This window comes from Hermetia illucens, chromosome 2 (assembly GCF_905115235.1).
Source record: "Hermetia illucens chromosome 2, iHerIll2.2.curated.20191125, whole genome shotgun sequence".
NCBI classification, from domain to species: Eukaryota; Metazoa; Arthropoda; class Insecta; order Diptera; family Stratiomyidae; genus Hermetia; species Hermetia illucens.
In genome coordinates this window covers 26,521,176-26,576,648 of record NC_051850.1, presented here as the reverse complement: position 1 = coordinate 26,576,648, position 55,473 = coordinate 26,521,176, and the positions used below count along the sequence as shown (strand labels likewise).

Genomic DNA, 55,473 nt, shown 5'->3' with positions numbered 1-55,473 from the left:
TTGTCGTAGAGAGAAAATCTGATCTGTTGCTGATTTGCCTGGAGTGAAGCCTCTTTGGTATAGGCCAATGATGTTCTGAGCGTATGGGGCTATCCGGCCTAGCAAGATAGAGGAGAATATCTTATAGATGGTACTCAGCAACGTGATATCTCTATAATTGCTGCACTGTGTGATTCTTGGGACTTTACCGTCTAATATCCGAGTTCTGTGCCAAGTTTAATTTAAATGTAATTGGACGATACTTCTATTTTCCCTCGGGGGCTGTGGGCCCATATCCGATGTAATTTATCCTATCTAGGTCGGTATTTGAGATGGTAAATTTTATCCGGCTGTGATGCTATTAAAATTTGGGTTTGGCCCACGATCGAACACTCCAGGCACTCTTGCTGGATAGTAGTTAAGTTACTGCCTTGACATTTTAACATCGGTAGATGGATCTCCTACGACAATGGTTAGAAATGAGACCGTAATTTGCTCATATGTTCTTGTCTCCCACTACCTCCTTCCTCCTTTACTTCAGCCTGTTGCCATAGAGATTTTTCCTATTGCAAATGAAGTTTTCCGCGGTCTTTTCGATGACTTTTTCAGTACTAATACTAAGGTTTTTCGGTGTCGTCTGATGTCTCCTCCAAACTGCTTCTCTTATTTTTGAATCTTCTGAGTCACCGTCGTAGGTGGGATAGTTACGTGGACTGTTCATCTACCCCCCTTCGTCGCCAATCAAAGTGACTATACGCGACATCTCTTCTACCAGAATATCGAATGCCATCACTCCAGCAATTGCGGCATATCATTGGTATACGACGGTACTCCTATAAATTGCACTTTTTTTAGGAATTGCATGCAGTATGCAGTGCAGTCCTCAAACGGACTAAGCACGGAGTTCATCGTTTTGGTTATCAGCAGTCTACATATAAATTATCCTTACCAGTGCCATGGTGACATTGGATATGGTTTCCTGCTAGGAAGTGCATGTGTGTGTGTGTGTATGGTGGGGGAGAAGTTACAGCTTCTGAGAACTCAGGCCGTGTTGGCCCATTGTACTCGCCTCCCCCGTCTAACGGAATATTCCGGATTCGTTAACGTATCGTAGGATTTCCGTCAGTGGATGTGATGCTACCCGTCGCAATTGGAGGACATCGGCACCAAAGATCTGATGCCTGATGCGTCCATAGGCGGGGCATTCACATAGGAAATGCTCTGTGGATTCCGCTTCCTCATTACAGGAGAGACACGTATCATCTTCGGTAAATCCTATTCTGAACATATGCCCAGCTAGTGAACTATGGCCTGTCAGAATGCCCACAATACACCTGCAAGTCCTCCTGCTTTTCGACAGGATAAACTTTGCGGTACGTATGTTGGGTTCTGGCAGGAAAAGTTTGGTGTGTCGAGCAGCATTTAAGCTCTGCCACCTGTCATTATGGGAAACTTGTTCCCAGTTTTTGAAAACAGATTTAGCCAATGCTACTGATACCCCAATTGCTGGCTCCGGTCCCGGCATAAGGGAGATTGACCCCTCTTTCGCTAAAGCGTCCGAGATTTCATTTCCCTCTATGCCACAGTGACCAGGTACCCAGAGTAGTTCCACCGTATTGAATCTAGACATAGAGTTCAAACGGTTTCTGCATTCCTGAACGATTTTCGAGGTGATCAAAGGACTGCTCAATGCCCTCAGTGCAGCTTGACTGTCACTGCAGATTGCGATGCGCCTGCCCTTCAACCGCTCGCCAATCACCCAGTTTGCCACCCTTAGGATCGCATAAACTTCGTCTTGAAAAACCGTCGCATATTGTCCCAAAGGAAAAGCCCACTTCTCGTTTTTATTCGAGAGGTAGACTCCGGCTCCAGAACCCTCTTCTGTTTTTGAGCCATCGGTGTAGAAGACTTCCGTATATCCCGCCACGCATTCCAAGGAAGTGCATAGTCGTCTACGTCATCTGCTCGACATCTGGTATACCAAGGATTCATTATAAATGATATTCCACAACAGTGGACCCGAGAAATGAACTGTGGGCCACCTGTGACGACAACGTACTTCCTGCGTCTGCGGTCCATTTCTTACCAAAGTCTTCTTTCTGTTAGAAAGCTTTCGACTAGCGCAACTAAGTACCTCGGAACATCAATTGTGGCCTAATCGTCCTATTTATATTGCACGAGTATGCCTCCTGTTGACTCCTTTGGAGAGTATAGAGCATCCATAGCTTCTTTTTCTTACTTGCTTTCAAGTGATAAGCCTACAGCAGCCGAAAAGCACAAGGATTCCAATTCGGGGCAACGAATTTATAATCCGACATGTATTATTTTAGTTCTAAGACTGAGCGGACCTCAGACCCTTTTATACCTTGCTAATTATAACAAAAAGGTGCGCGTATGCTTTGCTGGAAAACTACTTTAATATCGGATTCTTGCCAAATATCCACCCGATTGTTATACAAATTTTCGCAGTAATAAAAATCAGCAAGGACCTCATACACATTTTCCCAAAGTAATTTTTGTCATAATATTCTCCGAGGGTGTGAGTTTGCCTATTCCAGTTAAAACTCCGTAAATGTTATCCCGTGCATGGCTTTCGAAGAACCGCCTGACGACCACTTATTTATTCGGCCTGTTAACCCTAAGCTTCTTAGCTTCTTGTACAGTTTGGAAATTGGATGTGATATATACAGGTATATAAATTAGCGCTGCATAGAGTAATATTAGGCTCCTCACGTTAATTATAAGCAGCTTAGGGGTGCATAAAAGGCCTCCAATAATTAGCATCAATTTTCCCAGTGCCATACTGCTATTGGACATCTTAATGCAAACATGTTGCAAACATGGTTTGAAGTTCTACTTATCATCTATCATCACTCCAATGCCTGCATTTTTCAACTCCTCCTTCATAGCAGTAATTACTTTGGATTAATATAACTCCACGTCCGCAAGAACTTTTGCAACTACAATCATCGCTGTCATCTGCATAACTCTCCATTATTCCTCTCTAGCAACTGGAATCTTGAGGACATCATCATTCGTGATGTTTCAAAATAGTGTTCACAGTACAGTGCCTGTGGAAAATCCACAAGAATAATGTACTCCCAGAGTCCATCGTTTGGGTTGCATCAAAGTCTTTTTCCTGTTAGATAGTATCAATAAGTCAACGAAATTAATGCACTAATCGACTTCAGAGGCCCTTTTTATTGGGTTGAATTGGAAGAGTTCAATGCATCTTCCAGATCATTGCTAGTATGGCTCTTTTCGTATAATGCATTTTCAGTCAAGCCAGGGCCCAGTTTGATGACGTCGAAGATTGATTTGGCTGTACGGAAGCGGAATTGTTAGTTTGATAGATCTCTTCCAGATTCTTTACAACAAGGACTAATCTTTAAACAACAACACCAGCCTTTGACTTTTCAATAGCTCAGAAAAAGTTTCATCCAGCAAACGTGCTTCAACTGAATCTCCTACCTAACAGCGAGCTTAAAGAGTTTGTTGGTATGTAATCAAAATCCGGTGCTTTGCTATTTCCCAGCCTATTACAAATCTTTGGCACTTCTTTCATGTTTGCCCTTAGTTTACTATTACATCTAAAGGTTTCTGAAGACTGCACCGCGGCTACACAACTGAGGAAACAAACTCTAAAGAATTTTCTGAATAAGAAAAATTCGGCAAACTGTTTGACCTTTGAATCTTTCCATTAGAACTCTGTCGGCGCTTTCACATGGGTATATATCGGTCTTTGGATGGAGTTGTTAGGAGCAGTCCCTCCTGCTTCCCTATATAGCTAAGATTTCTTCTAACTTCCTTGGGGACATGCTCATTTACCTGTAGATTAGGTTTGCAAACTATTATCTGAGCTGTTCGTCAGGCTCGATTGCACGTCGACTGCGAATCAGGTAGGTCATTGTTCTCCTACAGGGCAGGTCTCCTACTGGAGAAAATATAATATCCATAATATACATGCCGTCGCGAAGCAACTCTCCTTGTCCAACACCACCTCCATACATTTTTGCTCGTCGATTGCTTTTGCAGAATGACGATTTGGACGTTTTTGGACATTTGGGTCCTAACTGATTGGGCTGTTCCTTATGTTGAAGACAATTAACTTGGTGATCGCTGCAGATGAACAAGCTAGTGAAAGCCAGGTCTATGACCGAACCATACCCTTCTTTCAGAATATAACGCGAGACACAGCTTGCCAACACGCTGGGACTTTAATGGTCTATTTTTGCCCATATGAAGCCATTTGCAGGCTGCTTCATACATTTTGGTAAAGCTTGGTCACCACATGCTCATAAAGCCCCCTTTGTTAGATCAGCTTCTCCTATATTATTAACAGAGTTTCCAGAGGGTTCGCTTATCATAGTTACTTGCTGATCTTAAGAGATCCCACAGTAATTGAGGTTAATTTATGCCAACCCATCGCAGTTAACACCTTTTTAAATACAGGACGCTTGCCTTTAATAAACTTGAAAAGCTATACAATTTTAGCTCGAAGCAAAAGTCCCTTTGACCAACGTCCCTCAATGTCCTAGATATGGGAGAATATATCACAATCTGTAAGCTTCTTCTTAAAGAAGAGTATAAGATCGGCCGATCCGATCACCATGGAAGAACTCTCTTGAGGCAACCTCAAAGCTGAAGCTTATCGTTGTTAAAGAACGTAACCAAAAGCTGGGTTATTTACATTTATAGAGCGGGAGGTACACATAAAACGATGAAGAAATGGTAAATCTTTTGCTTGAAGTTCACTTCCCAGGCAGCATCCAAAATCCAATCTCGGGGCCGACACGTGCATACAACCTTCAACCGAGAGACTGGAATCTGGCATGCAAAGTAATATCACTGGAGGAGTAAAATGGGCCTTTAACTCGATCGATAGATACTAGTCTTCAGGTTCGGATGACATATTTCCTGCACTAGTAATATGGAGAATGGATGTCCTGGGTCTACATGATCGGAATATATACCGTGCATGTCTAGCACACGCCTATATTCCAATCAACTGGCATGATGTGAAGGTGATATTCATTCCCCAACCAGGGAAACCCACTTGCACGGACGTAAAAAGCTTCTGACTGATCAGTCTATCTTTCTTTCTACTAAAAGGAGATCGACTACACACATGTCTAAATGGTCACGCCTACCAGAAAATTCCATGGAGACAGCATTCCATGAGCTCACGGCAAAAATTGAAAAGGCGGCGTCCGAAAAACCGCTTTAGGTGCCTTCATGGACATCGAACATGCCTTCAATCATTCCTCATCACGGCAATTTGTGACACGGTAAAGCAGGTATACGCTACCTACCTTAATAATAATCGTTAGCACAACAATCCATATTGAATCAGGGCCTTGAAGTGTGTTAGAGCACTTCATTCAAGACCGTAACGATACACTACAGAACACTGTAGGAGGCAATGTGGTCAGCATTACGTTCGCCCGAGATTATTACCCTGATTTGATTCAGGTACTCATTCACAGCTGAGTCGACTGGTATCCGACGTCAAATCACGATACAAATACCACTGCCGCCAGCGAGATTTGAACCGCGACCTTCCGTACGACAGCCTTGTGCTCTAACCACTCAGCTATCCGGACACCTTAGTAAGGGCGGAAATCTAGCTGGTACAAACAGTTAAGTATTTAGGAGAACATTTCAACTCCAAGCTAACTTGGAACCACCATATCCAGGAACAATGTCAGAAATCTCGCAGAGTGCTCTAGTGCTGTAGGATTGCGATAGGCAAGACCTTTTCACCAAAACGGATTCATTGGATGTATACATCAATAATAAAACCCATTTGGATGTATGCATGCATCGTCTGGTGGCAGAGACTGAACCTTGCTAACAGTAGGAAGCTACTAACATAGATTCAGAGGCTGCGTTGCCTAAGTCTTATTGAAGCAATGAGCACTAAGTCGACTGTGGCATAAAAATAGGAGACTACAACTTTGAGACCGTTGATTATTTCTTCTATCTAGGGTCGCAAATCACAACCGATAACAGCTACAACGATGAAATCTGCAGACGGTTGTTGGCAGCCAACAGAGCCTATTTCAGCTTACAAAAACTGTTTCGCTCAAAACGTCTCACAATAGGGTCAAATCTCTTACTGTAGACCATGATCTTGCCAGTTCTCATGTATTCCTCGGAGACTTGGATTCTTAGCAAGAAGAATTGCGAACTCTTGGCCGTGTTCGAGAGAACACATAACGACGAAATTTATGAGCGATACCATGACCGTCAGGTTGTAGATAAAATCCGACTCAATAGGTTACGGTGGGCGGGTCACTTAATCCGTATGGATGAAGATGATCCAGCCCGGAAAGTATGTAAGGGCAATATCTATAGTAGAAAAAGAAGACGAGGCAGACGCTGCCTGAGATGGATGTCTGGGGTTCCTTATTAAGGCAGGCCTAGACCGGATATCGGTTGTTGCGCCATTGAGGATGATGGAAAGGCGGCCAATCTTCTATCTGAAAATTCCGAGACCAATATCCCGTAGCTATGATGCCGGCCGATCATATGGTTTCCAGATTCGTCTTTGAAAAAAAGCTAAGGCCTGCGAAAGCCGTAGGCGGGAAGCCATTGAATAGGGGTTTTACATGGGTAGTACAATGGGTCTGAGTGCTCGCTGATGCGGGTCTGCCCAGTAAACTAAATTAACTTAACTCCTTCTGTATGGATCCAACCTTCGTTACTGAGGTGCCACCCCCTACGCTTAGGTACGGTGGTGTCAGTACGACTTGTTACGCCCATAATTCTTCTCTGGGCGCACTCTCTGCGCTTTTGTTATAGATGTTCAAGGGAGCTTCTTTTCTACACTTACAATATTAAATACTATATATGTCTGTTCCTCAATTTGCCACGGGTTGTGTAAAAACGAAGAAATTTCCAATGATTTCATTTCATTGGTTGCATACTCTGACTATTGAATCTTAGTGACGGGTGATTACACGGATAAAAATGTTAATAGCAAAAATATGCCTTTAATATAAAGTAGAAAAACAGAAGAAAAATTGATTTTAGCTAAGAACATCTTGGCAATTTGCATTTTACTGTAAGCATCTAAATATATTAAGAGATAAAAGATAAAATCCACTACATTAGAATTCTAAGGCTGCTCTAAAAATATAAATTAACGTAATTATTTTATCTTCCTTCTCTGCGGAAATATCGTTGTCTTAATCAATGCCGTCTTGGCATTACCTAGAAATAAAGGAATATCTTTTTATCAACTGAGTTTTTAAAAAATGACTCGTTCTCACCTGGGCTCATACCCCATATCCTTTCCTTTTGTTTCAATATATTTTCTCTATTAGAAATTGAGAAAATCTGTGTATCTAAGGACCGCGAGGTAACGCTTGTCAATTTTCCTTTCGATTTGAGTGTTTTATTTGCATTTAATGTATCCTGTTGGGATATTGGGATATTTATGAAGAATAATTGAGTTTATTTTATGTCATGTTGTTGTAAACCTTTAAAGGATTTGCCTTCCTCGCAGTAAGTTGTGTACACTTTTTCGCTGCCGGACAAATCAACGAAGGAGTCGAATAAAATTCTGAAGATGAGGTCCTGAAGAGCAAGTGAACAAAGGATGAGGACAATGTGAAAGGTGTTTTGTTTGAAATTATTCACCTGAGGTTTCTGAAATAGGAATGGTTAGCTATTCGGGAAATATCGAATCGAATCTCTGGTAAGTAAATTAGGCATCTGGAGAGAATGTCAACCCCATCATCACTAGTAGCGGGCAGTAGATTATGTAAACCTATTGGTTTCCGCTTAGGGAACATGAACATTTTGGTTCTGCAAATAAATATTATTTACAGTGAACCCTTTACCCTGAATGTTACTATCAAGACCTTTTTTTGAACCTTGAGAGCATTGAAATTGTAGGTGTTCCCAGGATATCATGAATTCGATATAATTGATCCAATTCATTATCCCCTGGAAACAACGGGAGTAATGTAAGCATCTCATAGAATACACAGCCCAGCGACCAGATATCCATCTTAGGACCATAGTATCCATGACTCAGAAGGCACTCCGGGGCCCGATACCATCTTGTAGAGATATAAGCGGTATGCGGAGGACTTTTGTAAATGTTGCATGCTGACCCCATGTCAGCTATCTTGAGTAGCTCTATCTTGAAGAGATTTATAAGAATCTCAATCGTGTTAGGTAGTTTCGATAATAATAGCCTTACCTGACTGAAACCGAACTGGTGTTTACTATCGAACTTAAGAAGAATATTTTCTGGTTTTATGTCTCGATGGAAAATCCCATTTAGATGCAAGTGCCGAATACCGCAAATTAATTGATATAAGAAGAGCCTGACTTTCAACTCGGAAGGACATCGTTTCCTCGTCTTCAGGTACTCGTACAAGCTCATATCCATCAGTTCAAATATTAAAGTAAGGTGTCCTGGTAGCGGATCGCTATAACGAAATGACAACTGGATTCATATAGGCCAAGTGATTCCCCTGATAAGAACATACCATACGATATCAATAATCTCAATCACATTGGGATGATGATCCATATTTTTAATGGCCGCCAGTTCCACACATGTAAGCAAATCCAAATCGCTGTAAAGATAGTTGGTTACAATCGGTTAATCAGGGATCTACCAAAGAGTCTTTTACTCTTTAAACATTTTCTTCAGCCGTTTTGCTGCAAAAACTTGGCCAGTTTTGATTGATTGAACTTTAAGAACTTCAGAAAACGATCCTTCACCAATTTTACATAATATATTGTAGTCTGAAATATTAACAATCTTCAAACTTAATATTGAACACAAGGGATCAGGTCTTTCTTTCTTACTTTTAAAAAATTGTAAGGACATACTACTGAAGGATGCAAATCTCGAGGTGACAATTTCGGTGAAGAATCATACATTAATTTACTTAAAACTACGACTTTTTGAACGTGAATCACAAGACCCGAATCTAAAAATACAATTGTTGAGGAGAAAGTGACAGGGCATCCAGTATGGAATATATTTAATGTAATATATGACTCAGGGGAGGTAGCCTGCTTGTGCTCATTGAGCTTAGATGTAAGAGTAAACTCAAAGTATTCCTTGCTTGTCAAAAAAGGCAACTAAAAGGGTTATAAATGTATGGTCTAAGGCTAGGATTGGAGTCGGCCTTACGGCTACCTCCCTTCTGGAATGGATACACACTCCTCAAGATTCCACAGAAACCTCACTTTTTCGAAATTGACTATACTTACTGGGGTTAAGCGAAGTGAGGTTTTAAAGAACAGAAAACCCCTCCTGTTGTGCTGCAGTTTTTTTTGGTCACCTTAGCGATAGTAGATTCGGAATCCGATGTCGGACAAGCTGGTCTCCTGACCTGGGATCCTGAGAGGATTTTAGCTACCAGAATTAGATCTATATTAAGAAGTTTTGCAATTATGGTATCCACCATCTATCGGTAGCATTGAAACTTTTTGACACCCTGGTTGTGGAACCTTGATTTCGAGGTGACTTTTACTGTCAAACCTAAGGATAAGCAATGTAACGATGGAGGATACCGAAAGATTACTTGGCAACAAAAACCAAATCACAAATGACCAGTGATCTCCAGTATATTTCATTCAGAGTGGCAAACGGGTCTTCTCAATGTCCTGACGTTCGACGAATATCTGCCAGGTCGAATATTAAATTGACGTAGATAAATTTTCCGACGCTATCTTAAAGGTGGTAAATGAGCCGCGAAACCAGAACGCAAATAAAAGGGTCTAAAAGGCAACCCCTCTCCTCCCAGTAGCCAATGTATTGGTAATTTGCAATGGAGTTTTCTCGGACGAAGGATTGTATAGGGTACGAGTAGTCATAGCGTGCTAGTCCTGACATGAGCAAATTACAAAACGGCGACGAAGGAATTCCAGCACGAAATCAAGAAGCACAAAGCACACTGCTGGCAGGAGTTGGTGATATTAAACGCGACCCTTGGAAAGTAGGAGCCCCGGATAAAAGTTAGTCATCCGGATAACGTGAATGACAAAATAGCGCCGAGACTGGTTGGTATCTTCAGCATATCCGCACATAAGCCGGATTCGTTGCTCAGCGCATTCAAAGTATGTTTGGTATTGGGTGATTGCTCCTCTCACTAAAAATTTTCCATAGCCAAAGACAAAATAGATCATGAGTTGTCACCAACGAACCGTCTTCTCAGTATGTTGAGCACTACTATATAGCTGCTGGAGAATCTTATCAGTTCAATGTAGAGTGAAGTGATCCACAATTGAAGCGTCTGCGGAAGAGATCTAGGTAATCAGACCAATTGAAACATGCACTATCTGTGAGCAGGGCCCTTCATAACGCTGGCTGGACCTAAAGAATGCCTTCAATTCTGCGAGGTAGAATGAGAGGCTTTAGGCGTTGCCAAATTGTTTTCTCGATGCAGATTGCCTCTTGCGGATAATGAGGGACTACCTAAAAGACGGCACCTTACTGTGCGAGACGCGGGAAGAGTAATGAAGAATGAAAGTTACATTGCAGCCGACACAGAGATCTATCCTTGTTCTGGATTTGTCGATGCCTACAGAACTTCCTTCTTCGGCAGAAATGGGAACGCCGTCACACTTTTTTCCTCAAAGGATCAAGTATTTTCGAATACCTTAATTAAGGTCATGCTGTAAAGAGAGGGCATGTGTTGAGCTGAGTAACACTTTGCAGTCAAAGTATTCCTACGAAAATAATGGATAGGAGAGATAGCAGGGTAGCTAAGGTTGCCTCAAGCACTGCTAATATACGCCATTAATTAAATAGACCCAGCCCGATGACATGTGCCAAGGGCTTGAGGTTGGTATCCTAGGAGCGATAAGAGGCTGTTTTAATCGATGGGACTACTCAAGTAGAGTAAAGCCGTCGAGCCTTGGTATGGAGGGTATTTTTCTTAAACTTATTGAAAAAACTGCCAATTTGAAACATTTTGCAAGGAGTGGTATTCTGGGGCCTAGAGTCTAGGGGCATCAACATGATTTTTTTTCAAAATTTTCAAATGGATAGTTTCTGGGAATGGCACCTTAATTTAAGGGAACTGTTTCTAAAAGCACCATTGAAAACTTATCCCAAAAAGACCGATTAATATCGCTAGATTTTATCATATGTACATATATACGAGCATGCCTTATATTACTTCAAGAGCTTCTTCACGGCCTGATATTTTGTATTATTTTACAACTTTTCATTTTCTATGGAGCTGCGCTCAAGATTATCCCATATGATGAGATCTCCAGGAGAACTGTTTTTCGCATCCGGCTACCGAACATCCGTATGGATAAGGAAAAAATTTTTGAATCTCTACGCCTTCAAGACCCCAGGATGCTCACGGCGGCGGTGATCAAGAGAAGGAACCCTAGGCTCCAAAACAAATATTGCGATTGATTTCACAGAACGGGAGACACTGATCGACACAGGTTTTTTTCTGGATCCGAATCTGAGGTCCAGCAACCTAATCGAAATCAAACTGAAGCAGGGGTTAGTGGAGAATTTACAAATCTCCTCGGCTTTTCTGGCTCATCACCAGGCAGCATCCCCGAAAGAATTACAACATTTGGCGTCTACTATCGGAACGAGAAGGCGAACGTGTTTATAAGCTGCGATGCAAATGTAAAGCACAGTTCGTAAAAAAACAAAAAGAGGTTAGTCTCCCTTGGCCTTTATTATTACGCAAGCCTATTGGTGTGTAACAGTAGCAATATATCTATGTCCCACTTTCCCCCTACTGAAGTCGGCCTTCACAACTGCCAGGATACGATCTTGCTGGGAGTATTGTTACAATGCCGACAGCATCAATGCAATGTGCAATGTTCAGTAAGATTTTGCCAAGGAATATAGGATCCTTTCTTAAAAAATCGAAAAGCTCCTGGATCTCCTCCTTGTGAAACCCAAGAGCTACTAGTTCAGCCAAACCATCACTTGGATGTTATGCATCCCTAGTCGTTTCAGAATAATAAATGGATGAAAATCCTCTTAAGGACGATCATGGAGGGGTCACTCTTATCCAAATCTCTACATGCCTACCCCCAAGGTAAACCCACTGAGATCGCCGTTCACGAGATAATTATGGCTGTGCGGCCGTTACATCACGTGCAGCTGTCTTCCTGGGTATAGGGGAGTATTCAACAGCGTCAGTAGAAAGTCATAAAGGAGACAATAATCAGAATTGGTTTGGAGACACCCCTCCAAGAACATATATAGTATCAAGTATCGCTAAAAAGCCGATAATTCAATTTCCTAAAGCTGTGATTTACCCTGGTTGTGGCAGCGTAACACAGCAACTCTGGGTATTTCCAACGGACTAGGCCACACGTAAGCCTAGCTTACGAGAAATTTTTTGGAAAACATCTGAACCAGGGTAGAGTGAAAGACCACCTCTGCTCTGCACCCGGGTATACTATAAAGCCTTTAAAAGTGGCCGTACAGTGATGAAAGTCCTGGGAGGGTTTAACGTGAGTACCTGCCATGTAGGCATAATCCCACGGTCCTCTTCGGACACGGATTGATTTTGGGATCACAATCAAAGCCCCGCCATGACTAGCACAGCGGTACTGGTTTATACTGAGTGCAGGCTCAGCAATCATACCAGTGGATGCGAGGCATATCTAACACCTCTGTCGCAACTAAGGGGTATGGCACCCGAGTTGTACAGCGCAACTCCACACTTGAGCTCCGAGGAGTTCTGCCCGCGATGTAGGCATAACCACAACGACCATGAAACTCCCATTAGGGAGCCACCCGCAAATAACCGGGCCGAGAACACATCCTCCAGGAATTCTCCTGGAGCATATGCTCTCAGAGGGCCATCCCGGTTCCCATCGTACCAGATAACCTCCGGTGAGGCTTCGTGGCAGAGCCACTTCAGATGAGTCCCTTGCAAACTCGGGCCTGATCGCCCTCCTCGAGTACGTGGGGACGGAACTGCCCAACAGGTTAACTGGAATCAGCCCGGCCGTACAGCGATAGAGAAATTGCCTCACTCTGGATACCTATCCACGACAAACACCGGTAAAAGGGTGAAAAAAGTGAGAGATATGTTGCTCGTCAGCCCAAGAGAGATTGCTTGTGAACTTGGCTGTGGGAGCACATTGCAGTGGACATTTTAAGTATGAGGCGTGACATCGAAAAACGGTTGCTGGTGACTAGACGTGGATCAACGAATTTGACATAGAGACAAGTCAACAATTATCCGAGTAGCGTCTCGAAGACGAACCTAAGCCGTAAAAAAACAGATTGCGTTCGGAAAGCAAATCCTTCTTTGGCGGCCTGCCAGTGATACATGGACCAGTGCGTGAAACGCTGGCACACATGTGTTGCTTCAGATGCATGTCATTTTAAAGGAAAAATAAAGATAAATTTGCTGAAAATTAAGTCGTTATTTTAATTATAAATTCCTTGTGCTTTTTGATCATATGGTAGTCACTCCCACGATGCTGCGATGAAAGCCTTGTACTCTGTGTGGGTGGCACGTTGAAAGTCACTCCTGTAGGTTTCGGATCCAAAGAATATAAAAGGGAATGAACATGACAACGGAATGACTGCTTTTTACAATGCCGCAGTGAGTGCAATCTGCATTCCGAGGTGGCTGTGAAGAGTGGAATCTATTTGCATTACTTGACAGTATGACTACGAATAGCGAACCCTCACCATCTATGCTAAATGAAGGAAGCCTTCTAATAAAAAAAAATTGGTCACGAGAAATTTTGGACCAGACGTATGCAGACGTCTGCAAGATTACGATGTAATGCCGCCATACCCGGCATACCGTACCAGTTTAAAATCTCAAAGAGAAGTGAGAATACTTCCCTGGTGACTGGCTAGCTCTAGGTAATACCAGGCTACGGGCACTAAGTGAACAATTCTTTGGGGACCTTAAAGAGATCTCTCGTTGCAGGGAAGAACTGCTATCCTTCGTGAACGCCACGGACCGGGACTGATGATCTGGACCAGCTAGGTCATGTCATTCTCCAGTTTGTGACATCAAGGGCTAATTGAGCTCTTCGGAGATGTTAAGATGTTACTTCTACCTACCTATCCTGGAGTTTCGTTATAAAACACCCAATGCTGTGCACCTGATAGCAACTTCATCTTATTACAGTAGCCCCAAAAAAAAGGTTCACTGTATAATTAAAATTTGTAGATCTGGAAGCAAGTTTTATTAACGATAATAACTGAAACGCTTACTATTAAATTCTAAAATTTATTTCGGGATTTAGATTTAATCAGCACATACAAATCAAACTTTACATGAGTTTAAAAAAAGCTACTTTACATGCTGTGCTCTAAAAAATGAAATTCGGAAAACTAGCCTAAGCAAAATAAAAAGCATATATGCACTTCAAGCAGCCGGTGATGACCTTACGCAGATATCTATACGTCATATTACTTGAAAGCAGGACCAAACATATTACACGCAACCTGAAAACCCTCTGGAATATGACGAGTGCATTATAGCCATTGCCGGGAAGACCCTTTTAGAAGTTCAAAAAAACTCCATGAACTTTCTCTACTTAACATGCAGTTCTTGGGCATTCCACGAGAAAATTAGTACATAGGACGCATCCCTGGATTGGGTTGACAGTAAGGAGGACACGGCGGACATGGGGGATAAAAAGGCATCCTAGGCCCCGAGGGTACAGCGGGAGGACATGGAGGACACGTATACTGGGATGCTGGTTTGCAATTGAGGGTAGCTGGACCAATAGAATAGCAGCAATATTCCATTGGCTTTGGAACATCGACAACTTGCGGGGCAGGTTGACATAATATTGCCTGGCACACTTCCTTCGGCTCACTGACTACTTTCGAACTACATTTAACTTCCGGCTCGGAAATTTTTATGGTTTTCCATGAAACTTTTGGCTGCTTAATAGTCTGCTTAACATATATTATTGATGGTTCTCTCCTTATATAAGTTTCATGGGACACGAAAGGGACGCTAATTTCCCTCATTCCATTAATAAGTTTAGGTTCGAGAATTTGTTTCTTCACGTAAATGACCTTGCGTTGCGTGAGCAGTCTGGGAGGGTGTTGCACAGTTATGGCCCTCTGCCCCAATTTTGGTCCAGGTTCCATCATTGGCATCATCTGTTGGCCGCCATACTGTAAGAGATAAGGACGTGTTTAGAAGGATTCAATCGAAACTAAAACTCCTCACTGTTTTACCATTATGTTTAACCTACAAGGAGGGCCCACAACTAGCGCTTATCCCGAAGTATACAGTGACTGCTATGGAAACGCAAAGTACTTTACAAATTTAAGGTTCTGGCAAATTTAAATGAACTTAAAACTTAAGATTTGTTTTTTTCTTTTATTCTAAAATCTTCTGATTTTTATTTTTTATATTTGTTATTCCACTTTAAAATTCATCTACTAAATATTAACTATTTTATAATCCACCGAACTGCTTTCAATTGCTTATACGAGCCGACTAATTAGTATTTTTGACGGACCTCTAACGTTATTGTCTTTCGTAAATATTCAGTAAGTAGGCATAGGAAAGTATTTGAAACTTGTACTTGTATCAAAGTAATATAATATGCACAATCAGTCCTCACAACAGGGTAGTGGAAAGGAGGTGATTCCCCCGGAGTTTTCTGGGGAACCCAGCATAGAAATTCAAATGAAAAAGTGGTAGGGGAGGGCAGAATTTTAACCCCAGACCCGTATATTTTTCATCCCGGAACCGATTTTTGTAGCATAATTTCTTTCGGTAACTATCGGCATCAGTTGCAATCAGAGGACAAAGTCCCAAAGGAAATAAGCCTTAGCAGGTCCTTAAACTTTAGCTGGAGGGACTAGAGATTCATCTAAGCCTAAAGGTTTGTATGAATTTTCCAAAAAGTGTGCCAATCTCATTGAGCTAGCAATATCATCAAATGTCTGTCATTATATATTTGGGTTTACGGGCCTCACATGAAATTCAAAGCCATTAAGCCTGACATAAAATTCAAAGGCCTCCATATTTATTTTATAGGCTTTATTATATAAAAACAAAGAGCCCCACAGTGTAATTTTAAGTAAAACAGTGCTGGAGGAGACCATTTCCGCCTACTAAACGATTTGTTGTATTATGTCTGAGAGTTTAGGGAAGGAAGCTCTTTCAGCAACGTACCCTCAACAATCCCGTCAATACATAATTTTGATTTAACCGATCACTGAGTATTTAGCTGCGTCATACACCCTACTATAATCGTTGGGGAACAGCGCTTTTAGTTCGAAGGATACTAATGTTTCATCACTTTGTATCCTCCCGGCCTCGTTGAGTTTGGCAATGACTGCTCTGCCGTTTTCCACTGCTCTTTTTCCAATTTTTAGGCCTAACAAAAAAGAGTGTACGGAAAAAAGCGGCATTTATAAGATTTCCTGCCCAGACTGCGACAAGATTTACGTAGGGCAAACAAAACGGTTAGTCCACACCAGGTTGTTAGAATATTTAAAGGAGACCGAATCCGCTAAAAATAAGAATAACCCCCACATAAGGTCCGCGCTTGCCAGACATATAATAGAGCAGGGACACCATTTGTCGTTGGACAACGCCAATATCTTGAAGGTGGTGAAAGATGTTAGGAGACTGGATCCCTACGAGAGTCTCCACATCTCGAAAATTCCCCCCAAAAAAGGCTAAAGCCGGGGTTTTTTATAATTAGTTGTACGAAGTGCACTTTCCACATTGGTTTTCAACAAGTGGGTGCTGCCTAAGTGCCTTCCCACGAATGTGACGTTGAACCAGTTTCTCCAGACATTTCAGCGAAAATGATGTTAAGCTGGTTTGCCTGAAGTTCTTTGTATTTGAATAGTCATCTTTCCCAGGCATAGGCAAGAAGACTACCTTCACTATCCGTCAAGAGGAAGGCACGTAGCCCAGAACAAGACATCCTCGAAAAATATTTCTTAAAAGTTACTCTAAGTAGTCTAGTAATCTAAGTATGTAGTAAGTAGTCTAAGAGTATAGAGCCAGGTGCTTTGAAATGTTCAAATGTAGTATAGTACATATGGTTGATTCCCGAGTCGCTGCAGTTCTCGATTCCACCAAGGAATTGTTTTACCCCGTTGGCCCCGGGAAATAGGAAAGTTTGCGATTCAGAGTTTCCAATTGATTTTCTATTACCAATGGAGTCTTTAGTCACCTAGGGAGCTCCACTTTTCCGCCAAAAAATTCATTGAATTTTTTCCAATCCGTTTTCCTAGGAATCTATCTTTGTATTGCAAACTGAACGGCCCTGTGAACAGAATTGTCTCAGCATAGCTGCTTCTAACAATTTTGAAATCAGGACGCAGGCCCTCGGTCTCAAGAATCTTTCATCGAAGATCTTCTATTCCCCTTTACTGATCCAATACCACAGATTTTGTTAAAACGAACCCATGACTCTTGAACCAAAAATATATAAGGACAGTCCTGGAACTTTGCGAGCCTTGCTGGCAGTAGATAGGAAGAGCCTTTGGTGTGCCGCTAACTGAAAAGTCTCCTGCGTTCAGTGTGGATCTCACTGGGGTTACCAGCTTGTCCTCACCTTTTGCCGAAAGTCTCGCTTTCTTGCGTCCGATTTTTCTGGATATCGCAATGCTTGGTGGTGTAGCAACGACCATGTCCTCATTCCCAAGAAACTTCGCCTTCTTTCGCAGTACCTTCCATTGTCGTCGGCTGGGAGCCCCCAAGGTTCACGGTGTCTACGCTGCATGGATCTGTTTCCACATACCAGTTGCGTCCACACCACTAGCTTCCCTTTCTTCCGCAGGTAAGCCTGTAGTGGCTTCTCCTTTACGGCTGAAGTTTCTTTCTCCCAAACCTTCAACTCCGGTTTTTTGGAAGAGCTAGAAAACAGTGTAACCGACAAGCCAACTGTAGTCAGGTTTCCAGCTTCTCTCATTAAGGGAGTTTCTGTACTATCGTTTCTGGCTGACCTGGTGAATCTGCAGCATTATCCATGCGAAGAGGTGCCCCTGCTGGGAAATCTAACAACTCCGCTAAAGTTGATTGAAAAGTCAAAGTCGATGGGAAGCCGCAAGCCTATAAAGAAGCGATGGCTTGATATGCTAGATGGTGATTTGAAAGTGGCCAACCTGATCCAGACGAGCTGCCTCTGATACCGATTCAGACAAAAGCTAAAGAAAGGGGCAAAGATGCTTGTAGGAGGCAACATTCAATTGTAACTTTATAGACGGGTAGTTGTTTCGCGCCATTAAGTCGATCTACAAATTTAGAGAAAATAAGCCAAACTTCATCAAAGCTACAATGTATAAATTAATTGAAAACACTTTAATATTCATGTCCCTAATTTTATGTATACTTTGATCTGCATTAAAATTTGATAGAAACTTCCTCGGATCACGGGATTTCGCTTGTTTTTATTAGAAGTTTAGATGCAATTGGAAGAAGTTCGGTGAACTATAAAAATTCTTGTTTAGTTTAAGCGTCAAATTTTAAAGAGTTTCAATTTCTCTAATCAATTTTCAATCTAGTTTAAGAAAAAACTAATTTTAAGTTAAAATTGTTTGGTAATCCTAAAATCGTGGTAGAAACTTTAAAGGAAGATTATAAGGACCTTTTAAAAAATGGCTACACTCATGTCCCGACCTCCAATGCAAAATACTTCAGTAACAAATTTAATGTACAATTTGCCCTGTGAATTCCTCCATTTCTTATCCTTTTTAGCATTTTGCGTTCCCGGGAATGGCTCAACCGGAGCCGGGACCAGAGCTGGCCCAGAGGTCGATAACTGTTCAACAGCCCCCATATATCTGTGTTCGGAAGAAGGTAATTTACGTGCGGACTATTCGTCGGGAGCCGAAACTGATTAACGGAATGAGAGAAATCGCGGTCCCTTTTGTAACGGAAGAAAGAATGATATCGCGAGTACCCATAAAAACATATGTTGAGCAACGTTTCAAAGTACCAAAGGTAACATGGAAAACAGTCATCATTCCCGAGGCAGAAGTCAAATGCGAAAAGAAACTTGTATCGGAACCAAGGGAAGTATGCCAGGCGGTATTATGCCAACCTCTTCCTCAAGTTATCCCCGTGCCTCAACCGCAAGAATATTGTTGTTATTCTACTGGTCCAGCTTCTCTCAATTGCAAGCCAGCTGCTAGTTATCAATGCACTGAATGCCCTCCTCACGTTTCTCCAGGACCGAGTATGCCATTCTTCCCTCCATGCCCACCATGTCCTCCGCATTGCACTCCTGCACCTGGTCTGCAACGTTTATGTTGAGTTGAAGCAGGATGTGCATCGGAACTAGCTACTATTTGGTATAGTTATTATGATTCCTTGCAAGCTTGACGTGGAGAGTCTTCCATATATATTATGTGCACTTGAAGGTATTCGATGAGGTTGGTATAAATTCGCCTAATATGACGTGCATTGTACTCTAATGAAAGGTACAGCCTCAAATATCTTCCATATTCATCAAGGTTGACTTTCCATTGTAATTTTTGATTAGAGCGCTGTTTTTAAGTTGTCCTGTGAGTGAATTTAATGAATTTTACGTGCTCTGTGGCTCCAGAATTTTGAAATATATATTTGATAACAAAGAAAGTGTCCCACGAATCAATACTCCTTTCAGGAAGACATCGTAGTTGATATAGATTGGATTTTTGAAAAAAATCGCATGCATAGACCTCTTCTGCCAAATGGAGCCTGTGTTCTGGTATTAATGGATCTCTGACACTAAATATTATTCGATTAGCAGTTCCCGAAGCAACAATTGACAGAGAGGATATATCGCCCTTGTGGGAAAGGACCAGATTTTAGATCAAGTAGCGATTTACGACCTTTACCTATTGATGTGTTGAGAAATTCATCTTCCTACGGATTGTAGATGGACACTTCTTTGCATAACTCCGATGCATGCACCAAGATAGATGGAACACAAGAGTAATATGGAAGACTAGAAAAGGAAATAACTTGATGTTTAGAACTTCATTACACCAGGGACTTTTAAAAATATGCAGGCAAATTCTCGGGGGATATCTCTGCATTACTGCAGTGGTGTGGCCTTGTGAAAATTTTAGCTACCGTTGTATTTAATGCTATAAATGGTTCAAAGAGGAAGATGTGCAAATGAAATACGGGCAAACCAAGACTACTCATAACAAATGCACATGCGAGGAGAGAGCACTCACTGATCGATGATCCCATCTCATTTGTGCAATAAGGGATCTGTATGCCTTAGGACTAGTCGTCTGTATACCTTAGGACTAGTCGTTAGGATCGATCTTTTACAATAGGTCGGGGATGGGAGAAAAGGGTTACAACCAGAAGTCGAAATCCGCTACCACGCAGGCAATATGAATGGCACCTAACTCCATAGCCACTAACTATGATATGTAACTAACACAAAGCTGTCTCTTAAGGTCTCTAATAGTTTAGCCACCTGTTGCTTTGCCTGCGGCTCTAATTCATGTTCCATACATCATAAAGATTCCTGTAAGGTTCACTTCAGAAGTGGTTTTGGAATGTGAATTCTGAGCGTTTTTTCTTTCCAGTTAACACCCAATTTAGTTCTAGACATTTGACGCTAGCAACGTGGCTATTGCTTTCCCTCCTTCCCATGAGGCTTGACCATGATGTAGATAGCCACGAAGTAAAATCCATTATGCTTTGAAGGGTTTTTTTGGGAGTAGGGTAGGTGAATGCGTTTACGCACAGAGTGTAGTCAACTGGCCGATCGATATGGGGCGCAGAGTCAGGATGACTACTTCGGTTTTTTTTCCAGCCCAAGGCCGAAAACGTGAGCAGTTATCCATCCACTTACCTGTGGCATCAATATGCCAAGTCTGCTTTTCGCCTGTTCAACAGTGCGTTCGGCAACAAGTGCTGCAAAGTCGTCTGCATAACCGACCAGGCACAACTCTTAGGGTATATCGAGTTTCAGCAGACTATCATAGGAAGCGTTCCAGAGGTGCGGCCATAGGATGGATCCCTGTGCTACTCCCGACGTGATTTCCATCCTCCTTTGGCCCTCTAGCGTTTCATAAAGCAGGGAGCGGTCTTTCAGATAATGCTTCAATGGCAGTCAAGATCCCGGTTTTTTTTAGAGCACCTGGGCTCTAGGCTGGAAACAAGAGTCTTTTCCCGCAATAACCCCTTGACCGCTTCGCAGAACGTACTCTGGCTAGTCGTCTTCGGGCCCAGTTCGACGAGAACTGCGCTACTCCTTGTTTTTTGTATTGAAGACGTCTCTGCTCCTTTGTTTTCAGGTTTCATCCCGTGGCGGATCTCACTAAGGACTTGGCTTAATAAGCAAAGCCGACGGTCTAGACCTTATTCGTTTCCTCGTTTTTTCTGCTCCTGAATTTTGGTTGGCAGCCTCCTTGGCTTTGGACAGACGTTTCTCTGGCGGCGGAGTCAATTGCTTCCTTTTTCGTTTTTCACCTTCTTTTTTTTGGGCTCTGGAAACTACTTCAATAAAACCTCCTTCAGGCACGTCGCCCTCTTTCCGCGCTATGCAGTGGACTATCTGCGATCCTTTTGACCCAAGCAGCGTTCTCAGCGGGGAGTGCGACTGTTTCTGCTCTCCAATCATCCTCCGCTGCTCTCCACGTTCACATATAGAAGGAGATGCGGTCTAATAGTTCCTTCCTTTACTGACGTTCCTCTGGAAGATCGTTACCGACCGCATACGCTTTACCACTGCTGCGCATTTCCCGATGAGCCTTTCCTCTTTGGCTCTAGCTAGGACGATCGACTGCACTTGCACTCGGTTTATGTCCGAATCCATCTGCTGAGGACTGGCGATTCTGACTGGGCTTTCTTTCAGAACAGGGGCACTACAAGGTATTGGAGTTGCCATCTTCGCATGGTTAGTCGCCGCGCTTGATAAGGCTTCCTCTTTATTTGGGGGCCCCCGTGTCACATCGGGTATGTCAACCCTCGCTGCCTCTTTTGCTGATCGCTGCGGTGAACGACGCAGGCGGTTACAAGTTAGCGTGCTGCACTGGGTGTTGCTAGTATGCGTGCCATAGGGGTTCCTGCAAAATGGCACTTGACGGCGGAGGTTGAGTAGGACCAGGCAAAAGCGCTACAGCCACTCCCCCACTAAAATTTGCTTGAATTGAAGGAAGTGGACCTTCTAGCTAGGCTCAGATAGCCGAAAGTGGACCATTTGGATATTTTCCTCCGACTGGTGTGTAAAGTTGTCTTTAGTAAAATGGCCTGCTCCAGCGAACTAATCGACACAGTGGTTTGACATCGGCTTGGATGATGTAGCGATTGTCGTCAATCGTTATGTAAGGAGGTATTAACAGTTGCTTTGTAACTTCAGCGACTGGAAGACACGCGTAGGGACTTTGGCTTGATATGGTACTCTGTTGCTTCTCGTATTCGCAAGTAATCCAGGAAAAAAATAGGTGTAATGGGCAAGTCTTCTAAGATGAAGAATGTTGCTGGCACTATTAATATTATGCAGTCTGTTCTGAGGATATGTTTTTCTTGTAAGCGGTCCTGAGCCCCTAAGACACAATTTGAAAAACCTCGATACAGAACGTGTGATGCTGGTATATGAGTGCTGCTGCCAAGATACCGTATCGGCGCTCGATCATATCGTTACCCTGCGATGAGAAGAGTTTTTTTCTTATTAGGAATGGAGGGAACCCTGAATCCTCCATTTACGTGAACAATTAGAGAGAAACTACCTCTCTCCATGAGCTTGTCGTTTTGGGCTTACCTCCAAAATTATTATATTTTTTGTAAAGACTACAACGGTTTCGACAGGAGTAGAGGCAACTCCTCAGACGCTTCCTTTGAGCAGTTTGTTTGGATTTATTCTCCTTCTTACTACACGAACCGAACCGGTAGGAAGCGTGCTACCTCTAGAAAAATGGTTCAATTCAAACTGCAATGAAGCGTCGTTGCTTCTGTAATCGAGAAGTCTACCTGGGTTTTTCGTTGAATCTAGTAGCATGCTCATTGGACAAACATATGAGTGACGAAGTTTTCCTCGGCTGGAATGTGGACGTTGTTCAATTAAATCAAGCTGCTGCATCTAGCGTGAAGAAGTTAGTGGTGGTGGTGGTCAATAACTTTCTAGAAAAAAATGAGAGGGGAACATTTGCAATTTCCTCCAATGGACTGCCGATCCCGGTTGAAGATATTTTCGTCGAGGGAACGATTTTAGCATGTGAATGAAGAAAATTCAACATTGACAGGACATCAACAGGAGCTTTTATCTACGCTTCAGATGTTTCTATGATCCGCGGGTTCTAATCTATTGGTGCCTTGTCACCCTTCTTTGTGTTTCGAAACTGATTGCTGAGTAGCGTCTGTGCTTGAACTGCATTCGGGATATTCGCTCTGAAATCGTACTTGAATCCCCAGGGTATTTCTCTGGCCTGAACTAGATGGCCTCAAATTTCTCCAGATGTGTGTTGAAGGCACATGCTTGGACCGTAAAACCCAGAAGGATGGTTTCTCGCTTTCCAAACACACACTTATTCCAGGTGCTCGAGGTGATGTTGCATATCGGACGATGAAATGGAAAGATCATCATCAAGTAGATGACGAAATCTAGGTGTCCAAGAACACTGAATATGTATTGCTGAAGTTTTAGATCTTTAGGGTCTAGAATCATCCACCCGAATTTAAAAGTTTGAATGGTATATTTGCTGCTAGTTTTGTAGTGATTTCTTCTGCAACCGCGATTTGATAGTATGGCCGAATCGAGCCCATTGTAAAATAGGCCGTTCTATCATGTATTTGTAGAATTTGTCGTCTTAATCCTGTGCGTGTTTGCACCCCTCTGACCCAGAAGCGCTCGCGATCAGTCTTTGTAATCTACTCCTCCTCGACTTGGCGCATGTATGCCGCCGTCGTCATCTAAAGGCAGTGGTTCTTAAATAGTGCAGACTGCGCCCCCAAGGGACCGTCAAGAGCAGACTCTAACTAGTGCGTTAGCCTGCTCAATCAATTCATGTTCCTATGGCCGGGAACCCAGGGCAGAGTGACCGTAGGGCTTCGTAGTCAGCATTCGGTTTCATGTAGTCTGATAGCACTGCACGCTGAAGTGTATTTAATGTGGAAGTCCAAGGGAATATATGGAAGAGTACATTAAGAACGTTTGCCGGGCAAAACCCTAGAATCTCAGTTGCATTTGCACATGTGGTTCTTTGAATTCTACCAAGCTTGGTTCGATTGTACTGGTTGCTCAGCGCCAGCTACCACACAATAGAATCGTGCGTTAGGATGGACGAACCATGACTCTGTGCGGAACCATCTTCGATTGAAAACCCCATTTCCTTGCAAAGTTGCTTACGCAGGACGTGGGATGGAACCTTACGAAATACTGTATGTTCAAAGAGCTTCCATTCCAGCTGCTTGAAGGTCTGTTGCACGTTAAACTTTGTTTTTGTGGCCTTGAGTTTTGCGCCAAGCAGTCGGCCTATCGGGATTTTATTCATTATGTGATTCTTGACTGACGTGGTTGGCCGTGCGATAAGACCTTCGATGTTTACGAAATGCTTGTATATAGTAGTTTGTGGCAGGATTTCAATTTTCTTCTGCGAGCCATCTTTTGGTGTTTGGATTGAATACAAAGTTGAAATTGAGTGGATGAGTCTGTTTGCTCTCCACGCAGTGGCGCAGAAGTAAGTGTTGTCGATGAGGCGTATGCGAAGTTTACGAAGGTGGGAGAACGGTAGGGTCTTGGTGTAATAAGTTGCATGTCTTAAGACCAGAAGATTCTGCCAGTGAGTCATTGATTAAAAGAAAGCAGTGATAAACAGGAAGTTTGCAAGAATTTCGGAACATGCTTTAGCAGGACCTAAGCAACAGCAAGCGCGAAGTTTCAATGAACGTTCAGAGGAAGTTATCATGAAGGAAGGAGACGAACACTATAGCTGACCTGTCCGGATCTTCGACGTAATATAGTGACAGTGCTCCGCCCCTCAGAAGAATTGAGAATTTATAGAGATTTGAAAACGTCTCACGGTTTTGATCAAAATACGTTGAATTTGGTTAAATAAATGCATAGGAAAGTGTGCCTATTGCTCGACCGAGATAAAGTTACTTTTTCGAAATCACATTTTGCTGTGACATCATACACACACTGACTTAAGGAATATATCGACACTCTATGGAGGTGGTTACGATAATCGGTGAATCGTTTAAATCACCAGATTTAGGGAAACTGAATACGGATAGTATTTAAGGTTTGATAGCCTCCCGCTTATTTTAAACTGGATTGTTATGGCGCTCAATATTAAGGTTTTGGAGTACACCTGCTAGAAGGCGACAATTTCTACATTTTGATACATCCCTGTCTCATCTAGCACTTGGTTGGACAAAACGCCAATGAAATCAGCTTTATATTCCTCTAAAGGGTGAGACAAAATTTAGTAATATGATGCTGCTTTTTACTTGAATATATACTGCAAATTTCCTGGGAATAGATATCATCCGGACCAAGTGCTCACAGCATGCTTGGGTAGATTTCGAATTTACATATCGAAATGCTTGATTAAGCTCGCACAAGAATGGTTAAAAAAGCAAAAAGCAGGACTTAATAGTTATGTCCTTCCTCTCATTTAGCTTCACAAATTGAAAAGAGCTAGGATAGTTGCCTGTCACTTGTAATGAGAGATTTCCTTATCATCAAACAGTTTTTCGTCCTGTAACGCTTTACGCAGGCACTATTTTATTGCTCCTCAATTTAGTAACGCAAATTACGAATAGCATGAAGCAAATACTTCAGATTAATATTTAAATCTTCCGGATTCTTTGCATGATTGATCCCATGAGAGACAAAATGCAAAAAAAAATCTTTCGTTGAAAGTAAAATAAATTGATTTTTATCAGAACGTGATAGATCCTACTATGGATATACGTGTTATCAGTAGCAATAGACTTTTGAGCGGGACATTCAAAATAACACACCAATTTCATATAAAAGTGCTTTTTTTATTACCAAAATATCAATGATATAAAATTACGGATCTACAAAGGAAACCATTATGTATCTGATGCCTTTTGTTGTTTGGAGACCTTCGTGGAAATGTGTGAGTCTCCCTGGATGCAAGAGCATCCAACCCATTTCAGTGGCTCTAATCGAGCAGTTGTATCGAATGAACCTGCAACCGCCTCCTTCGAAATCAATACCGGCCCGATTTAAGGCAATGTTGACAGTGTAAGTGGAAGAGTCATGATGTGGACGCAATGATGGCTGTTCGTCTGGCTTATACCGTACAACAAAGTTCATTATAGCTCGTGGAGGCTGTGGAAAGATTAAGTCGTGCCTATAAAATCTCATTGTTTTGGCGCATTTATACTTTTACACTTACATTATGGAAATAACCGACGAAAATCAACTCTTGCAATGGTCGTACGTATTTTTGTAGGAACTTGAGCCAGAATTTCTCCAATCCTACTTGATTCATATGTATATCTCGTGTAGGCACAGCTTCGTAGCCGCCATCCAATCGTTTATCCTGAAAAATGAAGAGTAATTCGATTAATGCGTAAATCATTTTTATTTCGCCGTTAAACAGTGAAGTGCTTACATGGTTTGATCCGTCCGACCACTTTCCATAAGCCTCCATTATAGCAACTAAATCTTTGCAGAACTTTTCTGTTACAATAGGGATCCAATAAACATCAGGGCATGGCTGAAAGCATTGAATAAAACGAGTATGTGTTACTTGATTAATTTGTGTTTTTTTTGGTCTAATATCCTTACCTGCTTGTGGGTGAAATTCGGGTTGAATTGTTCAGCATAGTCAGGGTGAATGTAGCGTTGCTCCCAGTCACGTTGATTCGTGAAGAACGTATAGAAATCAGGGCGAGTATTTTTGAGGTTGAAATCTTCATCGTTTACGAGGTGGCCGTAAGTTTTCGTGTTGATGATGTACATGAAGACTCCCTAAAAACGAAATTTACATATCAAATTAAATTTGAGATAGTTTACTTTATCTGCAAGGGAAATAATTACCGCATCTCGTAAATGTTCGCACATGGCCATGTCCGGATCGAAGGATTTGTGATCAAATTTAAGTTTGTCGAAAACATTACTTTTAACGAGGTAACAATTTCCTATATATGGAACGTTCCACATGCCCCTAGAAGAAGAATTAAGTTCAAAAGAAATTAATTAATGTAATTTTTAGCAATATAGGAACAAGAAATAGTAAATAAGCACCAATGAGAAATGTTCCCCATTTTTAGAGCATAAGACATTCTCTTTTCAGGGTGGTGGGATAAATATATTTGCACGGTATAAAAAAATGATCAGTAAAGCTAGCTACTGACGAAACCCGACAGAACAAGCACAAAAACGGGAAAGGGGGCCTTAGAAATTCTTCTAAGAAGCCATTTTTCAAGTTTTTCATCCAGTTGAATCAAACAGTTCTGAACAACAGGATGAGAAGAGACGACTCGAGAACTCGACTGTCATTGAATAGAGTGAAATGAAGTTTACCTCTTGCTCTTAAAATAGGGTATTCACTTTTGCGGCAGAATCTAATGAAAATGTATATACCGACGGCTGGGAGGCAGATTAAGATGGTCTTTCGAGGAAAATCGGGACGAAATCATATCCATAGTGAAATCTGACCATTATGTTTGGCCTCCTTCAAATTGTTTGAAAGACACATGGGGAAGAGACTGGTATCCTCTCCCTATACCGAAAAAAGTACGGATATCAATCGGGAAAATCTTATTAGGCTTATTACATCGGCTTATATCGAAACTGCAATAAACAACAAATAGACGGTTATCATAGCCCAAGAGCGATGTTGAAAGCACAAACGGCATACTGGGTAATGTATACCAAGTCATAATAAAACCCGTGTTTACCTATGGACCACTAGTATGGTGGACAAAGGTGACGCAAGCCAATGAGGTGAATCGGGATCCGTGGGGACTCGGTTAAAAGCTGGTATCCCAAAAAATCTGAACTCAGTGGAAACTTTGTTCACCTAAGGCGGAACAGATGGATCGCTGGAATGTAGCGAGGCTTGCACTTATAAGTAAAGGCAGCCGCCTGCATAACGACCACGTTGTATGCTTGACACGACCGGGAAACTGCTCGAAAAGCTAGTCAGGAATAGAGTCGCTGAAACGATACCTGATGCCAGAGACTTATACCTAAGACAGTTCAATTTTTGGGCAAGGAAATCTACTGTGAATGCTGTCATACAATTCGGGGATGCTGTTCACCAAGCAGAAGCATACAGTTAGTAACGCTTGATGTCAGAAATTCCTTGAATTCCGTAAGATTGAAAGACATTCTACGCATACTAAACACTTCATTTCACGTGCCGAGTTATCTCTGAAGGATATTGAAGGCGATGAAGGGAGACGCGTGCCTATCTCATTTTTCATCTGAACCGATTGCGGGAGTGATTTCCGTTACTCTACTTGGTAAAGAGCGTAGAACCATGTACAAGCAAGCAGGGAGAAGAATCAAGGGAGGTGGCTGCTTGTGTAGAATGGCAGTGTACCCCAATTGGGGTTTACAGCTCTCTTGGCAAAGCGATACAAGAGGCAGATGAACTCCGCGGCTCATTGACAACTTAGGTGCGTCGCTGAATCGAAAGCATAATAAGACCTACTATTTCCTTACTCAGCTTTGAAGTGGAAATTTTCAGTTTTAGCTTTACAAGATTGGAAAAGCAACATCTGCTGATTAGTTATTTTACAGTCGAGTCGTGAAGATGCCTATCACACCTCCTTTTTTTGTGTAAGATGGCATGGGATTCGTCAACAAGTTTATTTAAACACATGGGGCTTTCTCAAGACAACACTGTCAAGGAAATGCTGCGGAGCGCTGTCCGATGGGATTGTGTCGCGTATTACGTTCAGGTTCTACTTGTTGGGAGCTGTGAACAGAAGCATGCCCCAGGGTGGCGCCATCTCACCGGTGCTCTGGTTAATAGTAATGGACGAAATTTTACGTATATTGGACAGCAGCGGGGTGCAGGTGGTGGCGTATGCCGACGACTTGGTGATATCCGTGAGTGTCCGGGATGTTTCTGTCCATTATGAGCGACATCATGGAAGGAGCGTTGCGAAAGATGTGCCTGTGGGCTGCAAGATGCGGACTTAGCATAAACCCAACAAAAACGCAACTGATGCTATTCACCGCCAGGATACTTGAATGGACAAAGGTTGGTTCTATCCTCTAATGTAAAGTATCTGGGTGTAATCCTGGATCTAAAGCTAAATTGGAGATTGAACATAGAACTGAGGGTTTAGAAGGTATGTATAGCCTTTTATGCCTGCAAGAGAACCTTTGCAAAGAAATGGGGTCCCCGACCGAGGATGGTTCTCTGGATGTACACCGCTGTAGTGCGTCCGATCCTAACGTACGGCTCCATTATATGGTGGCAGGCTTTGAGAAAAAAATACAATAGGATGAAGCTTAATAGGATTCAAAGAACCGCGTGTGCAGGTGTTACTGAGGCTTTGCAGCCCTGTCCGGCAGATGCTCTCAATGTACTCCTGCATCTCCTCCCCCTAGACCTCCACATTAAATACGTTGGAGCGTGCAGTGCTGTCAGACTACGTGAGTCCGGATGCTGGGCAGCGAAGTCCTACGGCCACAGTAACAACCCAGACGAAGTACCTCGGGAAATCTTGACATTCCCCACGGACTATGCCAGACGTAAACTTAATTTCACGAGAAACTTTGCTGTGGACTTTCCAACCAGAGGAAAGTGGAAGACCGGCGGCGTGTTGCAAGGCTATGACTCAGTATTCTTTACCGACGGATCAAAGATGGCCTGTGAAGTCGGTGCGGGGGTTTTCTCGAGTACACAGTGTATCCAAGTCGTATGGTCTCCCAGGTTTCGCCAGTGTATTCCAGGCGGAAGTACTGGCAATATTGGAAGTATGCCGATGACGGGAACGAGATTGGAGCCACAAGCGTAACGTGATCGACAGCAAATCAAGGCCTTTTACTCAGCGACATCTTCCAAGCAGCTGGAGCAGTGCAGAGACGCGCTGAACCGTCTGGGCGGCACGCTCAAGGTCACTTTCCTCTTGGTTCCCAGGCATGAGAACATAGAGGGGAATTAGCGGGGCGAAGGATTGGCCAGGCTCTGCTCTGCTCTTGGCAGCCCTTCGGTAAATACAGTCTGTGTTCCGCTGGCGGCTGTCGGGAGCCGAGTCTACTCGCACTACCTAGTAGCCACGGGCCTAAGATGGCGAAGGCTTACGAGCTGTGCCAAGTCAAGGAGAATTTGGCCCACTTATAACATTGCCCAATCACGAGAGCTCCTGTACCAGACGGGTGCAAATGCATTCAAGATTACGGCGGTCTGCACGGGGCACTGTCCCATAGAGGATCATGCCGCCAGGCTTGGCGTACCCTACAATTCGCATTGCCGAAGCTGCGGAGAAGGAAGTTAAACCCTCATGCATTTGGGTAAAAAATTCTTTGGGGACCTCAGAGAGATTTCTAGCTGCAGGGTAAGAGAACTGCTTTCTTTCGTGAATGCTACGGACTGGCTCTGAAGATCCGAGCCGGCTAGACTCCGCCTCCCTGCTCCCATAACAGCATTCACGGTCTTAGGAGCTAATTGGGCTCTTCGGAGTTACCAACCCACAGGGCCAGCACAAATTAAAGCAGAAAAAAATGTTCAAAATGCCCCGAAAAATATCACGGTATCAGCAGTATATCGATTCAAATGTTTCCAAATGTATAAAACAAAGCATAATCACGCAAAACCCAAAATAAACCAATTTAATCACACAAAATAGCTGAGAGAAATCACAATTGAAAGCTAACGTGACTATTCTTGAATCTAGATTCGATTTTTTCAGACCCTTGTCATAATTTGGCGAGAGAACCCTATCGACTTGGTAGTTTGGTGGATCTTATTTGTAAATATGGAGTCAATATACATCTAAATAAAAATTAATGGCTTTTGGGAGTTCTGCCTTATATATACCTACAAGTTGTTTCTGTGATAAACGCATAATATCAAGCGGCGAGTATAGTTCTTAGAATCCATCTCCCGATGATAAGAACGTCACTACATTGTAAAGTCTATCATTACAATATCTTCGGAAGATCACTTCAGATAGTACAGTGCTCCTCACGATTGATCGTTAAGTTGACAACAGGATATGTAAACGAGATATATTTTGCTTTTGGAACTTTCCATTTGACGAAAGCCTCAAACATTACAAATGAAGCTATTTAGCGCTTTATTACTTGTTCTGTACTAAAAAGTGGTGCCCCATATTTCTACGAAGACAAATCAACGGAAACTAGATATGTTGATGTTTTCGCTAATACTTTTAAAAAAAAATTCCACCAACCATTTTTTTTGCTCCTCTTCAAAGTAAGTAAAATTGCATTTTCGCCACCCATAGTAAACAATCGTAAATTTCATCTTCAAGAACACAGCATGGAATATCACACATGTAAATTAATTCAATTGTACGAGTGAGAAAATTACCGTTTAAGATGGGCAATGACAACCATTAGAAGACTGAAATTCACAAGACTAGCGTTTAGTTCAGAATCACGATTGAAGCAAATCAGGTCGAAAGAGTACTTTAAAATATACACGTAACAGGCGGCTGCTACGAAATTCGGTAGAAGTTGTTTCTGGAACATAAGAAAGAATGAAATTTACTTGGATTGTCGTTTTCTTAACAACCATAATTATCGCAGCCGTTTTGGGACAACGTAAGTTGTTCATATTTGGGTTGAACGTATAAATCTCAATAATGTGTTATTTGATTTTAGGACGTAGTATTGGCCGTGCAATGATTCGAAACTACACCGGAAAGAAGCCCACGGTTATTCAACATCGAACTCCAGACGCTGCCAGCTACTATGATCATGAGCATGTACAGGAAACTGAAATTTTCTTTCCGATAACTTGATTTGAATAGATTTATTTCTAGGGAGCCAAGATAATAAAATCATCGCATTTTGAATTTGATTATATGCTCGGCAGGAAGATCACGTTCTTCTGTATGGCGGAAGGTATAGTCAAGTGGAATATTCTAGAAAGAGCTTGAGTAGAAAAGTTGTTATTATACTTGTAGGTGACCCCCGACCGATAATAACATGGTTCAAAGACGGAGTTGAACTGTACCAGCATCGATTCTTTCAGGTAATCCAATCATTTACTTTTATCATGCATAAAAATGTTATTACTTGACCCCTTCCTATTAGGTGCATGAGTCGACGCTAGGAAATAATGTTATCAAATCTAAAATGGAAATAGATCCAACCACGCAGATGGATGCAGGTGAGTATAAATAGCATCACATAGAATTCATTGAAGCCATGCTTCCTACGAAGCACCACTCACTTTTCAATCAATTATCTCCTGAAGGCTACTACGAGTGCCAAGCAGACAATCAATACGCAATTGATAGGAGAGGATTTCGCACTGATTACGTTATGGTAAATTATTAATAACTCATAAGCTATAATCTAAAGTACTCCCTCCTCGCCACAAACAATATTCGCCACCCTCCTAATACAATATCTTTCTCAATGTAATGTAATCTGATAATATTTTAAATAATAATAACTGTGAGTAGAAAAAACAATTGGCTCAATTACTTAATTTGCCATGTTGTCGTTGTCGCTATTTCGCTATATGATGGATCGAAATGCAGGCAAGGGAATGGGCAATTGTGTAGTGATATGGTCCAAAAGTGCTTCAGTTCGTTTTGTGAATTCATACATCCGACTTGGTTTAAACCAGCAAAAAAAAAAACAGCGCAGGGTGTAAAAGTTGCCACTGTGCCGATTAAGTTTAAATCGGATCGGTTCAACGTTGTGAACGGTAGTGCATCTTTCGACGGCGGTTTTTATCAAAAGTTTTATATAAAATCATTTTATTATGAGTAGTAAGTTGTTAGTAATTCTGTTTGGTGTGTTGATTTTAATGAGTACGGTTACGGCACGACGTGGTCGAACTCGAGGTAGAACTAAGTCCAGAGTAAGTGGTATATTTTCAGAACATAAATTACTTCTCCAAAAGAACTAATCATAAAATATCGTGCGCTATTTAGGTGCAAATTGGACTTCCGATTACGGGAAAATATCGAGATCCAGAATCCGATCAATACTACAATAATCACAACGTATGTAAAAATCCTTGTTTAATTAAGCCCCTCCCTTCTAATTCATAATTACTAAATAGTCTTTTTTCGAAAGGGTGCAAAAATTCTACAAGCTTCACACTTTGATCTTGAGTACGTTTTGGGTCATAAAATAGCTTTTCTCTGTGTCGCGAAAGGAAATCCACGTCCACATATTACTTGGTACAAAGATGGAACGGAAATTTTTCAACACATCTACATGCACGTACGTTTATGAATTTATTACTTGCTAAATCATAAAACATGGTCTAATTTAGGTACACGAATGGCTGATTGGTGATGACAAGATAAAGTCGAAAATTGAAATAGATCCTGCCACGCAAATGGATGCTGGTGTCTACGAGTGTACCGCCGACAACATGTACTCGATTGATCGGAGAAGTTTCAAAACTGATTTCTCCATTGCATTCGATTAAATTCTATTTTGCTAAGCCATTTTAGAATAAAATTTGTTATTGAAATGAAAACTGTACACTTACTTTAAGCTGCCTTTCACAATCTCCAAATAATCGTGCGATCGTGCATAGAAGCCATTCTCGTCGAGCGCGGCCCAGAAGTTGCTCCAAAGGTTGTCATCCCGTACAAGGACAGGTGCAATGATTGATCTAATAAAATTTTGAGCCATTACTTAGCAAGCTATCCTCTTTGCCCTACTGTGAAATGCATACCTGTTCAATTTAATGAGGTCGATGAGCAGGTCATGATCATCTATATGAGCTTCCGCCTCAACATAAAACAGGTAATCACTCTCTTTGAGCTTCGCTTGTTGTCTATTGTGGAGAGAAATATGCGAAAATAAAGGGAGGAAATAGAGGGTTACAAAAACTGATACTCACACTGCTAATTTACGCGCTTCTTTCTCATCGATGTTATCCGCAGACAGAAGCAATTTTACGGTCTTGTATTCAACCCCGAAGTCGAGTACGTACTTATTGACTAGTTTGTCATGATATGGCACCTATCGGAAGCAAAAATATTTAATTTTTGAAATTCGTAGTACTTGCCAGATTCATACTTACATTACAATGAATAAACAAGTTGATGCTACTCTTAGGATAGTTTAAAGACAGTATGCCATCTAGAAACTCTTCAAAGAATGGCATTGGTTTCTCCACAAAGACAGACATCGAAACAATGGGGTATGCATTTTCCTGAAGAAAGTAAATAACTTAAATCAGATTGTTTCGACAATTTATTGATAAAATGCCAACCTTAATCTCAATATTGTCCTCTTTGCAAAGAGGACATTCATTATTAATAAATGCTCCGGCTAAATAATTTGCAAATGCATTTAAGTACAATTTACTGGGTCCGTTTCCGTGTATCACACTTGGTCGCGTTAAGAAGTTGACATTTTTTAAAACACCTTGTCCAGTTGTCGGATCAATGTCAAGTTTCACATCAGCTATGAGAAGAGTGTCTAAGTAAAGAAGGCCTTTTTATCACAATTCAATACAATTCTACCTGTGGCTCCATTAAGATTCTGGAATATTTCCGACTTGTGATCTAGCTGAATTTTGAGCTTATCGCGTAGTTCTTTGTCGAGATAAGACTTAGTGTAGTAGAGTTGATCATCATCTGTATCCTTAATAGGTTTTTTCAAAATTTCGTAGACTTGTGGAGCATATCCTGAAATATGAAGCTCGTTTATTATATTTCTATTCGAATATCATCAACTAATGATGTATTACCTATAAACAGACCAGAGTTCAAATAACGCGCTCCCTTAGCTACTGTAGTAGGATACTGATCCTTTAGGATTTTGTCGGGCCACAGATAATGTTCAGCGCCGAATAGAACCTTGGCACCTATTTTGCTGAATTTTGACAAGATATCATCTAAACCATTTGTGAACACCACATCATAACTAGGAATATAAGAGGCCCGATAAGTTCAATTTTCATTTATTCCAGAGAAGGATCATACCTGTCTGTGAACAAAACGATTGCATCTTGATCGTCTTTTATTTTTTCGACAGCATCTCTTAAAAGATTCACTTTGTATCCACCGCCACGACCGTTCATATCACCGCCTTTCCATTCACTATCCATTCCAAGTGTTTGCACCTGTTAAATATAATTATGTTATATAAAATAAGTAGTCAATACGTTGCAGAAGTAGGTAAGACTAATGCGTTCGTTTTTAAGGTTTTGTGTAAAACAAAACCTTATTAAATTCGATTCGCACTTTTCTCTAAAAACGCTAAACCGATCTGAACGAAATTTGGTAGACAGATGGGAACTATGAAATCCTACGCATACAGAGAGTGACATCAATTTAGGTGGAATTTACATGCAAAGGGGGGATTTGAAAAAAAAGTTCACCGGATATAGTCGTGTAGGGTATCAGATCAAAGGTCTCGATTAGTATTTTCCGAAACTGACATTAGTTTTGGCATGAATTGCAAAGTGCGTTAGTAAGGAGTCCAACTGTACACACTTAAGGGGGTCATCCCGTGTGCCGGATCCGCGGAATCGAATTTTTTTTGTGACATCCATTATATCTAGATATGGTGTGGCAAAGTGATCTTTTGATATTCAGAGTCGTTCGGGAATTATAATGTTAAACACGTGGTCAGATTTATGTCGATCGATGTAATAAAGCTCGTATTTATCGGTCCAAATGACGTTCGAATGACTTCGCTAAAAGGACAAGAATTGAAGCCAAGGCTGTACATGTGTTTCTTCAAGAAACCCAAGGTTTATGAATTAGGTATAGCAGATTAATTGTCAGTTAAGGTTTTATGGCTAAAAATCGGATTCTACTTTTTAAATGCGTCTTTCTCGAAACTGCATGTTGAAAATCGGCTGCCACTTTAGCCCAAAATCTATCCAACGAAATTCTTTTCACGGCTTGCTCAGAATATATTTCTACGGTCCGCAAATTAGGATAAGTGCGATTCATTCAGTAGTTTTTTTTTATTCATTGAAGAAACCATGAAAAAACACCAAAATTCATAAAAAAAAGTTTAGCACGGCACCAAAAATTTAGCTTTTAATATTTATTAATAATCCTAGTTTGCGGACTGTAGTTTAGTCTGTATGTTAAAATGCCGTTTACTTTTTTTCTTTAAGATGATTTTATGATGATCACAGCGCCCTCTAGCGTGGCAGCAGAAAAACACTTTTTTTTGGAGATGGATGTATAAATTGCGCTGCATTTCAATAACGAACTATGCGATCGGGCTGGAAAAATGACTATGCACGCTCAAGATATTAATAAATCTATGGTGAAAAAATTTGTATCTTTATCCAATTCTAAAAAAAGCCAAAAAAAAACGGCCTTCACACGGGATGACCCCACTAAAGAGAGACAGGGCTCAGGAGACTACCCAACCCAAATATCCGAAAAAAATCAGGGAAGTGCGCCTAGATGAAATCTAGGCCTCAAAATAAGTCCCATTCCGATATTTGCTCAAATACACTTACTAATAGTATATTAGCAACTTTTAGAAAGCGACTGACAAACTCCCTTTAAGTTCATCCTAGGAGTACTCAATTTTGCACCGGCATAGAGGGCGGTATCGTGCATACGCATGTCAAGTTTCATGAATTCAACTATTAGTGTCAAAGTTATAGCAATTTAAACTTATCAATTTCGTGCGAATTAACAACATCCTAATCCATACAAATAAGATGCTGACGTCATAATTAACGAGAATAATTGACATTCGAGTGAAATATTAAAATTCCATTCATGAAGAATCTACTTCTCTATTATTCATTCCACCACCGGACGTTTGTATAATATCTGAGACAGACATTTGCCTGAGACAGGCATGACTAATAAATTTTTTCAATATAAATTATATTATATAATTTACAAATATACCAAGGAATATTTTAACATACATCTGCGATATTGTTGGCAGTAGGGCTTCAAAAATAGCTGTATTGAACCAATAATCATCATTGACGCAACGATCCATATTGAATCAGGGCCTTGAAGTGTGATAGAGCACTTCATTCAAGACCGCAACGGTACACTACAGTACACTGTAGAAGGCAATGTGGACAGCATGGCGCTCGCCCTGATTTGACTCAGGTACTCATTCACAGCTGAGTCGACTGGTATCCAACATCCAGTCACGATAACAAATTCCTCGGCCACTAGTGAGATTTGAACCGCGCGACCTTCCGCTATGACAGCCCAGCGTTCTAACAACTTGAGCCATCCGGACGATTTTTTCCAACAGAAACGTTGTTAGGGTTTTGTTGAAAACCAAATCTTATTAAAGTGGGTTCGCTGTCTGTCACACGCACTTTCCTCACAAACGATTACACCTATTGATCTGAAATTCGGCATAGAATTTGGAACAAGGAGGGCTCACACATGTGGTAAATTACATTGCTGTAGGTTGAACTTTCCCATATACCTAAAAGATGGCTGCACATTTTTTTTCATCAAATATAGCCATGTAGGACGTGAAATGAAAGGTCTTGATTAGTACTTTTCGAGGGCGGGCGATCGAAAGGAGTTGATTACTTCAAGGACCCGTTGTCAGAAATTGACCTATCGAAAAATCTGAAAAAAATAATATCTTGACCCATGCAGATGATATCTAGGCTTCAAAATACCCTAGCCCACTGTATCGCCCAAATAAATAAAAATATTTTGCGATCTATTTCAGCGCGACAATGAAGCAAATAAAAATTCTGAAAATTCTGTTAAAGGACCTTAATTGTACATATGATAAACTATCATATATAAATTATTTTTTTGAAAGTAATGCAAAGGAAAGTGGCGACAATGGGGGCTACATTGATTGTCTTCGACGATGCTTTCTTTTTCCTTTTCAATTTATGATGACAAGGAATTTTATTTCGATTCTATATATACACCGGCTAGTAATAAATAGTGTCAATAGCGTTGCCTAACAGTGTTGTCAGTGAATGGCTCGCGCGTTTACAGCTCGGTATCAATAATGAAGGCGATCATTTTGAATGATTTATATAGCTTCGCGTCTCTGTTGGAGTTCATCAAGGAAGTGCCCTCTCACCACTCCTCTTTGTCCTTGTTATGGACACCGTCACACGGGATATCCAACGTCCAGCGCCCTACACACTGCTTTATGCAGATGATGTTTTCCTAGCATCTGATAGCAAAAATGATCTCGAGCAACTTGTTCAAAAATGGAACGATCGCCTCATGCAAGACGGTCTCAGATTGAATTTAAACAAAACTGAATTTTTGACGACCGATCCCCATGAAACAGGCACAATCACTGTCAGCGGCAGTGATCTGCCCAGATCTGAGCGATTTAAATACCTCGGGTCAACGCTATCAGCCAATGGAGAGCTGCGTTATGAAATTGCTTCACGCATTAACGCAACCTGGATGAAGTGGCGTTCCACAACTGGTGTCCTTTGTGATCGACGTATCAACGAACGTCTCAAATCTAAAATTTACCGCAATGTTGTCCGTCCAGTCGCTCTCTATGGTTCTGAGTGTTGGCCGACCATAAAAGACAATGAACGGCGTCTCGCGGTAATGGAGACGAAGATGCTACGTTGGACTAGTGGCGTCACACGTTTAGATCACATCCGAAAGGAGGATATCCGCGATCGTTATGGGGTTGCACCGATCGTGGAAAAGTTGCGAGAGAGGCGTCTTCGATGGTATGGTCACGCAATTCGTGCAAACGAGAATTCACTTGCAAAGATTGGTCTGAACATCGAAGTCGATGGTAAACGACCAAAAGGCAGACCTAAGCAACGGTGGCTTGATACGCTGGATGGGGATTTGAAAGCCTCGAGATTGCACCCAGATCAGGCATTCGATAGAGCCAAATGGCGAAGCCGATCACGACGAGCCGACCCCGCTTGTGAACGGGACAAAGGCTGAAGAAAAAGAAGAAGCATTATAATTGTATTTTATTCCTCTTTCAAAAAATAAAAAACATTTTGACTTCGACTTTCTACTCAGCCAATCTGGTGCTCAGAGGTGGCGGTGAGGAAGATGGGGCGGCCTTATCGGCCAAACCAAAACCAAGTGGTCGAGGAGAACCTCCATAGTGGTGGCACCGGGAGACGCTATAATTACTTTGGTTTGCCGGCCGTGATTCAGTAGGCGAATGCTCCAAAGACCTAATTAGGGCGATCAGACCCGAGTCTGCACGGGGACCCATCTGAAGTGGCAAATTGATCACGAAACCTTACCAGGGGTATACTGGTACCATGGGAACCGGGAAAGCCCCTGGACTCACATACTTCGGGTGAACTCTTGTTGTATGTGAGGACAGCTCGGTTATTTGCGGTTGGCCCCCCTAGTGGGAGTTTCATGGTGGTTGTGGTTGTGCTCAAGCGAGAACAGACCTTCGCGTCTCGACGTGGTGTTGCGTATCAACACGGGTGCCGTACTCGATAATTCGGTAGAGATTTAGGTAATTCTTGCATCCACCAGTATGAATGCTAAGCCATGCACTTGGTATAGACTGGTACCGTTGTGACTTGTCTCAGCGGGGCTCTGATTGTGGTCACAAAATCAATCCGTGTCTGAAGAGGGCCGTAGGATTAAGTCTCACGACAGGTGCCTACGTAAAACACTATGGGCTTCACTCAGCCAACTTGACAAATGTAGTTTAGAGAAAAACGCGTAAATTTTCTGTGTTGTTCACCTAGAATTGAGATCATTTGAAAATGTTATATTTAAGATTTTAAGCAAAAAAAATGTGGATTATTTTTTTGAAATTTCTGCAGTTACCTAATCTCTTGTGTGGAAAGATCACCTTGTAATTAATTTTACAATTTTTTTTTACTAGCTAAAATGCTTCTTTAACTATTTAAATATTATATGCAGAAATATAATTACGTGAAACAACTTTTTTTAAATGGCCGAAAAAGGTGGTTTTCTGAATAAAGTCTTAAGGTCAATTTGCAGGTAATTTGGAAGCAAACTTCGCCAATGTGCTATGGATTATTGGCGGTTATCATCATTGGATGTCTTTAGTACTTTAACATTCATTCTAGAATAGAGGCTGATGCCAAGAAGTCCGCTACAAAACGTAGGTTCTATCGTGAGTAACTCTTGTTTCTGACCAATGAATTGATTTCGTTAGCGTTCCATTGTGATATATTATTAAAACGAGTGGATGTATATGTATGCAGAAACAGCAACTCAATTGACGAATGGAAAAAACCTATTTGAGCCAGGGTTTATCGTAAAATTTACCCAAAACTCCACCAAAAGTTTTAATGCGTTGGTATGGTCAATTAATCCTAAATTTGTTTCAGTAGTAAAATCTAAGCTCTTACTGTACAAGACAATGATTTTGCCAGTCCTCATGTATTCCTCAGAATTCGGAACTATTGGCCGCTTCGAGAGAAGAATCCTCCGAAGAATTTTTGGCCCCCTACATGAGGATGGACGATTCCGTAGCCTACATAACGACGAAATCTATGAGCGATACCATGACCGTCCGGTTGTGGATAAAATCCGGCTCAATAGGTTACGGTGGGCGGGTCACTTCATCCGTATGGATGAGGAAGATCCAGCCCGGGAAGTCTATAAGGGCAATGTCTATGGTAGAAAAAGAAGACGAGGCAGACCCTGCCTGAGATGAAGCGATGACGTAGGTCTGGACGCCAGACAGCTTTTAGGGATATCATGCATGGGGACCCCCTTAAAAACAACGTAGAACAATTTCACCCAATGCATGCGCGGGATTCACAGTTTCCAAGTTTTGACCAAATTGCGTATCAATAGCAGTAAACGTTTCTGAGAAAATGGCGTTAACAGACACACAGACTGACATTAAAACGATTTTAAAAAGATTTTGTTTTGTACTCGGATAGTTCAGTTGTAAGAGCACTAGGCTGTCGTGCAGAATGTTGCGGTTCAAATCTCACTGATGGCATTGGAATTTGTATCGTGACTTGAGGTCGGATACCAGTCGACTCAGTTGTGAATAAGTACCTGAGTCAAACGAATGCTAACCACATTGCCTCCTACAAGGTACTGTAATCTTATAGTGTACTGTTACGGTATTGAATGAAGTGGTCTAACATGCTTGGACTGTCGCGTCAACGATTATTATTATTATTCGTTTTACACAAAATTTTCGTTTTTCTTCTATAAATCGCAGAAAATGACCCTTAATTTCATGGACACAAAATAATATTACCACTTAGCATCATGCCGTACAAGCTCCAGAATGTTCAACATCTCACCGATGAAAATAAACTCTTACATTTCCGAAGGTGTCGTCAACTGAAACACCGTTCCGTAGGTCAGCGATGGGAACGCATCCCTTTCACTGACGGGAAGCTGTTTACCGTGGAACTAGCTCAAAATCATCAAAACGGCTGAGTCTGATCTGCAGAATAGAACACACTCAAACCCTTTTTAAGGCTTTATGTAAAACATAACCTTATTAAAGTCGGTTTACTGTCTGTCTGTCTGTCACACGTATTTTTCTCGGAAACCGTTGTAGCGATTGACACCAAACTTAATGGAAACGTAGGAACTGTGAACGCTCACGCATACAGTGAATTACCTCATTCTAAGTTGAACTTACGGGGGGGCTCCATATATGTAAAAGGGGGGTGCACATTTTTTTCACCAAATATAGTCATGTAGGATATCAAATGAAAGGTCTCTATTAGTACTTTCCGATGCCATTTTGACATCTGTTTGAAAAGTGGGGAGTGCGGGGGCCGAAAGTGATTATTTCTTTCATGGACTCATTCTTAGAAACTACCTAATCGAAAAATCTGAAAAAAAATCAAGAGGCTGCCACTATATGGTGCCTAGGCTCCGAAATCCCCCTGCCATCTGGAGTTAATTTTAAGGATCAATGTTTCGCATGATGCAAATAAATTTCAAATATTTTTAATTAGCACAGGCTTGTAGCTTTTCCCTCACAAAAGATGTAATTTATTGGATTGCATTCAAAGGTTCAACTGATGTTTATTAATTTGTATAGTCGAAGACAAATTTATTTCAGATTCAAAGTTTAATAGAAAATATAAATAATATACACAATAGCTGTTTTCTTTTTCAAAAAAGAGGACGAAATACATGAATTTCACAGATATATCTATCCTTTTCCTCCCTCTTTTGAACTCCTCACTTTTTTATAGGCAGTTAGTAGATCTTGTGTAGAAAATCTCCAAAAACCCTATTCCAACTGTACAGGGTTGGTAAACCGAGACGAAATTGCTTCTCAACATGGCATTTGTGTCAGACAAAACGTTAACAACACTACCATCCAACAAGGTGAATAACATGAAGTTTACTCTCATTGTCCCCTTTGTAACCTAACTTCGCTAATCTGTAGTTGAAAAATTTTCTCCATCATCACCTTGTGCTCAATTCCGGCCTAGTTTGCATTTTCTTTTTGGAAGATGAGTTTTATAGGTCTACAATCAATGGTAGACGATGGGGGCGGATTGACCCATATTACTGCTATTCTCTTATCTACCAATTTCAGTGGCACCATAACTATAAGAAACAAATGTTCATCGGTGCTTGATGCGTCATTAGTGACCGTGTGCTGGTTACCATTTGCATATTATTTTTAACTCTTTTTCATCTAAACTTGCTCAATATACTCTGCGCTGTCAGTTGAAAAGTGTTGGCTTGAAAAGCAGTTTTTATGCACGCTTCAAAAATTTATGCTTCCTTTCGTACAAATCTAAGTCAATATATTAAACTGGTGCCTGGTGAGGATTTAAAGATGACTGTTGAAGACCATATCTTCAGCAAAGTTCTTTCATTCGTGTTTTCAGTTAGTGAAACTGAATGAAGTCATAAAATCGAGTTTACACTAAAGGTAGAAAAGGATGGGGTTCTACCCTTCCTGGATCTAAATATCGTCAACTCTAATGGGAAGCTTAAGTTCGAGATATACTGTAACCCTACAGCAACGCAGAGAACGATACCAGTAACTTCACATCACACATTTTCCCAAAAAATGGTTGCCTATAGTTGCATGATTCACCGAGTGATCACATACCCTCTTTCAGAACACGGTTTCAATAAGGAACGACAGTATATTATTGACACCGCTACTAAGAATTTGTATAATCCTCAGACTATTGAGAAATTGATCGGAAGGAAAATCAAGCAACACAATAGGCATGCCTATACAACACTATTTTCGCAGCAGAAGGAGGCAACCACCAGACGAATAAGTATCTCATATTCCTACCTATTTAACAACATCAGGAATTGGGTAAAAAAGTACCAACTGGAAGTCGTAGGTTCGAGTCGATCGTCCACCTTGCGGAATTTACTGGGAAGGGTCAAGGATCCTTTGGCAGCAGAGGAAAAAAGCGGGATTTACCGAATAACGTGCAGCAACTGTAATAAAATATGCATAGGACAGACGAAACGCCTGATAATGACTAGATTTAATGAACACATTAAGGAAGCGGTAAGTAGTGTTCGGAAACAAAAGTCGTGCATAAGATCATCAGTCGCAGCGCACATAGTCGAGGAAGCCCATACCATTCAACGCGAAAATCTTGAACTCTTGCATCATACAAACCGAACGACAACATTGGATCCTTGGGAAAGTCTAGAAATTCTGAGAGAAGACGCGACGCGGTTATTAAACACAGATTCCGATAATTGCCCCTCAAAATTAATAAAATTTGCCGCGGTAATTAATAGATAATTAGGTTAATAATTAAATGCTTTTTTCTTTTTTTCGTTAAAAAGTAATTTAGGTAAATAGTGTTTTTAGTATAAATAGAACCGTAGAATCGCAATTGTTTTCAGTAGCTTAGTACTGATGAAAGGAGTAAGTAGCTCCCGAAATATATAAACATAATAAAATAAAATTATAGTTGGGAGTAAGCTACTGGTCTATCAATTTATGAATGGAGTCCACCTGGCTCAGGCTACGTTGAATTGCTTGTAGGGGCCATTGGTAACTGCGCATATCATCACAATCACTGGCGCAACTACCGGTATCCGATCTAGACCCGTCTTAGTAACGAACTCCAGACATTCCGGTTTTGTGTCAAGGTCCACCAATCTCTGAAAGCTGTCTGACATCCTGACCAACATCATCGCTTCATCGGAAGCAGGGTCTGCCACGTCTTCTTTTTCTACCATAGATATCACCGATACGGATTAGGTGGCCTGTGTACCGCAATCTGTTGAGCCGTATTTTATCCACAACCAGACGGTCTATCTGATCTGATTTGCCTGGAAGGAAGCTTCTTTGGTATGGACCAATGATGTTCACTGTGTGATATCTCCCTTTTTATGCATAGGGCAGATAAAGCCTCGTTGCCAATCGTCAGGCATTGATTCGCTGTCCCACACGTTGAGCATAAGTTGATGAACCGCTTGGTCGCCTCCATATTTAACCAGTTCAGCTGTAATTCTATCGGCTCCTGGCAGTGAATTGCATATACTCTTTCTTCTATGCTTGGTGGGGGCAATATTTGTCTATCGTCTTCATTTGGCGGGACCTCCAACTCGCCGATGTTCTAGTTGTTGAGTAATGCATCAAAATACTCAACTCATCGCTCCAATATGTCCATTTTGTAGGAAATCAGATGAGCATTGACGTGTTTGTCTTCATCTTTTTGGTAAAATTTCTGCGCCAGGTATGGCTGCTCCCTGTACTTTTCGAATTCACAGATCTGTTGCTTCTCCCAGGATTCCTTTTTCCGTCTGTGAAGTCGCTCGATGGAATTCGTATAACTCTCCGGACATGTCCGCGTTCTTTGAGAATGCAACATTAGGCGGTATGCGACATTCTTTCGTTCAGTTGCTAGCTTACATTCATCGTCGAACCAGCCGTTCCGACTTTTTTTGCGATTGGAAATATGTTTTTGGCCGTATCAATGATAACGTTCTTCAAGTGATTGTAAAGATCATTTGTGAATGCTTCATCTCCAGGACCTCTCTTGACTGTGATTATTGCAGCATCCATTTCCCCCTTATAGGGGTTGCGGAGGGCGGTGTTGTAGATGGTTTCATTGTTAACTCTCACCTGATTGCCAGAAGGGATTCTAGATGGTGTTGTCATTAAAGCCCGGAACACCATGCCAATGGTTTCCCCCTTAAGGAACTTAAATCTACTTGACTGTGACGTGAACTTCATTTTTAAGGCGGGGACCTGTACTTTGGTGTGAATCTGCAGTCCATCGCCAAAATTTTCAAGTCACTTTTTGGCTTATGCCATTTCAAAGTCGCCGGAACATGCTGTTATTCAAGGCTGTTAATAAATTTCTTTTATTTTTTTCGTTGAACCTTATATACGCCTACATATGAATTACAAAATAAGTCAAGTGAGCGATAATTATTTGATACAAAATCAGCTATGAAATCAGTGGCTTGACATGATGTAATCTGAATTGAAAGTGATTCAAATTCGAACACTGAATTCCCTATTAGAGATGCAAGTGACGACATTTAAATGGCGTTATTGAGATGCCAATCAATTGGAAAAGTTAAGGAACCAATTGGGCAAAGCAGCTGCATAATAAGCAACAATAGATGATCTCAGAACAAGCAGAAACGAATAATGTTTCTGGACTGAGGAGAAGAAATAGAAAAATTAGGAAATGTGGCGAAAGGGAGATAACGTTGAATTTATAACCATAATCTGTTTTTTTTTTTGGGAGGAAAGAAGTTCTTGCAACACCTAAAGGGCATAAGGGTCATTGATTGTTTTAATTTATGTATCTCCAGTCACATCAGAGGAACAAATAATATCAAAGTGAATCAACCTGTTTAGTTCCCATAACGTAGCGAGTCAACACCTCAAACTTTCCATTTCAACATGCAACATCCAAATTGGAAAAAAGCTATTCGATGACCAATCGAGTCCATTTGCATAATGAGAACATCTGGATAAGATCGAAATTCTGGTTGCGCAGACCAGCATCACCACAAATAAACAAACCGGTCCCCTCGCTGCGACCGGTCACTCATTCGTTATGGAGATGCGGGCCTGCAGTTCCATTACCATTCATAAACACTCGGAGTTCTTATGTTCTAGCCATACACGCGTCTAATCTATTAAAGATTCAAAGATTCTATCGCTTCGCAGAGAAGCTGTTGATTGACTTACTTCGATTCCGTAGTGCCGGGCCGACCGAATGAAGCGTCTGTAGCCATCGTTGGCCTCTGTCGCCACAGTGAACACATGAACATTATCTGGAAATAAAAATAATAAAAAAATGATTTCAGTCATCTTCCAAGAAGACGTGCCGCTTGAACTGCGGCTTATCAGCGATAGTGTGAACCCACAACCGAACAATTAAGAACGTTCTAAGCTTGATGTTGCGCGAAAGCGGAAGAAAGATTTCAGCCTCGACCGCGAGCCGGGTCCACCATCTCCAGAGAGGATGACCCACATGGAGCCTTTATGCGGTCAGCGGCTCCCGGTCTACGTGATTCAATGGACGAATCTCCCGCAATCGCAATTGGAGATAATTTTTTTTTTTGTAGTTTTTGCTGAGCCGTGAAAGTTATGCTCCAAGCGCTCTAAATTTAGAACGTTTTAAATTAAACAAAACAACGAGTCGATGAGCTAAGCGCGGCTACTGTAACCCTAGACGACCGAGTGTACGTGCGAATGTGCAAAGCGAGTGCTCACTTACCCTGAGTGCAGCTTGCAAGCCTTAGAACTACGAGAAGGAACAGAAACGAGCTGGGGACGAACATTTTAGACACGGAGCCACCACCAAAAATTATATTCTAGAAAAACTACGAGTAATCAACGAACACAACACCGAAACTGCCCCAGAACTATTGGCACTGGACGAGGTGCAACAATGCACTGAGTGGGCCGCCTGCAGTGATGCAACTTCCTCTGTTGGCTGAACGCGTTACAGGTTCCCCAGTTGAAACGAGTTTCAATGTTTCCAGGGGGAATATCCACTCTGACCTGGTCGCACACTATCCAATTGGTCACTTGGATCCCAAACCGGGCCAGAATCACTTCCGCAAACGAAAATCTCAAGATCTCTGGAGCTGGAGCCCAGAACACGTCCAGAACTTTCAACGGAGAACTCAGAATTGATTGGAATCTCGTTGGGTTGAATCAATTGGGGGTGTCTGACGGACAACATCAAAACACTGAAACCGACATATTGTGATCCGTCGGAATCCGATGCGACGGAATGTCTTTTGTTGGATTTGATTCATTGAGTTTGCCTTCAAATCTTTATTGAAATTTGCAGAAACTGGATCTAAAACTAAGTTTTAAACTACATTATTCTATTTTTTATTTGAAATAACAAATTTCTAGGCAAAATTTCAAAGTATCTTCACTTCAATTGATTATTTAGCGCTTACAGCGACTTGAAGCGTCCAATAGAAGAAGTGTAAATGTTCTGCACATCTGGCATTGCTGTATATTTGTTTTGAATTTTTCTGAGGACGCCTGTCAACTTTTGACAGTTGCAAGTATCGTGTGGATGGTGGTCTGCCGGTCGGGCTAGTTGTGCATTTTATTTTGCTAATTCCAATAAAAAACTCATAGCTATGGGTGATCCTGACATGTTATACGGTACAACACTATCTGCAGAATCGATAAAAGTGATAGCTGAGAGCATTGGCGTTGGATCCTTACCAGATGATGGAGCCAAAGAACTAGCCGAGGATGTCTCATATAAACTAAAGAAAATTGTCCAAGACGCTGCTAAATTCATGCATCACGCGAAACGTTCAAAACTAAATATTGCTGATATCGATGCAGCGCTTAAGGTCCGTAATATCGAACCCCAGTACGGTTTCACCTCAAACGACTTCATCCCATTCCGATTCGCATCTGGTGGTGGCCGCGAACTGCACTTTATTGAAGAGAAGGAAATTGATTTGAGTGAAATCATCCAAGGAGCACCTCCGAAGATCCCTTTAGAAGTTACGCTACGTGCTCATTGGCTTTGTGTAGATGGCATTCAACCCACAGTGCCCGAAAACCCGCCACCTCTGTCGAAGGAGTCACAAGCTCTGGACTCTGTCAATCCAGTCGTGAAACTCGAACAAGGAATGACTAAGGATACGGCCGGCAAACCGGCGACCGGAAAGCTCCACAAATTGAAGAATGTGGAAACGGTTCATGTGAAACAGTTGGCGACACACGAACTTTCCGTCGAGCAACAGTTGTACTACAAGGAAATCACGGAAGCGTGCGTAGGGTCGGACGAGCCGCGAAGGGGCGAAGCACTGCAGGTAGCCCAAATTGGGATTTCTAATTTTTTCCAATTGTTACACTTTTCAACTTCCAGTCACTGGCTACCGATCCGGGTCTGCACGAAATGCTGCCAAGAATGTGCACTTTTATCGCGGAAGGTGTGAAGGTGAACGTCGTGCAAAACAATCTCGCGCTTTTGATCTATTTGATGCGAATGGTGAAGGCGCTCCTGGACAACCCCGCTTTGTACTTGGAAAAATATGTAAGTAAGATAAAGCAAGTTTGAAAGCTCCTAATCCAGCCTACTTGAAAATTTTCAGCTCCACGAACTCATTCCATCAGTTTCCACTTGTATCGTGTCAAAGCAACTTTGCATGCGTCCAGAACTCGACAACCATTGGGCCCTGCGAGACTTTGCTGCACGTCTCATGTGGCAAATATGCAAGAATTTCAATACGTCTACGAACAATCTGCAAACAAGAGTCACAAGGTAAGGGTCGCGCCCATTCAATACATTCTTTTCCCCATTCAAATGCAAAAAACTAAGTTTTGTCTGGAACTTCCACAGAATATTCAGCACAGCCCTACAAAACGAAAAAACACCACTATCTTCCCTCTACGGTGCCATAGCCGGCCTTTCCGAGCTGGGCAGTGAAGTCATCAAAGTGTTTATCATTCCGAGGCTGAAATCGATTTCGGATCGGATCGAGTCCCACCTTCAAGGGACGGCGCTAAGTAATACGGACAAAATTGCTGCGGGTCATATACGAGCGATGTTGCAAAAATGCTGTGCGCCCGTGTTGAAAACGATAAGGAATCCACCGGATATTGTGGAGGAGTACAAGTAAGTTTAGATAATTTAAGTTTCGGAGAATGAAGGATAGTTCTGTCTGAAGCTCTTCTGTCGTTTGTGCAAATGGCCCCGAAGTTGTTTTCTTATTAGGTTTGTGGATAAGCATGTCGGGTCTTTTGGGAATCGTTTAACTTGCGGCAATTAGTGGATCATATTTAATATTAGATGACGTGGGTTAACGTGCGAGCCTTTTGGACCTATTTCTACTTAGTTTAGTTTAGAGGAGGCATGAACCACGACTGCATTGCCGGTAGTGAATTCACCTCCGCCGACACACTGTGCTGCCCTAGACGCGGCTGGCGGCCTGGCACGAGGCAAGCAAGCGAACTTAATTCTGATTCGAACCACCTACGCATGGGTGCCTCGACGACTGCTACCGAAGCGCAGTACCACGTCACCTTACAATTTTGAACCTTCTGAGCAGGCGTTGATTTCTGGTCGACACGGTCGCTGAGGTATCGGTTCTCCACGTACTCCGTCCAAACACAATTCCTTTCCCATTCGCACTTACGGCTACAGGTAGGTGGACGTGACTCTCGGACTGTATCGAACATTTTCGTGACGGTTCGTTTTGGCAGACATTAGCACTCCCATTTTAGGGGCAGACTTCCTGTGTCACTATGGACTATTGGTGGACTTGTAGAACAAAGCCTTAATAGCCCCGCAAACTCTTTCAAGTCGTCAGGAAAAATTTCCACCTGCGCAAAAGACACTTTCCATTGTTTTCGAGGACCTTGCCAAACATCGCATTTGCGCAAATATCGCAGCATCACTACTGAAAGTAATTTCTCCCAACCTTTTAAGCACGATGTGCAGCATCACTTGAACACTACCGGCTCCCCGATCTTCTCAAAAGTGCGTCCACTGAAGCTAGCTGTTGTAAGGAAAGAGTGTGACGATCTCATGAAACAGGGTATTTGCAAACCTTCCAATAGCTGTTGGTCGTCTCCACTCCATTTGGTCCCTAAGCCAAGCGGCGAATGGAGATCTTAGGGGTCTGAATGCTCAGACAATTCCAAACGGTATCATATTCCACTCATCTGTGATTTCGCGCATTCACTGACAAATTGCCGTATTTTCGCAACCTTGGATCTGTCCAAGGCGTATCACCAAATCCCTGTTGCGCCCGAAGACATGTCGAAAACTATCTGGCTATCTGTACACCTTTCGGACTCTTCGAGTTCACCCGAATGACATTCGGCTTGTGCAACGCTGTGGAGATTTTTCTGAGATTCTTCCACTCTGTCCTATGAAACTTAAACTTCTGTTTCGTTTACATGGATGATGTTTTGGTCGCCTCTTCTTCCAAATCTGAGCATTTGGACCATCTCGAGTGAATTTTCAACGTCTTCTTGAGGCCAATCTCGTTCTCAACGTTGAAAACTGTAAACTCCTACATAAGCAGGTGAAATTTCTGGGCCACATGATTACCGCTGACGGAATTCAGCCAAACTTAGACAAGGTTGAAACCACGGCGAACAATCTGCGAAGGTTCTTGGGCATCTTAAACTTCTATAGTCATTTTTTGCACAAGACTGCTCATCACCAAGCGATCCTCAACGTTTACTTGTCTGGGCTCAAAACCAAAGACTCCGGCGAGGCTGCGTGGTCTACTGGGGCGTTTGAAATGGTCAAAGAACAGCTTGTTGATACTACACTACTGAAATTTTCCTCGACCAGATGCACCCCTAGTTGCATCCGTCGATGCGTCAGACACAGCAGTAGGTGCTGCTCTTCATCAACGCCTACGATCATGAGCTACTCGCCGCTTACCTCTTCATTAAACACTTTCGTTTCTCCCTTGAGGGTAGGCCGTTCACCGTGTTCACGGACCACAAGTCCCTTACTTTCGCGCATAAACAAAAACCCGACAAAGTGTCTCCTCGTCAACTTTGGTAATTGAGCTTCATCAGCCAGTTTACTTCCGACATTCAACACGTGTTTGTAAAATACAACATCGTTGCGGACGTTTTGTCTCGAATCTTGGAGTCTCGATTACGACACAGAGCTTCAAAGCCTGAGGGCAAACTCCAAATACAAGTTCAAGGAGTTTCCTATCTTCAGCGCAAACTTCTACTTGCCCTGCGAGACCTCAGACAAGGGACCTAGACCATTTATTCCGACCGATTTTCGCAAGGAAGTTTTTCACGCTGTACACGATCTTGCGCATCCAGGCACCAGGACGACGAACCAGTTAGTCACTGGAAAATACTTCTAGCCACCTATGAACAAGGACGTCAATTCTTGAGCCAAACAGTCCATCGCGTGCTAGAAATGTAAAATAAGCAAGCACGTAAAAAAGGAATTAGGCGTATTCCCTCGGCCGACCAAGTGCTTCCACACCATCTACTTTGACATTATTGATTATTTGCGAGACTCGCGCGGACACAAGTATTGCCTCACAATCATCGACAGGTTTACGTGGTGGGCTAAAGCAATATCTCTGACTGACACTGTGGCACAATCATGCGCCGAGTCCCTCTGTTGAGAATGGATCCCGCGCTTTGGTGTACCAGCCGTAATCATCACGGACTAGGGAATACATTTGAATTTGAATTTTTATCGGAGCCATCCGCAGCCAAATTGGATGCTGGAACGTTGGCACCGAACACTAAAAGCCGCCTTAATGGCTCGCGACGAACCGTCGTGGCCGCGGTCGTTGCCTTTCGTCCTGCTCGGCCTTCGCACTACCAGCCCCGCGGAGATGGTGTACGTGAAGAATCTGCGATCATTGTATTGGATATTAGAGAAGGGTTAAGCGACTCCAGCATGCTGCGCCTGCTCGATGATGCAATTTCGAAACGTCGGAGGTGGACACCTCCAGGGACCTCGAGACATGTTCACAAGTCCTCATTAGGGTCGACACTCCTCGGAGGCCGCTGCACCCACCATTAAAGGGCCCCTTTAAAGTTCTGGAGCAACGGGAGCACTCCTTCAAGCTCGGCGTTCGGAGGAGTCCAAATGGGTCTTCATGTCGAGGCTGAAGGCATTCGCCGAATCGGGAGCACTCTAAACAAGCGCTAGTGAATCGTCAGAGTTGCCCGGTGACCTCATTTGCGGAATCACGTCCCGGGTTCCTCCGATGAGCCCGAGCGTTTTCAGCTGGGGGCAGAGCGATATGGCGGCACATCGCAGGCATGCACCACGACTGCATTGCCGATGGTGAATTCGTCTCCGGGGAAGCACTGTACAGCCGACACCGCCGCTGGCGACCCGGCACGAGGCCGCCAAGCGAACTTCCTACGTTCTGCTTCCAACCGCGGGCGCGTGCGGGCCAAACTTCTAAAGTTGCAGTTTAATTTGACTCCACTGTATTGAAAACATCTTTCAGAGCGCGTTAATTTTTCGTTGAAGAAATCCTTACCAAAATAACTTTGTTTGAGGTCTAAGGAAGCCAGGGAGCTACATATAAGGTGCAGAAACGTTTCATTATCTGATTATTTCCTCTGTTTTTTTTTTCTATGAGATAGTTTAAAGAACCGTGCTCTGCTAAATGGAGTTTCATATCCATTCATTCTTAAGAGGGGTAGTAAAAATGCTGCTCTAAAGACCTCGGGTCCTTTTGCAAAGATTTTGGCCTGCCGGCAGCAGTTCGGATTTCTCCATTCGCCTGCGTGCGTGGCTGCAACCTCGCGCTTCAGAGCAAACAAGATAGTGGACATTCTGACGCCAGATGCTGGCTCTGGTCCTACCATTGTGGAGCCTGACCCGCTGCTCTTAGGTGGCGAGGAGGCAGACGAATTTACTTAGAAGAATTCCTGGGCATGTGTTCTTGGCGTGGTTATTTGTGGTTGCCCCCATAGGGGAATTTTATGGAGGTTATCTACGCTACGCTGCATCTTCATTTTCTGCGCATTATATATTTATGTAGGAAATTCAGCTTATTATTGAAGTTGATACTAACAAACATCTCACCAATAAATACCAGCAGATCTAGTCTTCGAAGAGCAGAAATCTCTGGCTGGTCCTTTAATGGCTTGAAACGTCATAAACGATATTGAGGCAACTCGGCAAAGCGTTGAAGGAATAACTATTTTTTGAAGCTTTTATTTTTTTTTGGTCTAAGATCACATCAGAGAAATTACAAGTTTCGAGTGACCAATTTTTATCCAATCTATTATCGTCAGGTATATGGAGTCCACATGTCGTTTAGTTTACTTTACTTGGGGGAGTCGCAGCTCTGAGCATTCAGGCCCATTGTACGATCCCCGTAAATCGCCTATTCAATGACTTCCCGCCTACGGCGTTCGCAGGCTTTAGCGAATCTGAGAACATTCTCGAGAGGCAGAGAGTGTGCAGATTCTTCATTGAAGAAAACCTTACAAAGGTGTCTTCGTCTGCGATGTGAGTAGGCAGGGCAGCTGCATAAAAAGTGCAGGGCCGTCTTCTCCCCCTCCTCACATTGGCTGCACATAGCTGAAACCGCCACTCCAATCTTTTGCACGGGTCGTTAATTTCGAATTGACTTCTTTTATTCTATGCAACCAATTATTAACCGGCTAAAGGCTTTTTAGATTTTTTCAAACATAACTTTTGCACACAAAGTAAACTTTTAGATATTTTTGAAAAAGCATTTAGAATTTTGGTCAACTAACACGTCTATCTTATACTTTCCAGACGCGATTATGGTTTTCTGGGTCCAACTTTACATCAAGCTGTAGTGAAAGCACGCAATGCCCCGCAAGTTATTCCATCTACAAGCATCAATAGCATTTCTAATAACTCAGCTGTTACCATTGTTAATGCGCCTATAGCTGCTGCTGCCACTGCTTCAACTTTAAATCGAAATCAAGGTCCACTCATATCATCCAGAGCAGGCTCCATGTAAGACATACAAAATTTTATAGGAAACTCCTTAAACTCACTTTAAACAAAGTGAATTTTTCAGTTCCGCGCAAACAATCAGCCCTCAAATTCAAAGGCAGGTGTCACAGACTCAAAATCAACCAGGCCAGCAACAGAAATATGTCATAGTTACACAAAGACCATCTACTCCACAGTCAGGTGAGTTAGCTAATAGTTTTTTTTCGTTCAAATTCAGCTCGATTTGGAGTAAATAGGAGATAATGAGTTATTTATTTTATTTCTCCATTTCCGCAGGACTACAACAGTCGCAAATGTCTTCAGGGTTGCAACAAAACGGAAGCAATCCTATCAAATTCCAACACAGCACATCGTTACAGGTATGTGATCGTTATGATATAGTTGAACAGAGGCGATCTTTTAGAATTTGTTTCTCTGTTAAGTACAGTGCCAAAATTTGAAACCAATTAGTTCACGTAGATTTAGTATACTCTGACCCAATGCTATGTTCATTATAAGCCATTCAAATGGTGTCTCTAAGTTTAATAATAATAATCGATGGTGCCACAATGAAGCGCGTTTACCTAATATCAACGTAACTTTATCGCTGCTTTGTTCAGCTCCTCGACAGGGAATTTATAAGGCCAAATTGGCAGGGGCTCTGACAAATGTGTGCTTACTTTTCTGTTCGTTTGGTTCGGAGCACCCCACGGAAATACACGCGTAATTTCTCTGTCTTTTTTGACTCCTTCTGATTACTTAATGGAGTTAAATTTCCTTCTGCTTCAGCTGGCAGATAGGCGCATTACTGGCCACTACTCTGTGCTCATTCGTTCTTTGTAGCTATGTTGGCTTTCTGTTAAACTAAGGGAATAATGTAATTCACACAACGGTAAAACCAATCAAAAATATTTTATCTTTTCCAGGGCTCAGCATCGACAGTTTATTGCAATACTTCATCTGTGGAGCAAGTGGGACCTCCCGAGCTGGACGATTTGTCACATTTAGAGTGATTGTACGTACAATAAGGTTACTTTGTAAGGTATGTGTTATGTGAATAAGATAGTAATGTTAAGATTACAATTAGTTATATGAAAACAATTATTTTGTTAGAGGCGATGAGATATGTAGTAAAGAAATTATATGTTTACATGTTTTCACAAAAAGATTTTCAGTTGTCAAATCAAGGATAATGATGAATATATGTTTTGGTTGTTATTTTCGAAATTTGAATTTCGTATAGTTCTAGTAGTCATTATTCTCGCCAGAATGATTATTGATTTTGTACTACTTGAGAATAAATTTAATATTTAAAACAGAACCATTATCTTCTTACTTTCGATTATACAATTTATGTGTTCCAGTTGTTAATAACCTTTCCCCAGATTCTCTTCTAAGCCCTCTTCACCCTCAGTTCTATCTTTAGTCTACAATTTAACTGAGGATTCTGAATCGTGCCCAGAAACTTTACTTTGTGGGAAAGTGCCGATCCTTGGGTATTTAGAATTCGAGATTATTCTGATTCTTAGCCTGGATACTATCCATTACGTAAAACATCCTTCCAATCCCATTCAAACTAGAACCCTCCCGATGGCTTTAGTACTCATGTTTCTGAATGCTCCCATCCGCAAAGGTAGCTAAAGTATGCTGCTCGT

The 55,473-nt window shown here is 42.0% G+C and overlaps 7 protein-coding genes across 8 annotated transcripts; 4 read left to right on the top strand and 3 right to left on the bottom strand.

The window, feature by feature from the left end:
• Positions 1 to 7,029: 7,029 nt before the first annotated feature.
• Positions 7,030 to 8,982, bottom strand: LOC119649436 (MAPK/MAK/MRK overlapping kinase-like). Its single transcript, XM_038051586.1, has 9 exons — positions 8,809 to 8,982; positions 8,631 to 8,745; positions 8,484 to 8,573; positions 8,192 to 8,423; positions 7,848 to 8,131; positions 7,624 to 7,791; positions 7,464 to 7,560; positions 7,254 to 7,398; positions 7,030 to 7,194 (listed from the first exon to the last, which is right to left on the bottom strand). Exons 1-9 carry the CDS (start codon positions 8,828 to 8,830, stop codon positions 7,133 to 7,135), a joined length of 1,215 nt encoding a protein of 404 aa, XP_037907514.1. The 5' UTR covers positions 8,831 to 8,982; the 3' UTR covers positions 7,030 to 7,132.
• A 5,199-nt stretch (positions 8,983 to 14,181) lies between these two features.
• Positions 14,182 to 15,416, bottom strand: LOC119649021. Its single transcript, XM_038050976.1, has 2 exons — positions 15,161 to 15,416; positions 14,182 to 15,097 (listed from the first exon to the last, which is right to left on the bottom strand). Exons 1-2 carry the CDS (start codon positions 15,161 to 15,163, stop codon positions 14,540 to 14,542), a joined length of 561 nt encoding a protein of 186 aa, XP_037906904.1. The 5' UTR covers positions 15,164 to 15,416; the 3' UTR covers positions 14,182 to 14,539.
• Positions 15,417 to 18,326: 2,910 nt separating this feature from the next.
• LOC119649081 lies at positions 18,327 to 19,524 on the top strand. The gene is made up of 2 exons (XM_038051078.1): positions 18,327 to 18,592; positions 18,651 to 19,524. The coding sequence occupies exons 1-2, from the start codon at positions 18,551 to 18,553 to the stop codon at positions 19,206 to 19,208; spliced, it is 600 nt and encodes a 199-aa protein (XP_037907006.1). The 5' UTR covers positions 18,327 to 18,550; the 3' UTR covers positions 19,209 to 19,524.
• Positions 19,525 to 25,868: 6,344 nt separating this feature from the next.
• On the bottom strand, positions 25,869 to 47,062 carry LOC119648968 (procollagen-lysine,2-oxoglutarate 5-dioxygenase). Its single transcript, XM_038050890.1, has 15 exons — positions 46,625 to 47,062; positions 46,093 to 46,178; positions 34,986 to 35,125; positions 34,751 to 34,926; positions 34,524 to 34,688; positions 34,271 to 34,464; positions 34,079 to 34,210; positions 33,896 to 34,017; positions 33,728 to 33,829; positions 33,539 to 33,664; positions 26,917 to 27,043; positions 26,665 to 26,847; positions 26,489 to 26,593; positions 26,270 to 26,416; positions 25,869 to 26,202 (listed from the first exon to the last, which is right to left on the bottom strand). The coding sequence occupies exons 1-15, from the start codon at positions 46,686 to 46,688 to the stop codon at positions 25,918 to 25,920; spliced, it is 2,154 nt and encodes a 717-aa protein (XP_037906818.1). The 5' UTR covers positions 46,689 to 47,062; the 3' UTR covers positions 25,869 to 25,917.
• Positions 31,452 to 32,429, top strand: LOC119648970 (immunoglobulin domain-containing protein oig-4). Its single transcript, XM_038050892.1, has 6 exons — positions 31,452 to 31,623; positions 31,684 to 31,787; positions 31,845 to 31,926; positions 31,989 to 32,056; positions 32,119 to 32,194; positions 32,282 to 32,429. Exons 1-6 carry the CDS (start codon positions 31,560 to 31,562, stop codon positions 32,362 to 32,364), a joined length of 477 nt encoding a protein of 158 aa, XP_037906820.1. The 5' UTR covers positions 31,452 to 31,559; the 3' UTR covers positions 32,365 to 32,429.
• Positions 32,632 to 33,490, top strand: LOC119648969 (immunoglobulin domain-containing protein oig-4). Its single transcript, XM_038050891.1, has 4 exons — positions 32,632 to 32,896; positions 32,970 to 33,041; positions 33,115 to 33,264; positions 33,317 to 33,490. The coding sequence occupies exons 1-4, from the start codon at positions 32,798 to 32,800 to the stop codon at positions 33,473 to 33,475; spliced, it is 480 nt and encodes a 159-aa protein (XP_037906819.1). The 5' UTR covers positions 32,632 to 32,797; the 3' UTR covers positions 33,476 to 33,490.
• Positions 47,063 to 47,409: 347 nt separating the features above from the next.
• Positions 47,410 to 55,136, top strand: LOC119649895 (transcription initiation factor TFIID subunit 6). 2 transcript variants are annotated; one of them, XM_038052288.1, is made up of 8 exons: positions 47,410 to 48,200; positions 48,257 to 48,424; positions 48,483 to 48,652; positions 48,731 to 49,006; positions 53,633 to 53,839; positions 53,904 to 54,019; positions 54,116 to 54,198; positions 54,745 to 55,136. In XM_038052288.1, exons 1-8 carry the CDS (start codon positions 47,511 to 47,513, stop codon positions 54,829 to 54,831), a joined length of 1,797 nt encoding a protein of 598 aa, XP_037908216.1. In that variant the 5' UTR covers positions 47,410 to 47,510; the 3' UTR covers positions 54,832 to 55,136. The 2 variants fall into 2 exon arrangements, with proteins under 2 accessions (XP_037908216.1, XP_037908215.1); XM_038052287.1 differs by having other exon boundaries at positions 53,892 to 54,019.
• The last annotated feature ends 337 nt before the right edge of the window (positions 55,137 to 55,473 follow it).

Bases quoted from the DNA above. Each gene is read 5' to 3' on its own strand.
- LOC119648970 (XM_038050892.1), top strand. From the start codon at position 31,560: ATGAAATTTACTTGGATTGTCGTTTTCTTAACAACCATAATTATCGCA. The intron at 31,788-31,844 runs GTACAGGAAACT...ATTTATTTCTAG, and splicing joins GCTACTATGATCATGAGCAT to GGAGCCAAGATAATAAAATC. The intron at 32,195-32,281 runs GTGAGTATAAAT...TATCTCCTGAAG, and splicing joins AACCACGCAGATGGATGCAG to GCTACTACGAGTGCCAAGCA.
- LOC119649895 (XM_038052287.1), top strand. From the start codon at position 47,511: ATGGGTGATCCTGACATGTTATACGGTACAACACTATCTGCAGAATCG. The intron at 48,425-48,482 runs GTAAGTAAGATA...GAAAATTTTCAG, and splicing joins CTTTGTACTTGGAAAAATAT to CTCCACGAACTCATTCCATC. The intron at 54,020-54,115 runs GTGAGTTAGCTA...CCATTTCCGCAG, and splicing joins ACCATCTACTCCACAGTCAG to GACTACAACAGTCGCAAATG.
- LOC119648969 (XM_038050891.1), top strand. From the start codon at position 32,798: ATGAGTAGTAAGTTGTTAGTAATTCTGTTTGGTGTGTTGATTTTAATG. The intron at 32,897-32,969 runs GTAAGTGGTATA...TGCGCTATTTAG, and splicing joins GAGGTAGAACTAAGTCCAGA to GTGCAAATTGGACTTCCGAT. The intron at 33,265-33,316 runs GTACGTTTATGA...GGTCTAATTTAG, and splicing joins TTCAACACATCTACATGCAC to GTACACGAATGGCTGATTGG.
- LOC119649436 (XM_038051586.1), bottom strand. From the start codon at position 8,830: ATGTCCTTACAATTTTTTAAAA. The intron at 8,746-8,808 runs GTAAGAAAGAAA...TTAATATTTCAG, and splicing joins GTCCTTACAATTTTTTAAAA to ACTACAATATATTATGTAAA. The intron at 8,574-8,630 runs GTAAAAGACTCT...CTATCTTTACAG, and splicing joins CTGAAGAAAATGTTTAAAGA to CGATTTGGATTTGCTTACAT.
- LOC119648968 (XM_038050890.1), bottom strand. From the start codon at position 46,688: ATGTTCGTCCCCAGCTCGTTTCTGTTCCTTCTCGTAGTTCTAAGGCTT. The intron at 34,927-34,985 runs GTATGATCCTTC...TTATATTCCTAG, and splicing joins ATCGTTTTGTTCACAGACAG to TTATGATGTGGTGTTCACAA. The intron at 27,044-33,538 runs GTAAGTGTACAG...TTCTTCTTCTAG, and splicing joins ATTGTGAAAGGCAGCTTAAA to GGGCATGTGGAACGTTCCAT.
- LOC119649081 (XM_038051078.1), top strand. From the start codon at position 18,551: ATGGCTACACTCATGTCCCGACCTCCAATGCAAAATACTTCA. The intron at 18,593-18,650 runs GTAACAAATTTA...TATCCTTTTTAG, and splicing joins CTCCAATGCAAAATACTTCA to CATTTTGCGTTCCCGGGAAT.